The sequence below is a fragment of the Sturnus vulgaris genome, chromosome 2 (assembly GCF_052056855.1).
Source record: "Sturnus vulgaris isolate bStuVul1 chromosome 2, bStuVul1.hap1, whole genome shotgun sequence".
In the NCBI taxonomy this organism is placed as follows: Eukaryota; Metazoa; Chordata; class Aves; order Passeriformes; family Sturnidae; genus Sturnus; species Sturnus vulgaris.
In genome coordinates, this window is record NC_142244.1 from 33,465,865 (window position 1) to 33,526,812 (window position 60,948).

Consider the following 60,948-nt stretch of genomic DNA (forward strand, 5'->3'; position numbering starts at 1 on the left):
CTCAACAGCTTTTGAGTCTGATATTTGAATTTATTTCTTCATCACAGGAAGTTATTTAATCATCCAACTTTCCCAATAAATCTCTTTCCAACAAGGGCATTGTTCATTCAGGCACACACACATTGGTGTGTCTCCCACTGTTTTCTTAACTTGAATGCTAATGTTTGTAAAAAACCAAGCCCGTTCACTTCCCTCCCTATTGCACCCACAATGCTTACAGGCTCCAAACTAACTTTTTCTCTACACATAATTAATACCAACTAAGTTGCTCCTATGCTGATTAAAATTAACTTTTTCCTTCCCCAACAGGGAGAATAACTGGTGAACAAGATGCTTCTTGACTGAAACAGAATGGTCCAGTAACTTCTTGGTGAGGTTTGTAAGGTTACACATTCCAAACATAGACTAGTGATATTTCTATACCTCATACTTTGCAATTTTCTACTTTTAATCATAGCTAACCCTTTAATATAATTTAATCGAGTATTTGATCAAAATATTCCTAACAATATGAGTGTGTGTCTGTCCACCAAGAACTCCCAAGGGTCACAGATAAAAGCCATGTTGTTTGTGGAGCTAGAGGTGACAAATGGCTTCTGGAAGAGAGATACAGACATTGCTCAGTGTCAGCCCATGACATACTGTGTAGATCTTTGGAGAAAGCTGTTTACAGGCACATTGTAGGGAAAAGAGATTTTGCAGTTTAGGAAAGTACTCATCCCATGTCTTGACTTCATCCCATGTCATAGACTTCGTGTCTGTTGCTGTCAGAGCAGAGTCACTGGAACGGATCATGTAAACGAACTCATTTTGCACATTATCCTGCAGGAAGATTTCCCATCAAATCTCTGCTGAGCCCATTAAAGCTGAGTGTCACCATCTTATCTTAAATGTGTAAGACACTTCAATCTACAGGATGCAAAGAGGCCCATTCCTTATTAATATAAGTTTTTCATTCCAAGTTAGGTGAGTTTATCACAACCTTGAAATTCATTAATTTCCACCATGAACTTCCATTTGTGCTCTGCTTTTTATGATAGAAGTGCATTCCTAGCAGACCTTATCTGGTAGTATTTATGATCCTTTCCAGCTTTCAGAAGGTTGCATTGCTGCCACAGATACTTACAATGCATTTACAAACAGACATGTCAAAATGAAGACACTGGCTGTGCATGCCTTTACTTCCTCTTCCAAGCCACACAAGATTTCCTGCTGGATTAGGGTGGCATACATTGCTTAGCCAACAGCCCACACCACTCCCTTTGTCCTTCCCAACTGGAGACAGGCGCTTTCTGAGGCAGCCAGCACTCAAGCCAAGAGACTTAGACAAGCTGGCAGCAACTGGCAACATCTGGCAGCAGCTTCAGCGTCAGTCCTGTAATCACTAGAGCTCCTTGTCCCTCAGAGGAGACTCAGCAATTTTCCTCAGGCATCTCATAAAAAGAGAAATGGAAGCTGAAATCCTCATAATGTCAACTTGTTGCATTTTGGGATATCCCAGGTAATGGGAAAAAACCCCAAGGCCAGTTCCTGGAAGGAGAAATAGCTCTGTAGCTGTTCTAGTCCAAGGCTGGCTCTGTGCATGCAGGCAGTGCTGAGTCTGAGCTAAGCTGCTCTCCTGGAGTGCTGCTGGCACACAGAGTGTGCCGTCACTCACCTTGAGGCAGAGCTGGATCCTTCATGGTCTCTGAGAAGTCACTTGGGTCCTGCTGCTGCCTGTTTCCCTGTGCTCTCGTCTGAGGAGCACACCTGCAGAGCCTCTGCAGTGCTCTAGGCACATCTAGTCTTTCCTAGGTTTGGCTTGGTGTCCCATGAAGGTATTTGAAATGTTTCCAGACCTGATGAGGCAGTGCTGTGCTCCAGCTGAGGAACCCAGCCAGACTCTGCACAGAGCCAGCTGAGCTCTCCACACGCACAGTGCAGTTAGTGCCCAAGCAGAACGCTGCTGAGGGGATGGTCACTGCAGCTACTCCTTAGTGTCTTCCTAGGATTGTGACTCTTGACAGGTTTGCCTTGGCCACCTTTTTAAAGGGGTTTAAGTCAGCTCACTGTTGCTGAGCTGCACTGTGCTGTTCCAGCATAGTGGTTAGGTGAACAGCAAGAACTGTTTGGGACTTGGGAGGTACTATCTTTCCTAAGTATTTCCACAGGAAATTCCTATAACAACACTCAAAAAGACCATAAAGACTTGCAATGGGAAGTTTTTTTACAAATCTCAAAATAAATGGATTTTGCCCCTTTGCACTCTTATCTGTATACTCATCCGTATCATAAAATATTCTGAGTTGGAGAGGACCCACAAGGATCAAATCAAAGTCTAATTCCAAGATGTGTGCATCTCAGTGTCCTGGCCAGGACCACTTATGTGCAAGAGAGATGGTGCAGGGTACATAGTGGTTCTCTGTAAGAAAGGCCTGACAAGACATGAGTTAAAGAACAGCTGTTTTAATAAAATAGAACAGGAAGAGGAGTAGAGACAGCAAGTAAATCTAAGAACCCCTTCAGACGCTGGGCACCCTGTGTTCAGGAAGCGTTGCTCAAAACCAGAGGGGAAGCCCTGCTTGAGTTTGGTAGGGAAGGTGATTAAGCTTTGCCGACCCTTTGTGGGTGAAGTCTCTCATGAGTGGTATTTGTGAGCACTTCATCTTTGACAAAGTGCTGACAGCATGGAAAGATCTGGCGACACACAAGGCAGAACCACCGTGCTTTCCACAGAGCCGAGCTCCAGGTGCTTCAGGGAAGGTGTGTACACTGCACCGAACAGCTGCGACCTACACAGAAGAATAAACCATGCTTTTCTGCCAAGGAACCATTATCATCCATTTGAAATGTAGAAGCAGACTCCAAAGAGATGGTTCAATCACTACACAGGTTTGTTTATTTTTTAACTGGGAACCTGTGTCAGGCCCCCCGCAGCTCAGATAAGGCGGGAGGAAAGAACAGAGAGCAGTCCTGGGGGCAGGCGAGTTTGGAGACGTCATTAAAGAGGCACCAACAGTGGTCAAGCAAAGAGTTCCTGTTTCCTGTCTCATCACGCCGTGCCAGCGGAGCCTGGGGGTGTGCTTTGTGTGTGGGCGGCCGCGGAGCCTCGTCTGCAGGGACAGAGAGCACGACAGCACTGGGAGAGGAGAAGCCATGCACCAGAGAGGGCTTAGAGGGTAAAAGGAATTGCTGACCAAAAAAAAAGAAGCACCCCAGCTCCAGCTGTGTTGTTGCTGCTGCTTCAGGCCGGGAGCATCGCTGGCTTTGCAGAACGCTTGGTGCCTGCGCAGTCTTGGGGGAGGGCGAGGGCAATGCCACCAGCAGCGGGACCTTTGTCCCCAGCGTGGCTGCGGTGGGCGAGGGGCTGCCCCGGGGCCTGAGCCTGCTGGGGAAGTTGCCCAGCGCTGTTTCGGAGGCTGTCCCGGCAGCCACAAGCCCCTGAGGACAGCGGGCTGTGGCACAGCGCAGGAGCCGTGCGGGATGCTGGGCACGGGCTCGGGCGGGAGAAGCTGGAATTGCTCTTCTCGCTCCGCAGCTTCGAGGCACCCAAAACTGCGTGTGCAGACCACGCAGGGGGAGGTTCTGTTGCAGAGCTTGGTGAAGAAGTGACTCGGTTGTGCAGAGCGTTACCAGGGGACCAAAAAAACCTGACAAATTTATGCTCATGTATTTTTAGGCATTATCGTTTTTGCTATTATTATCTTGCAATGAGCAGAGTTTTAAAGTTTCTAATAAAAGTGTTAGAGGAAAAAAGGTAAATTATTAAATATCTATAATGATGCAGTTTATTACACAGTTTTAATAAGAGTTTTTTATTCGTATTAGGAGCTATTTTTGTAATACTAGTACATTTTAAAATAATCTCACCGCATTCCTGTTCAAGTTACGGATGATGGGACCATACAGTAGGAAATACATAAATAACACGTTTTAAAACTTATTTTGTAATCAGTCAATACATCGTCAAGGTTTAATGCACATGTATGTGGCAGCTGCATATTAATAAAAAATAAAGCCTAGGAGACAGTTATGCTGGCTGTCATTCTTCTGCCATTTTCTGCCCTAAACATCCCTCTAAACATTTTGGGGTACAATCCGCCTTTCAAATTATTGGTCACACTTTACAGTGCGTTTCCCTGCAGCTCTCAAATTCTGAAAGTATTAAAAGTTCACCTCTATGACATCGATGAACCAAATTTAGAAAGAAAAATAATATTGTTTTCTTCTTCTTGATATCTCTGATTATTTGCTAACTATGAATTTTGTCTCAATAGCTATTATGTGATTTGGGGGTTTTTTTGAGTTATACTCTATGTGTATATGGGTACCATGTGTAACAATGCTGAATAGGAAGGACAGTTGGTGATAACTATAAAAATTTTTTTAAAAGAGTTTAAAAAAGAGGTGATTGCATGGATTTGGGCAATGTATCTGTAAACTCTTAATTTACTTTAAGTATTCTTTTATCTGACTTGAAGAGAAAGATGAACACTGTCTCGGTATATATTCTACAGTGTGTGAAGGTTTTATCACAGTTTTAAAATTTCTCATTTGTCCTTCTGGTAGTGTTGTTTAAATTTTCATTAATCTGCTGTTTAAAAATAGCAAGTTATAGATGTAGCAAATATTTATAAGAATGCAGACTTTTGATCATATTGCATTAAGTTGATTACTCCACAAATTTCACTCGGCTTAACACAGCCCTAAGGTGTTTGTATCTTGAAGATTAGAGTATTTCAGGATTGTTCTAAAGAAATAGCTTTATGTCCCTGAAAATATGCATAGGACCCATTGCAATGGCTGGTCCAGAGTGCAGTATTTTATGGGGTCAAAATACGGGCAAGGGGGTGCTTAAGACATGTTTAAGATTCGTAAGTTTTAACTTGTTTGTGAGTTATAATCAAATGAGAACATCTACAGATACCTTTGAACAAATCAGATCTCTGTAATCTGTCGTGACATTGCTTTCCAAAACCTTAGAGGTACCTTCTGTGAAAACTAGATTAACTGACTTGGCTTGAATATTGGGAGCTTAATGAATTTTTTTTTGTGAACTTCAACCAGTCACATATTTTACATGTTTACTGTGAACATACGATATATTATATATATGTTCCCTAAAAATTGAGTTTTACAGAAATTTAAGCTAATAGACATTAACTTCCAAATAACATAATATGAATAGAAAAAGTGCATCTCTTTTAACACCTCAAATGAGGAAGCATTAAAATTGAGTCTGTGCTTCAATTTTGTCTCTCCTAGTCTTTTTTTTTGACAACCTACTAAAGGAATTACATATAATAAAATAGTTATTCCTGTACCAGAATTAAACATTTGGTGACATTTACATTTGTTATTACATTTACATAAATTCGATAGAAAGTCTGATAAAGAAATCTGCATGTGTGGTTTCTTTGAATTATATAAATGGAGTTTACATGGAGAAGACAAAGAGACACGCTCTGTGGTTTATGAACTGGTTTGTGTGCATATGTACTTTAATGTGAAGGAGGCTGAGATGTGGCAGAAGGCAGGGTGAGAAGACAAAGCCTTCTGACTGACTTGGATAAATGAGTTGCTTTTTTACACAGGTGATAAGTCCTGCAGATAGAGAATATGCCACAGTTACTTTTTCTGCAGGATTTCATTTGTCCCTAGTTCAGACTGGGGAGCTGTGTGACTTTTTTAGTTTCTTTGTTTGTGTTTTTTATTGTGCTTTCTGTTTGTTGGTTTGGGTTTTTGTTTGTTGGCTTTTGTTACTAATGAGTACTAGTCTATAAAACAATTTACAGGCTTATTGCTTCTCTCTTCAGAATCTGATCAGTTGTCTACTAGATTTATTCTGAATTATTCTAATGTGGAAAAACATACATCCGAAGTGCATTCTCATATAAGTCTCTATATAAGGCAATTGTACAGAGGCCACAAAGTGCCTCTAGAGACTTCATTATTTATGTATTATGCATAATTACTGAGTGTAAAAGATATAATCAAGACTACTGGCAGTTTTTGTATAGGTTCTTAACTGACAATATTTAGAGGTCCTTTCTGAACTCGGAAAATATCCATCCTGAGAGTTGCATCTTTTTGCATAGAGCACTTCTTTCTTCTTCTCTCATATTGGATGGTGTTGACTGTGTTAATCCTTACGAGAGTACAAACAGCAAGAGAATCCAGTAAGGAGAAATATCAGCTTCATAGCGTATCAGTGCTTTTGTTTTCTTTCTTTTATTTTTTGTATTAGTTTTTGCAAAATTCACAACAGCTCCCTACATTGAAATAGGAACCTTGTAAAACTGTCATGACGCACAAAAAATTGTGGAGAGCTTTTAGAAATACTGCCACTGATGGGGAAGAGGACAGGTGTAGGGAGGGGGAGGAAGTGGAAGTTCTGCATGCAGCTGTTAATGAGGGGAGGATAAGTGGTTCAGGGTTTCATTCCTTTAGTTCCTTTACCCTGCCTGGTGCCTGCCTCTCCATTTTCCTTGTGTTGCTGTCTCGTGCTTTGCCCTTCTCAGTTCTCCTCCAATTTCCTCCACCGTCCCCCTTTTAATGTACTGGAGTACTACTGAAAACAAAGTTATGACCAGTTTCTCTTCTGTTTCAGCATGTATATATCTAGGAGGGTATTGAGACAGCAGTTTGATCCCCGCACATGTCCAAACGAGACATACCTGCTGTGCGAGCTGCAGTGGGGTGGGAGTGGCAGGTTTTGGATGCACTGGGTCAAAAATGACAATGCTGACAATTACCATGCGGAAGAGTACTTCCTGGAGCAAATCTTCGAGCCAAGAAGCTACAGTTTCTGTGACATCACCTGGTACCTGTCCTGGAGTCCCTGTGAGGACTGCTGTGCTATAATACAGGATTTCCTGGAGGAGGAGCACAATGTGAACATGCACATCCACGTAGCACGGCTCTACTACGAGCACGATCCCGGAAACCGCGCAGCCCTGAGGGAGCTTGCCAGCTTCCCGAGAGTAACCATTCAAGCCATGGATGTGGAAGGCAAGGATTCCCATGCTTTGTGGGACTGGGGAAGGGTGAGCTGGTGACTTTTGTATGGGCTTGCTTCTATGACGCCCCGTGTCCCACTCAGCTTCCTTGGGGGCATAACCATCTCCATGCAGTGAATGAGAGTCACATCCAAAAAAAAAAAAAAAAGTTTAAATAGTGTAGGAGAAGAGGGGCAGGACCCTTAGCAACCAGATCTGTATGAAAATTCTCCTTTATTTAGAGATACCATCCTTATGGCACTCCTGAGGGAATGGGAGACTGTCTCCCATTGTCTCTCTCCTCTCCCTTGTCCTAAGGGAATAAGTGCAGTTGCTGGGATAAGGCTGGCTGAAGAGCTGCTCTGCAGTTAAGGGAGGGAAAAAAATTGCCCCAAGTGAATGGCATTGGTTCCAAATACAGAGTGGACAGCATCCATCAGCTGACCTATCCATGGCCAAGCTGGCTCTGTGATATGGACACAAGGAAGAGCTTAAAAAGTCGTGTTCCGTGAGCTTCTCTGGTCTCTGAATAAACTCAGGCTAATTATCTTGCTTCTGTTTCTCCAGACTATATGTACTGCTGGGATACATTTTTACAAACAGACGGCTATTTTGATTTCACGGCGGGGAGCTTTCTGTCGGTGATAGAGAAGAATCGTCTAAAGCTGGAAGAGATCCTTATGGTCAGTACCCCCTGAGAGGCAGAGGGAATCACGTGAAATGATTTGCAGTCTAGGGCAACTGAGCTGTAAAGAGCAGGAAAGAAGCCCTTGTTCACATGTAGGTCTAGATGGACTTTAAAGAGTACTGCAGCAGGCTTTTGTAAAAGGTAATGTACTAAAATCATGGGAACTATCCTGTCTCACTGGGAGTGAGGCACTGCAGATATTTTCTCATCATATTGATGCCATCTTGGTTTTTGCCTTTTTTTCTTTTATATGTTCTCTGTATTCTTCGCACATATATTTGGAGCTCTGTAGCTTATTATTGTATTCTAGCTAGTTTGCTCAGTGCTTTTCCGTGTCCTTTCCCTAGGCAGGAAGACAAGACAAATTCCAGAGCTCCAAGCCCCAGAGGATACAAAGCACCTCTCCTATCTTGGTTCTTCCTGGGAACCAAGGTTGAGAACAAGGTCCCAAGGTCTTTGAGACACATTTTCATAAATAAATACAGCTAGTACCAAGTGGGGAGTTCCAGAGAAGGAGCTTAACTTTGGGGGAAATTGCATTACCATTTGTCCTCCTAATTGGTATTTTTTATCAATTATGCTAATTTCCTAAAACTAATCAAAACTATATTCACCCCACATGGGGAGGCTTTAGTGGACATTCTTCATAACTTCCCCTGGAGGCCTCCAAATAAAAATCTAGTTTTATATTACCTCCTATACTAAAATTATCTCAGGTTTCATTTTTAGGTTGAAAAAGGCAACAATATTCTGAAGGAAAAACTATGAGTGCAGTTTTTCTCCTTTGGGTTCCAGGGTGGGAAATTCCTTGATTTTTATCTGGAGCTCCAGTCTCATCTCAGAAGCCCTCCACCAGATTCCTTTTTAACCTGGATCTGAGCATGGGTTTCAGTTTGCCAAATGGTGCTACTCAGCCCTTTTCTCACAATGTCTGCAGTGATCTGACACCCCCAGTTACTGGGCCCCTGCATACTTCATTGAAGTCCCTTCTAAATTCCATTCAGTAATTCTGTGACTGATTGGAAGAATATAGTTTCTGTGAGATGAAAAAAGCTGTTCAAAACAGAATGTCTGTACCCTGCCAAAATTCACCTTTGTTTTTGTTTTGTGCCAGATGTCGTGAAAGACAGGAGAGAGAAGAGTGTGTTCAACATCAGTGCTGAAAGTTTGTGTCGCTGTGTCCCACAAGAGATTTTGCTTGGATGAATAAGTCCACATCCTTGGCTGGGAAGGACTATATTAAAAAAAAACACCTAGCAAAACTAATATAAGTGCTTCAGCATTTTGATTTCAATGTATTAGAATTTTCTGACAAATGCTATTTTTAGTGAATGAGAGTGAAAGAAATCTATGGCTGTGTGGGTCGTTGGTTATTTGGGAAATCCATTTTATATGGCATATGTGGAAAAGTAACATCTTGGGCTACTACAAGTAATAGACAGCTTCAGCTATGTCTGTTTCAAATCACAGCAAGTTCAAAATGCTATTGGAGGATCTAAATGTCATACTTCTTTCTTCCATTTCAGGATCTTCATTTATAGAATCAAAGAATATCTCAAGTTGAAAGGGATCCAAAAAGATCATCAAGTCCAACTCCCTTCTTTTCTCAGGACTTCCTAAAACTAAACAACATGTCTGAAATCATCATCCATGTTATAAACAGTTATGTAGTAGTTGACTTTCTCTATAATTCGTTTGTTTTAATTATAAAATTGTAATACTTTGTAGATAATTAGTGTAAGTCTCAAATTGCTTTTAAGTATGGTAAAATTTGTAATGGCTTGTGGGCAGCATAAAAGGGGAGACAAGGCTTTCACAAGATGTAAGTGGGCTTGTGAAAGGTGTATTTTAAGATATTATTATTATTGCAAAATATATATCCAAGATAGCATAAGTGAAGAGCAGAAGACCATAAAAGAAGAGTACCAAGCTTAAAATGGCATCAGAAGACCACCCTAGACTGCCAGCAACTACTGAACTGTGCGAATGCTGCAAAAACCTGAAGTAATATTGTAGTCAAGGAGCCCAAAATAAATCTGAAAAATCATCTGAGGGAGTAACACAATTGTAACAATATAAAAACCTGCAGACAGAAGAAGTGGGTGTGCCTGGCTGTGGCCACACACCCAGTGTACGCTGTAACTATGGCTTTATGATTATGCCTTGTAATCATTTATTAAAACTCTTAAAAATTTAAGAGGACTGGATTTCGTTTCTCACATCAGTGAAGAATTTATTCCTCATGTACAAGCTGAACATCCACTAATGCAGCTTGATTCCATTTATATCACTCCTATCACTGATCAGTGGTTTCAGGGTTACATAAATTTCAGGATTACCTGGTCCCAAGTGGAGAATCCAGCACTTGCTCTTGTAGTATTTCATACAATTGGTGACTGCTCAGCTCCTCATTATCCAGATCTCTCTGCAGGGCCTCTTTACCCTCAAGGCAATCCACAGATCCTCCTAGTTTAGTATCATTGGCTAAAAATAATTACTTGATTTTGGTTCCTACATTTGATTCCCCCATATAGATGATTTATAAGAACGTTGAAGATCACTGGCTGTAAAAATGAGCCCCAAGGAACCCCAGTGGTGACAGATGTAAACCCCTTGACTGTAACTTTTTGAGCCATCACCCAGCTGCTCACCTGGAGCCCTATGGACTTATCTAGCTGTGTGCTGGACACTATTTATTATTTATTATGGTCTATGCCTCTTGAGGTGCTGAGGGCTTAAAAAATTGGTTATCTTGACTGCCCTCACTTGTGGCTTCCACTGGCACAGTGCCCACAGATGGCCCAGGAGCTAATATGTTTAGTATGGACTGCAATGAAGAAAATTAACTCCATCCTTGATGGTGTCCAATGGTTGTAATGCCTGATCCAGGTAGATGTTTTCTGCTTTTGATGGAGGTTTTGCCTCCCATGACAGCTACGTCTTCCAGGTGAATTTTGGGGAGAGTTTAACCATATATTGCTGTCATTGAGCAATGACTGAGTGCTTGGAAAATAAAATCTCGTAGCTGAAAGTTCCTAGAGCTGCTCTGAACACTCTGCTTGGTACAAACTATAGAAAAGCTTTGTTTTCTCTCAAGTGAAGTCCACCTGGCTATGTGGTCCCCCTCCTACTTAAAACTGCTGGGTGTGTGGTGGCTGACTCAGGCTCTCAAGCAGAGCCTGGAGTCTAATCCCCACAGGGTTTGAGGTAATTATTGTTCTGCTTTGTGCTTTGACAAAGCATGTGCATTGAAACAAAGACAGAGAAATGAAGCAAAATCAGAACGATAAGTATGTAGAACTTCAGTTACTGAAAGTAGTGTGAGAAGACTGTGGAAGGACTGCTTAGAGTAGAAAAACATTCCAAAGTACAGATATGATCACTTGCAGACTTTTATTTTCACACTGACTCCTCATGAAGTATCTTTAATGAGCTGGGCAATCCTTTGATTTCTACAACCTCACCAGTTAATATAAAAGAATTATATTATCAGGCTGTTTTGTTAGCAAAGTAAGCACACAGGTAAGTCTTTCCCACTAGCCAATTATTTTTCACTTTGCCTGGCTCAGAGCTCTGCCTGCACATCCTTGTGACTGGCTGCCATTCCACTTCACTGTTCAGAGGCAGCCTCATAAAGCTCACCCAGCAGTGGCAGGATGCCACCAGTTATCTTAATCTGTGTTTCGGTTTCCACATGTGAGCAAGAGTCTCAGTAAAGAAGTATGGTGATGCTGTGCAGCCTGCAGAGGAAATGAAAGCAAAGGTACTACGGGGAGAGAGAAAAGAGCCATGAGTGGGTGTGCTTATCAGAGTTGCAAAGTAATATGCTCCCAAGGAGATGTATTTGTGTATCTACAAGATTGTTTTCATATGCATTATTGCATTATTGTGCATACACATATATGTAAATATCCATAAGTATCTTAAGAGTGTGAATTCATACATGTAGGTTCATTCATAAACACGGTTTAGCCTTTTTTAAACGTGGAGGTCACAGAATAAATCTCAAAAGGCTCTGTGTGGTTTCTCTTTCCATAAAAAATACAAATACCTACTGAGAAAACTCCATTAAATCCAAGTAAACACACAGTGGATTTTCGTTTTACTGTCAAATGTGTCATCAGCAGAACTCTTGAACTAACACAGGATTTACCATTTCAAATTAAGTCCAGGAGGCAGCCTGTAAGTGGAGGCTGAGACTTAAGCTTCTGTGGCATAAGCCCCAGGCTTTTGTCACATTTAAATTTGACCTTTCTCTTTGCTCCCAGACTTCCACTTGGTGATTCTCACTTCTTTCCAATAGGTCATTCAGCCAGAGAATAAAAAGCTCAGTACCTGTAAAATCCTCAGAGATTTGCAAATTGGGATTTTTGGTGATTCAAACCTTGTCCCTTTTCATCTTCTTTGATGTCTGATTTAACTTTCCTTCTGTGCTCCTTTTTCTTCTCTAACCTTCCCTAATTTCTTCCATATATTTCCATTTCTAGGATTCTGTCCCAGTCCAGATTTGTTACCAGATGCACATCTTGAGTTTTGAGTGTCAGATAAGCTAAAAGACGCTTGAGAAAAGGGAGTGCAGACAACCTCTCTGTAATTGTCATGCTGCAGACATGTTCTGCTGCAATCTCTTTACTGGGAGACATCTGAAGGGACCCAGCTCCCTGATGCTCTGTCCACCTCTCCATCACTTCGTGTGCATCCTGGAGGCCCTTTGTAAAATGCTCTGAGGAAACTGTGAAGCTTCTAGATTATTTTCCCTGGTGAATCTGGTCATATGTATACAGCATGGCTCTACTACCACCAAAGGGAATATTCTCAAGAAGGTCTAAGGAGCCTGGTGGTTAAAGGAGGCATGAGCAAGTGTCTGTCCACCATTCTGTGCATTCTGTGCACCCTTTGCTGTGTATGTTCCTCCAAAACACATGCATATGAGAGTGGTGGTTATTAAAAGAAATCCTTTTGCTGGAGTTGTTGAGATACATCCAGATGTTACCAATAGCTCAGCATCACAAACCACCTCCACATTTATCTCTTACCTTACCTTAGGCAGCTTCTGTAAGGGAACATAAGTGACTACATAAGAAGTAGAATGAAAATTTTTACCACAGTTGTTTTGAGTAATACAAGACTCCACCTATATAGATAACCCTTGCTACAGGCACATAGCAATTTAAGGGATACAGATGGATTACTGCTGGTTGCTCATAAAAACCAAGGAACAGGTTTCCCACCTAGTTGTATGATCGTTCTGGAGGTCATCATCCTCCTCTTGACTCACTGAAGTGTGGTCCCCATAAACAGAATGTGCAAGTTTTTCTAGAAGTATGAAAATTCACTTGTGTGGCAACCTTGTGTTCCTGACAAGGAAAAAAAGCAGCTACTGAATTTGGAAGAGATTCGTCTTCCCACATTAGGCAAACAAGCTTTCATTTTTTTGTTTTTTCTTCTGGCTTTCCACCACCATCTCATACAGCACATTCAGCTTCCTGGAGACTCCTGAAAATGTTGCACTGCTGATTCCTTGCTTGGTCATTTTTCTTTCTCCACTTTTTGTGGCACATTGCTGGTTTTCTGTCAGGAAGTACTGCTGCTAATCAAGCCGTTCCTTGCAGATCAGACTAATAATCTCTAAGCCTAATTCACACCTGCTTATTTGTAAATATGTACGGTAAGGGCAGGGCAGTGAAGGGAGTACTACAGAACCAAAGCATTCCTGTCTCACTGTGAGTCATGCCCACAAACTGAAAACCACGTTAGTCAATCACGTTTTTGTTTCAACAATCTTGGAGTGTTTGAGTTGCTCCCCTTCATTCTTCTATAGTAGGAAATCATGCAACCACCAGGGGACAGTTCTGTGCTGAGAAGTGAGGAGTGACCTTGCAGCAGAAGAGGCCTGGAGGGCAGACTCTGTGCTGGCACTGCCTGATGACCTGCCACAACCAGTCTTCTTGACAGAGAGTCCTGCCAGTGCCTCAATCCCTACTCCCTCTGAACTCCACCATTCATGTACACTTCTAGGTTTTTGTCTTCCCTGGCAGGAAAGTGAATATTTTTTGACAGTAGAATACTGAGAGCTTGCTGCAGAGAATACAAATAAATCACTCCCTTAGCTTTAAAATCCCATGTCCGGCTTGGCACCAAGGAAGGCAATCTCTACATTGTGCATCATGCCAAAAATAATTGTGTCACAAAACCAGAAAAACTGTGAGTGACAGAGACCGATTCTACCTAAGCCATGTGAAGAATTATTTTGTAATCCCTTTCCTCTGTAAGCCAGTTTTGGGTGTGTCAGTCAGAGGAGACCTTCTCACTAGAAACTAGCATTGTTTCAGTAATTTTTCAGATTAAATGGGAAATATTCTTTTGCTGCATTTTGTGAAAGTTACAGAACTGATTGCAGTAAGGTGATGCCCAGTTCATAATGCTGAGCAGATTTCTCAGGGCACTGGAAAATATCTGTTCTATTTACATCAGTGAACTGATATCATGACCAATTGCTTCTGCAGATACTCCACAGATGGCTCAGGTCTTGCTCTCAGAGTGTCCACATGAGTACAGAGCTCTGCTCAGTTGTGATATTTCAAAAATATGTGGATGTTCCCTCACTGCCAAAGCTCTCCTAGATGCTGGGAAGCTTGCTTAGAGTGAGCCTGAGAGTGGCTGCCCAGTCACTGCCCTCAGCTTGGTGCTCACACACACTGAGTGTCTGCCTCGATTTTGTGAGGACTCAGGCTCAAGGGGGTGTGAGCTGTCCTTGGAACTCCAGGGGAGAAGTTCCATGAAGGGAAATGGCAGAAACCACCACCACCACCGCCTGCTGGAGTTCCACAGACTCACAGGTTTTGCACATGATGTCTTCTGTTTCCCTCTTTCCATTGGGCTGTGTTCTCGTGGCATCTGGGTGTCAGAAAAGTGACATGCCATGCCACAGCTGTGTGGCTTGATGCCATTTGTAGAGATGCTTTTCTCTCTTGTTGCATTGGGTGACTACAGAAGATTTGCTTTTCTGTTCTGGAGCCAGAGTTTAAAAAGGAATCTAATTTCTGTCAGCACTGAGAAAAGTGGCTCACCTGTTAATTCCAGCTTCTGGAAGGTAACCTTGTACTCAAGGCCAGATCAATTTGTGGGTGGGGTCACCCCCATTTGCAGTTCTTTGATGCCAGGGGCTTGCTTTCAGCTTCAGCCACTTGGATAATGCACATAAGAGCAAAGTCACCATAAGGAAATGCTCAGCTGAGCAACATTAATAAGGACCAAAGAACAGTATTCTGATTCAGGAATAGAAACTGAAACTAATGTAAGACTTATAAAGGCGTACCAGTTTCCCAGGAAGCCACACACAAATCCAGAAACATCCATGGCTGCTGTCAGTGCCAGAGGTAAGTATATTTCTGTGAAAGGCAGGCCTATTTCTCCATATTCAAGTGTAAATATTTACAGTAGTTGTATCTAAAGGACTGGAGTGTAGACACAAATGTGTTTTGTTGGCACGAGGATACACAGGAGACAAATGTGGATTTGTGTTTTATGTCTTTGAATACATTATCATACCTTGAGTCTTAGGTCTAGCTTCAAAATATTAACATAATTTTGTTAACCTTGGTGTGGCAGGCAGAATTCAAAATCTAAAAGGACTTTTACTGTGAAAAGAGATCTCAAAGGCATTTAAGAATGGAGGAATTTAGTTAGCTTATGTATTCATCTATTTTATTTTCATTGTGATAAATAACTAAAATATTCTTCTTAAAGAATCAGGGCAACAAGGCTGTGCAAGGAGTTGATTGTGTCTCTGTTGATGTGGAAAACTATTTTCTTCCTGTTAAAATGTAATTTTACTCTGTATAATTCATAATTTCTTATCTTCAAGAGCTAAGCTGCAGAAAAATGCCTTTAGTATCTTAATTCTAAGTAAATTTAAAAAGAAATCTTTATTATATTATGTGTAATACATAAAAACTAAAAATAAAATTAATTATTTTTATTTTATATACACTTAAAAATTTTAAAAATGAAATTAATTATTTTATGAAATAAAATGATGATTCCTGGATCTTTAAGTTTTCTATTGGTGGATTTTTACAAAATAAATAAGTAGCCTTGATCACCTGCAATTGTTTTCCTCTAGACCCTCAGCTGGGAAGGGATGAATTATGAGATCTAGAATCTCAGCTAGGAAGGGATGAGTCATGGGGTCAAAGTTGCTTGCCACCATGGAAGATAAAATATGTATAATCAGCAGGGCCGCTTTGCCACCCTGTATGTATTTGTTACCCTCCTTTCTGTACCGATATTTTGTTCCTTGGCACTGATATTTTAAATTTTTTTAGAAAGTTACAGGGTAAGTGAAGATGGGAAGTCGGTTGTGGAAATCTTTTTGTCTAGATTGCCAAGATTATGAGTACCAATGAGAAAGTGGCTCAAGCTTTGCCTGTCTCGTAGAAGTGGTTTGGAAGTTTTAAAGGGATAACATTTGATTCTGCTCTTTGATTAGTCAGGGAGAAAGAGATGCAGTACTGCTGAAATCAGGGAATTCAAACTTGAGTGTTTCCAAAATCAACCATAATGTGCTAAACTGAGCAAGAGTTCATGTACAACAGAGTTTAAACAACTAACAAGTTCAGCTTCCAGGTAGTAGTGCACACCTCCTGCCTCCCAGAGTGCCTGTCCTGCTGTGCTGTGATTACTTATTGAGCCCTTTTAGAGAAAAGAGATTTGGCAGGGAGTGGATAGTACTGAAAGGAGTCTGGACAGAAAGGGTAGAGGAAATTTTGTTTTCTGACCTGCTATCCTCAGTGACCCACAAATCTTTTCTACACAGGTTCCTCATCCAGAGAGAGCAACCAAGGGTAAGAGATGTAAGTCACTCACTGCTGCCTGACTTACATGGCAATTTCCAGAGACAGCCTTGTGCCTTCTTTTATTCTTACTATCCCTTCCTTCACTCTTCCTTTTCCAGTTGCCTTACTGCTTTGACTGATGCTGATCTCTGAGTGATGATGGGGTTGCTTACCCACCCAACAGTTCTCAAGGAGGTGCTGGGGGTGTTCTGAAGTTGTCATCAAATTCCAGATTTAGATCGCTAAATCCCAACATTCTTCAAGCTGCTCATTTCTGATGGGAAAAGCTGGGAGTGGGAGTCCTGGCTGATATTGAGAGTAGGCAGTGCACAATGAGACCAAACATCATTGAGGTTCTGAGATCACAGTACTGCTGCTACTCTTCTTCAGGTGGAAGATACAGCCAGGAGACTTCCAAAGAAATTACTCACCTAGCCAAAAGGCACAGGTGGTGTACCTGCTGTATGAAATCAGGTGGAGAAGACGTTCTGTCTGGAGGAACTGGTGCTCAAACAATCCTGGACAACATGCTGAAATCAACTTCTTGGAAAATCATTTCAATGACAGGCGACAAGCTCCTTGCTCCATCACCTGGTTCCTTTCAACTAGTCCCTGTGGAAACTGCTCCAGAAGGATTCTGGAATTCCTGAGGTCACACCCGAATGTGACCTTGAAAATATATGCAGCCAGGCTGTTCAAGCACCACGATGCCCATAACCGACACGGTCTCCGCAGCCTCATGATGAATGGAGTCGCTGTACATATCATGAATCCTGAAGGTAACCCAGCTGCTCTTTGTCTAAGTGTGGATTGAAAGCTCTCTTAGTTTGTAACACAGGTGATGACTGGCTTTGGGAGGACTAGTGAGTGCAAAAATGTTGCTCTCTTCTGCCTTATTTCTTCCCCAATCCTGTACAGCAGCAGGACCGGCATGGTCATTTCCTCTTGCTAAATCTGAACATGGAGGATTGGAGGTTTCTCTAGCTATCCACACCTCCTTTACATGCAGTGCAAAATCCTGGGCAATACAGAACCTGTCCCTCCTAGAATACACATGCAGATCAGCCTGCCAGCTGCATCAAGTAATTGGTTTCCCTTTGGAGCTGGAGAAAAGAAGGAAACTTGTCTTAAGGAGACTTTCAGATGATGCATCACAGAAGACACATCTTGCACGTGTGCCTTTTTGTGTGTGTGTCTTGCTTGCCTAGTGATGTTTGGATGTAAGAACAGTCCAGACAAGCAGCTCACAAAAAGGAATGTATATTTGAACAGATGAACCTCACACACCTGTGTGGGTACTTACCACTGGAGTGTGGGGCTACAAAACCCACCAGGTCAAATGTAATCTTAAAGGACATTGCTTATACTGGGGGTACTGTCTCTGGGATTATAGCACCAGAGCATTGACAGAATTTCTGGCCATCCTGTCAACACTAAGATCAATATGAAACCGCTAAATGTTAGAGTATTCACTCCTGGTTTTCCCTGATCATTGGGATAAGTCAGACAGATTTGTGATTGAAGCAGCTTATCTTACCAAAGCTGTGTTCTCAAGCACAAGGCTGCCAAAAGGAGAGCCTGACCAGCTCTGACTGCATGTCGCACTTCCCTTTTCTCTCCTGCCACTTGCTGATTCCCTCTCTCTTGGCTTTAGGCCAGAGGGTGCTATTTGTGATAAGGGTTGCCCAAGCCACCACAATGATCAATTTCTGTCTCTGGCAATTCATTTTTAGACGTATTGCTACTCTGTAGAGTTTTGGTTCCCCTTTCCACTAACTTATTTGTGTAGTTATTTGTGTACCCCTTGTATGAATATCTTTGTCCTTTACTGTATTCTTACTGAGAAACAAATGACTCATTGACATGTTAATGAAGAAAGAACTGGGCATCCTTTCATTAAAAGTGACTGTGTATCTCTCTTCTTAGATTACAGTTACTGCTGGAGAAATTTTGTTGAATACCAACCTGGAGAAGACCATTATCAGCCCCAGAACGTCATTCTATACTTCTTCCTGAATTCCACAGAACTCTTTCATATCTTTTTGGTTAGTAGGCACCTGAAGAAAACACCAAGAGTGAAAATAAATGCAAAAAGTCCAAGGAAAAGGAGGTTTAGATGATCTTAGCAATGGTGTTAGCAGAAATGATAGTAGGAAAAAAAAAGCATGGTCTTGATGCTGCATAAGCAGAGAGCCAAGCAGGCAAGGGATTGCCAAAGGACTACAGTGCTACATTGTGCCTTTGTGGCCAGCAGCAGAGAAGAAAAGAGATTTAGCAGTAGTGTCAGATTTTAACTAAGGAAAGGGTACATTATTTCAACCTTCTGCATTAATCAGCTACCAGTACATTAGCTTGCAGTTTACTGGAGCTGTTTGACCCCAAAAGCTCCTTCAGCTCCGTAATCATGATTCAAGTATTCTCTTTTTGCCTCTCAGGGCAGGACCATGGATTTTAGTTAAGTTCTGAGCAAGTTCAAAAGCCCAGATGGGTGAATTGACCTTCAGGATCAGGGTTTACAGATAAGAGTGTCGTATGACCATGATCTGTTTTCCCTATTTCTTGCAATCCATGCAACTGCAGAAGTTATTTGTACGGCCTGATATCCTACTCAGAAAGAGGAAGTGGTCTGCTGGACAGGAGAGAAGATCAGGAGTTAACTGCGGGGCTCAGCCACCCTTTGTGGAACAAGCCTGTTCTTGCTGGATCTGGTCCCTCTGTGCAGAATGGATGGCAAGAGGTGGAGGAAGGGATGCACGAAACTGCTGTCAGGAACTCAGAGTCACAGACACAAAATGATGCAGGCAGGAACTTACAGTCATAGATGCAAAACTCACCTGTTTGTAGGATGCTATGAATGCCTTGTTTTATTTCTGGCTGAGGAAAAGGCACACATTACATTATATTTCATTTCAGTTCCATCCACCCCAAACATTACATAGGACTTTCAGTAACTCGAGACCTTTCCATTTCTTGTCTGAGTAAGACACTCAGGTGATAAGATACACAGTCAGTAGCAATATCCAGTCAGTCAGCTGATCTAACAAAGTACTTTATGCAATGAATGGTTTAGGAGACATTTTTCCCTTGGTTTTCAGCCTTTCAGACTCTCCTAATGCCTGAGATGATTAAATAATTCAGCAGTTTACGCACGATCAGGTGTGTGGTGTGACGCCTGCGGGGAGCTGAGCAGAGCTGTCTGCTGAATGCTGTGAGTGCTGACAAACTGCTGCTGACTCAGCACCATTCCCTGTACAGCACTGCAAGGGGAATCTGCCCTTCAGCTCCTGGTTTTAAAGAGCCAGCTAACAAATTGCCTGTCCCAACCAGGCAACCCTGGTGATTTTTGCAAAGTCCTGCTGGCTGGGAAGCCTGCTGGAAGTCAGGCACCTGCTCAACTGCTCTGCTGTCTCAGCTAAACACAAGCCACCCCTCAAATGAAGGCGAATAGGGCCCATCATCAATATTTCTGACTAGCTACCAACCCTCTGCAAGAGGAATGGGAATGTCTGTATGCTCAGCCCTTTGGAACATCCTGCCCTGTTTTACTAATTATGCAGAGGTATAATGAGGTGAGTGAGCTCCAGGCATGTGCTCCAGAGAAATACACGCTGCTGCATCAAGCCCTGGCCTCCCAGGCAGAAGAAAGACCCTGAGGAACCAGACGGGATTTGGTGGAGTACCACTGCAAAGGGCAGGGGGCTGGGGCACTTGCCCTACGAGGAGAGGCTGAGGGAACAGCCTTTCCTAGACCTAAAGAGAAGGTGGCTGAGTGGGATCTAACTGCAGTTTTCCACTACAGAAAGGCAGTAAAGACATAGCCAAAATCTCCTCAATGACGCACAGAGAGAAAACCAGGTAGCACACACAAACTGCAATGAGGGAAATTCCAGCAGGATAGAAGGAAAATGTCTCTCCTGACAATGGTGCTGTACTGGAACCTGGAGAGGCTGTTGCCTCCATCCCTGGAGACGCTGAAAACTTTCCTCTGGCTGCCAGATCCAGCCTTGGAATTATCCATGCTGCAAATATGGTGTGGTACTAGAAACCGCTGAGGGGGCTTTTCTAACTCCCCCAAAAATCTGCCTTTCCACAGGATCCAACTGCACTTCCCCCGCATTCAGCTATGCAAGTTACCACCTTTTAAATACTTCTGTTTCTAAACTGTAGAATTCTAAATTCTACTATTCTGTGTCTAAATGGTAGGAACGGCATACATGGCACAGTAAATTATGAGGTGCTACCTTGTGGTCTGGAAAAATGTGTCCCAAGGGAGATTATCTAACTCACTGAAGGAAGATTAGAGTGATCTCCTGGAGTAGATGTTTTATTTTAAAATTCTCTATCATGCTGAAGAGACAGCTTAAGCTTTTGGTATCTAATTTTTAACTTTTTTTTCCCCTTCCTCCTAGGGATTTCCTCCACTTCTGCCAAACTGAATGCTAATGAACATCACCACCATGCTTTCAAGCTCAATTTGTGCGTCAATACAAAATGCCAGACCCTGGCGGTCTTTTTTGCTGCAACCTTGATAAGTTTCTTGCTGCCTCCAGAGAAGATTCATATCACTGTCTGGGCATTGCTAAGTGTGGAACAGAATAGAAGGGGCACATGAGAAGCCATCAGGAAGCTTGGATGATGCAGCCAGGCATCCAGGCCACTCTGGTCTTTACAGAGCTTCCTGAGAGTCCAGTGGGGATGGAGACCATTCCCCACAATCAGGGCTTCCAGGTCTGCAGATTCTGCAATCAGATTCTGCAAGTGCCCTCTTGAGAGGCCAGCATGTAACATTTTTCCTGCTCTGATCTGTTCCAAAGAAGTAATGAGCCATGCATTCCTGCTCTCAGAATTTCTTATGAAGATCGCTTTTATGGCTACGTGTGTATGTTTCAGAAAATATTTCATGTTATTACAGTATTTATGCAATACTGTAATAATACTTCATTTTAAAGTTTTATTTATGAGTGTAAGCATTTTTTATGACTATAAAACCAGTGTAATAAAAGGGAAGATGTCAACACTGTGGAAATTTTGCTTTTCTTGTTCAGCTCCTTGGTACACTACCTTCCCTTGTAATTCCATACGCTGGAGACATAGCTGTTCATTGCAAACTGGGGAAACAAAGTAAAAAGTCTCTGCTTTTCCAGCTGGAAACATGGAATGGAATGGAATGGAATGGAATGGAATGGAATGGAATGGTGAAGTAGGAGATATTGAAGAGCTCTGAGCTCTCTCTACTGGCAGAAGGCAAAACGAAGATAGACATGTGTTGGGTATTGCAGCAGTTTTGAATTTGAACAGTAAATAATGCAGATCATCTGAATGAATCATGTGGGGAGCTCCACTTGTCATGAGTCCCAATCTCTTCAAGCAGGAGGCCCACTGTGTGATCTCACTGGAGAATGTGCTGATGCTGGGATCCACAACGTGCACAAATGATACCTTGAAGAAAAAGGCAGGGGCTGGAGGAAACCGTGCCTATCTCTTCCAGTTTATTAATGCTTATAGCATCCTTTGGCCATGCCAAAATCTCCAGATGTTTAGCAGACTACTGAGACAGCCAGAAAAGCTGCAGGCTGAGGAAGCAGCTCCAGTCCCAGCAGTATGAGAGTGTACCTAAGGCTGAGCACAAGTGGCTGGGGAATGTCTCCTACGTTAGTCAAATAAAACAGCTCCCAGCAATGTATAGCACAGCTAAAGTTTTTTCCCCCTGTCCAGGGCCTCATACTGGATGTCACATGCCCTCTTTCTGGACATTATAATGTTTACTCTTTGTTTCTTTAGGGAGCAATCAAATCACTTGATCAACAGGCAGTTTAGTACAGCAGAGTCCATAACCCTTCATGCCCAGGGCTCACCCCTTTCCCACTGAAGGCAGGAGGACAAACTTCTTCTGGTCTGTTTGGAAGCTTGCTAGTTCCAAGTCAGCCCAGTGAAGTTTTTCACACTAGTTTTATCTGCCAGAATGAATTTTCACCCTGCTGTACCTCTGCTGTGAGAGCCTAGAAGTGGGTCTACCACACTGGTATCCTTTAAAGGTAACCACGGAAGGCAGCTGGTCTGCTCTCATCTTCTTCTGGCCCTCTGGACTGGTAAAAACATTGTGCCAGCTTGTAGGGTGGGATAGTTCTTAAACGTGAATTAATGACAAGGTTATTGAGGAGACATCAACACTCCCCCTGCGCTGGAACTTGAGTGCAACAGCAGCAACAGCAATGGAGTTTTAGCCATGTCTGATGTAGCATTGGAAGCCTGAGGGGAAACCTGCCTAAGACAGAAATGTGTGAGAGGTCTAAAAGCCAAAAGCAGCCTTCAGAATATTGCTGGTCTTTGGTGCCTCCTCATCTGCCATGACCACTGCTCTTGCAACACCCCACTTTCTCCTTCCCCAGCAGAGGCTGTGCTCATCATTGCTCACATTGTCTGAATAAGGGGTCTCTTCTCTGCCAAATCCCTTCATGTTTCTTCTGTGAACCAAGTCTGACTTCTATCACTGTGAATATTTAATACATATGTGATGAAATAATGACATTTCTACTCATAGGAACGCTAAAGGGTCAGCACCAGGGAGAGTAGAAAAGCATACTCAAAGACAATGCTAGACACAAATATATCTAGGCTGAAAATCCCCTGAAGGGACAAGTAGCAAGGGACCAGATTCCATGACCCTGAAACCCCTTTCTATCCTGATTTCCAAGTACCAGCATGCAGGCGAGGAAGAGAAAGCAAGGAGGGGGAAGACACGCTGGTGTTTGCAAGGGTCTGGAGTGTGTCTTTGCACTGTTTAATGGTAATCTGTTTCTTATTATTGCAAAGTCCAAGGACACTGTGTACTGACCTGGAGTAATGCTGTGTGCAGCTGTGGGAATGATGTCAGTGTCCTGCTCTTCTGTGGGTATGTTCTAGGGGCTGCTGAGAGACAGGATTTGGGAGCTGTTTGCAGCATGGATCAACGACTCTTCAAGGCAGTACCCTCAGCAGGGTGCCAGACACCGCCAGGACACACCAGGAGGTGGCAGCCATGCCCAGCTGGCCACACCAGTCACCATCCCAGCCCATTTGTCCTCATTCCTCTGCTGTCAAGGACTGATCCTCTACAGCTACCTGGATGTGCCTGTGCCTTGTTCACTGCTGCAGACCACGGAGTGTTGATCAAGTGAGACTGGGCTTTCAGCCAGCACCAAGGCCCCTGCTGTGGCTGTTCCCACAGTCTAGGGAGGAAATGCCCTCCCAGAAATCACAAGCCCCCATTTCCCACATCTCAGGCAGCTGAGACTGGAGGTATATTTGCCACAGGCCCTTGAGAGCTTAGCTTTTGCCCAGGACCATATGAAGGAGAGAGACACCTAGAATAGCACACCCACAATCTCCATAAGGCTGTAAAGATAAGTGGTCCTCAAGAATATATTAGCAGTAGTGAAATGTTCACTATATGCACAGTCTACAAAGCGAGAAAAATCTCTTAGGTTTAAAAAGTAATGTTACTGCATAACAGTCACCCTCCAGAGAGTTATTCTTGGCAGAGACACCTAAAGCGTTTGAGGTTGAATTAATTTAGAAAGCCAAATTAAAGAATATCTTGTAAGAAACAATATGAATTCGTGTTTGTGAATAGAAAAAGCACAGTTAAAACAACCTCCATAGCAAAAGAGCTAAATTCCTATAGCTGAATCACATGGGTTAACTCTGGGATCCACTCTGAACTTACTGATTTATGTTCATAAGAATCTAATCATAGGATGTATTCTTAATGTAGTTCATGATTCTTTGCATTTACTCATTGCATTTTCTTCTGCCTTGATCCACAGGGTTACATTGTCAATAACTTCAAAACTACAAGTAAAAGTATGAAGACAGTTCAATATTTCCAGGTTGTGCCGCCAGAAATCAGGAAGAACGGATGACACGTCAATCCTCTGTGTCCAGTTTATCTCCTTCACCCACATGAGACCAAAAAAAAGACAAAACCAGATGCTGTATGTAAGACCTTTATTTGTATAAATATATGCACCATATGAAACAAATATACAACACCATGCTTGCAAATTAATGCTTTGCAAAGGGCTCTCAGTGGTATTCTTGGTCGAAATTCCTTAAGCTGAGAGTGCCTCAGGAGCCTGAAGATGTAGGAAGCTTGTGATGCACCTGGTTGTGACCTCTCCTGGCAGGAGGAGCCCTGTAGGATCAGGGCTCTCTGCTGTCCTCCTGCAGCTGGCCTAGACCAGAGAAGGTGCTCTGAGGAGCCTCCAGCCTTGTGCAGAAAGAGGAACAGGATGGAGCAGAGAACTTGCAGCCATCATGAAGGAAATGACAGAGCACACCCAGAGGGTAGGACACAGCCTTGTCACAGCCTCAAGAGGTTAGATTGGAGAGGGCAGTCCAGCTGTAATTTAGGTGGTGGGAAGGTGGTGGTGAGCAGGCATGAACTGTGAACAGGTATCTTCAGCTTGTAGAGACTGTGTCCACAAGATCAGGAATTAATGGGGTTCCCTATTGCAAACAAACTGATTGCCAGGCAGGAGGATGGTTTGATTTTTGCCCCTACAGAATACATCTATTGACAGGCTAAAGAGTTTTGTGTATGCCAGGATTTTTTTCTGGCCAGCCCTTAGTACAATCACCAACTAGACATTGCTGGCCATATTATGGACAATAAAAGACTTGGAAAAACAGAAGACTGGGACTGTAAAGGTACCTCCAGCAGAGGCAGTTGGCTGGGGAGGGAGCATATTGCATATCTGGTCTAGGGGGAAGTGTTCAGTGGGTGAAGAGCACCCCACACAGCGAGAGCTGTGCTGCTCTGTACACATCCACTTAGACAGACCTGCTGGCTTCAGGTGAGCTACCTGGGCTGTCAGGGACTCACTTCTATACTCTCAGCTGAGCTTTCTAGTAGCTGGCCAAGTTTGCTGTTAATACATAGGCTGTACCGCTTCAGTCGTGGTGGTTTTCAACTTCCTACCAACATCCAGAAGGAAAAATAAACCACTTCACAGGGGAGGACACAGAGCAGCAGAGCGTAGTGCAGCTCTAAGAGTAAAAAAATGTGCTCCCTGAAGCCTTCATGAGATGTGCAGGTCACTGCAGAGCCAGTGAGAACACAGTCACACAAACAGCTCTGCAGGCTGTCTGCTCCCACCAGGGCGAGGCTAAACCCAGAGTTCCATTTAGTGGATCACTGGATTAGCCCTGCAGGGACTGAGGGGAGGCAAATCACTCTGGCAATGTCGCTGCAGTCCTGGCTATTTCCAGTTAGCAATGGATAAGTGTGAGCCTGGGGAAGGTGTCTTCACATGATCAGCCTAATTCTCCTTGGAAATAAAAAGTAAGGATAGTCTTATCTCTAGACACAGGGCTGGAAGGAAGAGCAATGTAAGGAGGGAAGAGGAGAAAAGCAGAGAGTTCTAAATCAACTCCCTGTTGCAAGAGAGAGAGTTGGAAATCAACAAGTGTTTGCGAAGTCTTCTGATTGCTGATGACTTTCACTTCAAAGTCCCAGAATTTTAAAAGCATCTCGTAAATCATCTACTTCATACAGTGGCTGCAGGACAAAATATAAATGGCAGGTCAGTTGTCAAGTGAGCAGGAACCCATGAATATGGGGAAGGAATGGCAGGAGATGGGGTGAGAGGTGGAAGAAGGGGGAGTGAACAAGGAGAGGGGAGATAAAGAGAGTTGGGGGAAGAGGCATAAGGGATGTGGAAGATGAAGACACATGAGTGACTGAAATGGCAGACGGCAGGGATGAGCAGCAAGAGCAGAGAGGAACTGTAGTGAGGAAGAGAGGAATTAAGCTTTAAGAGGGAAGAGGCACTGGAAGAAGAAGGAGAATTGGCCCTTACCAGAAGGATTCGTCGAAGTTTCCTGGCAAGATGGACAGAGTTTTCATGCAGCCCTTCCCAGCCTTTGAATGCTTGTTCCCTGTTCTCCACAAATGTGTTCCAGCAGTAGAAATAATCTATGCAAGGTACAGGGGAGTTACAGGGTGCTCAACAGGACATTGACCTCTCCTAGGATCACTAAGTCATCACACTGCATCATCTTCTCTGGCTCCTTGCCCTACCTTCTCCCCCTCTCCTGGGTCTCTCTAACGCCCCTTAGCTCTCCCATCACCTCTTTCCTGCCTGCACAACTCACCCTTGAAGGTCATGATGGCAATTTGTGCCCCTGCCTTGTGCAGGCGCCTCAGCCCCTCGGGCTCTGCCTTGCGGTCCTCGCAGAAGTAGAGGCGGGCCATGAAGATGCGGAGGGTCAGGTTGGGGTAGGAGCGCAGGAAGTTGGCGATGTGCTGGGCGCAGTCGTAGCAGGGGCTCCAGGAGGTGAACCAGGTGATTCGGTAGCAGCGCCCCGGGTCCAGGTCCCAGGCTGCGATGTAGCGCAGGAAGAGCACCTCGACGTGACAGCCCATCTTCGGGAAACCGGGAGAGAGGGACAGGGCAGGGCGTGAGGTGAGCGGGGAGAGCAGGGAGGTAAGCAGGGCAAGGAGGGAAGGGGGGCGTGGATGGGGTGTGGGGAGGAGGAACACGGTGGGGCCGTGTTCTTGGCTCAGCACACGCGGGGAGAAGGCACGGTAGTACTTAAGGGCTAGAGAAGCACAGGAGGGCACTGGTGTGGAGGGATGTACACACGGGACGGGCAGGAGCTGAGCAGGAAGGTAGGTGGACTGGTAACACAGCAGGGAGTGTGGATGTCTTGCCGGTAACACACTCGGGGGTAGCACAAAGTGCAGCTTCACCTGGAGGCTGCATCCCTCCAGCCGTGTGTACCAGCACAGCGCCGGGGTGTGCCGCGTTGCTGTCACAGCCCTCTGTTCCCTGCTGCCCCGGGCAAACTGGAGCTGCAGGCACCTCTGAGCAGGGTGGACACGTGTTCCCCGTACCTGGTTGCGCAGGTATCCGAAGTCCAGGGAGCATGAGGTGGCACTATCCCGGCGCTTTACGACATAGCAGAGGTAGGTTTCACGCCGGCCCTTGGCCTTGCGCAGGTTCCTGAAGTTGTAGAGGAAGAGTCTCCTTTGCATGAGGATGCTGCAGGAGAAGACAAGGGAGAATTTGCATTAGCCCCACCTGCAGCCAGCACTTTACCATGTCTCTGTTGAGGGCTCAGCACCAAAAATATCCTCTTCACATCCAAGCTTCTCTGTACGAGAAGAGTGTCAGTAATTTGCATGAAATGTTCTAGGGAAAGGATGCAGACGTGACTCTGGGGATGAAGCAGGTGACCTTGTGAGTGGAAATAGTATGTGAATTAGCAGTGATTAGTCAAACAGCAACTATGGCTGGGCAGAGTGTGAACATATCTGAAAATATCCAGAACATGGACACCAATGGGGGAGAAGGATGAAGGCATCTAAGACCTGTGAAGATGAGAGGCCATGGAGTTCAGGCATCACGAGATGTTATTTTTGCTTTATGAAACCCTGAAAATCCACTGGGGCAAGGGTCAGATCAATTTTACTCTCTCCGGAGAAGACTGGACCGAACTTCTTCCAAACACTGCCTAAAAGAGCAGAGTTGAAAGTGTGCAGGACTAGGGAAAGATGCCATCCACGAGCCAATAGAATATATAAAGGGTAGGCATGCTGACACCTCTCCAGACACAAGTACCATTTCCACAGCAGATAGACATTAAGACTGGCATGGACCTGCTCCAAGGATCCTTCTGGGGAGAGGCAGCAGGAGCACAGGGAGGGTATAAGGTAGTCATGAGCCATATCTAACAGCCTCGCTGCCAAGTGGAGGGGCACAGGCAGCTGGGTTCATTGAGGTGAGATACTCACCTCCTCCGCAGCAATGCAAAACAGAAGTGAATAGGTTAAAAATAATCACCTCCTTTGTCATCTTTTCCCACTGTTAGGCTGATGTTCTTCAGCACAAAGATAGGGTAAATTTAAGAGATAATGGGCTGCGTTTTCTGGACAATCTCCTATCTCCAGCGAAGCATAGAAAAGGGGAATTTGGGTTTGTTAGGAATTTAAATCAGATTTAAATCTGAGAGTCTAAGCACATGTATACACCCTTCATCTGTTTGGCAATGTCGCCATAAAGCTTAAACACTGCAGAGCACTTAATGACCAGCTAACAGGCATCCTCTCTGCTCCTCCAGGAGCTTTTGTCCCTTGAGCACCCTGACACATGGCCACTGCATCACAGGTACTCATTCATACACTCATGCACATCCTCTTGCCGTTTGTTACCTAGTGATGTACTTTGAGGTTGTGTGACACTCCCTACTGCTCCTCATCTGCATTAGACACGTTCTCCTTCAGGCACCCTTGCTCCCCTGATTGTCCTACAGACAGGCAAATGACTCTTGCCTGCCCTGTCTCCTTCAGCCTGCAGTGCAAAAATACCTGTCCTGTTCACACAGAAAGAGGAAGCACACACTACTCTGTTATGCCACGCTTTATACTGACAGGCTCCTGCAAAAGCACATCACGTGCGAGCATGTCTTCTGTCCATAGAGAAGACTGCACTCACTCAAGAGGGTAAAGCATCCCCATTAAGCCTTTCATTAAGCCAAATAACAGTGTGAGGCCATTCCTGGAGGTCTGTCCCTTAAGCACTATTGCAGTCCTGCTCTGTTGGGCTTGCAGGTTTTGTCAGGAGTAGAGCACGAGCTGATCCCACTGCATTCGTCACCCCTTTCTCTGGCTGTTCACGTTGTGTGTGTGCTTCCCATACCCATTGTATGTTCTTCATCATCCTTCTCACACTTAGAGCTGACTCACTTCCTACCACTTAAGAATCACCCTATCCCTGCCTTTGTACAAACACAAATGAACACCTGAGTCTTTTCCTAAAATACACACACACACATTTGTCTCCTCATGAAATTATCAGCCAGTGGTTCACCTCAGGTTTCTAAGTCTTAGATGTATTATTACAGGGATGTGGAAACGATTATGCCCTGTAACAGGTGCTGGAGAGGGGATCAGTTCTGTAGTGATAGAGCCTCAGGTTGTCCAAAAGAGATAACCCAGAAAATTGTACAGGTGTGATAGGCCAGAGACTTGCAAAGCACTTACCTGGAGTGTGCCACAACTGCAGAAAACAAAGCAGAGGCACTGTGCACAAGGCACTTGCTTGCTGAAGAAACATATAAACCAGGTGAAAAACAATTATGTTGATGTTTTGATGTTTCATTAAAACCCATATGGAAAAATGCTCTTAATCACATAAAAAAATAAGGGAAAACAGACTTCCTCTATCTTTTTTTTTTTAAGTTTTGGGCAAAATAATTTGCTTTCAAAATGTTTCTGGTCCTTCTTCTAATTGTCCCTTTTCTTGTCTCATTCCATTTTTCTCTATTCAATGTTGTTTTCCCCTGCAGAGTAGCATGTGGATGCAAATAAGAGTGAAGAACAAGAAATGACCCCAAACCACAGAAAAATAAAATTACCATCACTTAGATTACTTTTTTCAGTTTCATAAAAAATTGAAGACAATTTGAATCACAGAAGACATTTGTCCAACTATAAATGTTCATTTACATCCGTTATTTTTCTCCCTTATCCTCTGGAGTTCACCGTCCCAGGGTTTTTTCCCCTAGTGAGGATTTCAGAATGTGGCTGGTGTGAACAGAATAATGAATGAACAGATGTTGTGTGGAGCAACTGAGCAGATGTCTGGTTAGGTATAAACTGCTGGATACACATACAACTCCTATGGCTATAGCATAGCTCAAGGGAAAGCAGCAAGGACACAGGAGCTGGGATTATAACTGGGCACTGAAGAAGCAGCCTGAACAGAGATCTTCTCCTCATATAAAGAATCATGACATCAGAACGAAGGCCCCTGAGTGTGTGCATAGTATGCAATTGTGGAGAGTGATTAGTCATAATAAGCTCGCAGAGTAATTGCAGTGCAGGTAGAGGATTGAGGTGCTTAAGCGGCAGATAGCATCTGACTGTTCATCCTTCTGTTATCATCCTTTGTTTCTAGAAAAGAAAAAAAATGAAAGGAACAGAGAATAGCCACAAGAAAGAAATGACAGAGAGGGAAAAGAGTGCAGGTGGCAGACAGTCAAAGAGAAAGAACATCAGAGACACAGAGATGCAAGTTGCAAGAGCAGGACAGATCAGTGACTCAGATGAGGGAAGGAATGGTCAACACCAAAGGGAAAGCAAGCTAATTCTGACAGAAAGACTCTCATCTCCCATATGAGCAAGAAACTAGAGGCACTCATTTTACCTGTCCATGACTCCCAGGGTCTCTCTCAGGTGATGGGATTACAGGGAGGTTATCTTGCAAACTCTGTCTGTGCAGCCCTCTGACCTGATGTACAGAAATGTGGACTGGCCTGTGGGTCCCCTCCCCATTCACCCCTATCTACTCCCTGCTGGCTTTCATCGGGGTGTGGTTGAGGGAGGAGTTTGAAGGGTCTCTGGAGCTGCAGGAGCCGAAGAGAAAAGTGTTGAGATGCAAAGGGCATCAGTTCTGAAAGATGCTCACCACCCATTGGTCACCACCCCCCCTTGCACTGCCTACTGGCCCCCCCACCTGCAAAATTATTCTGAAATAATATCAACAGCATAGCAAGGCAGGAAACATTGTCTAGTGGTTAGAGGGGGGCCTGACAGCTTATGTACCACTAATGTGAATGTGGGCAAAACCACACCATCCCTTCGGGCTTCACATGACACAGCTGTGCAGGGATGGTGGTGACCCTGCCCTGCTCCACCACAGAGGCAACTCTGTGCAGCAACCTGGAGCCACCCTGCTGGAAGCAGCTCAGGGAACACCAAATTGTTGGCAGACTTTCCCAGCTCCTCTGTGCCCCCCTGAAAGGCCTGGCAGTTGCATGGAGCAATACTGAAGCTGAAGATGAGTGAGAAGGACTCGGCTCCCAGGGCTCAATGGGGAGTGGCTGGCCTCACTTTGGCACCTGAACATTGCCACGGGTGTCTGAGCCCTGTCAACATGCCAGGGGTGGTGGCAGACCTGCATTGCAAAGCTGCACACGAAGCACCGTGGGGAGTGACTGGGTCTGATCCGGCTGTTCCAGGCGGTACTGGCACCAGCACTGAGCTCTGCCGGTGGCAGGGTGGCACTCAGGACCCCCTGACTGAGGTCTGCCCTGTCACAGCCAGGCTGGCACTCAGGATGCACACACCTTGCTCTGCCAGCTCTGCTCTGGGCTACCCAGGCTCTGCTCCTGCCTGGCACCCATCCCCTCTGCAGGGCTGGACCGCCGAGGGATGGGGCAGTGCAGGGAAATTCTGCTCCCATCGTGCCTCAAGCGGGGCATGGCTGAGAAGCACGGTTTTTGTTTACCTCACGCTAGGGTAGTTCTTCGTTTTTTCTCTGCTTGATTTACTTTCCTTATTAATTTTACTGTTTTTCAAAATGCTAAGGCTTTGTGAAACCGGTATATGCAAAAACATGCAAAGGAGAGATGAGTTGCCAGAACACAGCAGACTCTCTAGCCCAGCACTTGGAAAGGACTTGTTTTGAGAGCAGGGAGCATGGCATACTTCAGGAAAAGAAGTTCTCCCCCAAGGCCCAGGCATGGGCCATCCTACTCCTGAGGGAAATACCTGGGTAGGACACATGCTCAATGAACACACATTTTGGAACCTGCATCCGTCTCAAGAGCTGTGGCAATTATTCTCCTTGAGGATCTAGCTCCTAGTGTTTGACCAAAGCTAGAAGAGACTGAAATCCTTGAGAATCTCTGTCCTGCCTGAGTCTAAGGGAGCACTGGCTAATGAAACAGCTCTCCCCTTTCAGCCTTTGCTCTAGTAGCACCTTGTGACAAATCTCCTAGGTCAGACCAACACATCACACTTTAATACTAGATTTTCTTTTAATAATTCAAAGAGGACATTTCTTACACAGGACATTAAAAAAAAGAGAGAAGCAAAAACAAAAAGCAAAACACTCTGAGAAACCTGCTTCTTAGACATCAAAAGTGTTTGTGTTTCATTATTCTTGTGTTGGTTCTCAATTTTCATAGCCAAAAGATTGCAGAAAATTTTATATAAAATTTTCTACTTTGAAAGGAGTCAAGAAATATCTCCGTGGCCAGCCAGGTCTTCCCCAGAAATTTAATTGGTGCAAAATTATTTTCTCGAAGGTGTTACATATCAAGTCTCATAAAATGTATAACTAGATCCTTTCTCTGGTCCTGCCTGTAAGTGGAATTCATCCTTCCATGTTTAAAATAAGTTCTTTCCCTTAAATATTTAGAGTTTCTGTCCTCTCCACAGAGATAAAAAGGAAAGACTGGATGAACAAACAGATGAACTATAATTAAAGGCAAAGCTTTCAAGTCTAAACACTGCTGTAGGCTTTCTAATGCCCTTCATTTAGACTGGTAACTTCCCTGACATGTGAGGTGCAAATGCACAAATTCAGTGGTAGAGATTCTCTGCCTCTATCTCTAATACCCAAAGCAGAAACATGCTGGTGTGGATGTGTTTTAGTGTATTGTAGCAAGTCTAGGGGACATTTCAAGAGGCATCTTCAGTTTGTATGCAGTTCTGCCTAAAACAGGAGTTCCACTCTCTTGCCATAGCAAGATTTTGTTCATTAACAGATGTCACCCCTGATCTGGTTTAACAAAAAAAAACCCAAACAACAACAACAACAACAAAAACCACACCTAGCTTGGAAAACAATGGAAAAGCCACTGATTCCTGATCTGGTTGCTTGTCCAGCTTTCTCCCTGGTTGTAAATTGCCAAATCTGTTACATATATCAAGCATACTCTGGGAGCTAATACACAAGGAGATATGCTGACTGCTTCAGTTTTCTGTCCTTTCTGCTCAATGAAAACCTATTTGGAGAGGGACCTGAAGATGAGGGAGTAAAATACTGAAGATACCTCCATCACTGTTTCTGTTCAAAGCCTGGGTCAGTTTAAGGCTGGTGGGGAAGGCTGGAGGGGGTTCCTGTGCTGCTGTGTTTGGAGTGGTATCTAGCGAGAGGCACTGCTCCAGCTTTTTGGGATCATGGAAGAATATTCGAGCATCTCTTCAGGTTTCTTGTGCTCAGGGCTTTATTTTCTATATTGGAGTGAGAACAGAGAAATAACTGCTGGCTGAAGAGCAGTGGTCAGGCGTGAAGCGGGGTGAGAGGAGGAATGGCACCATTACTTTTACGAAAGATTCAGAAAGCAAATTACCAAGAAATCAGACAGCAAAAATACAGTGAATAATTTAAATTACCTAGCCCCAAAGCAGAGGAAAGGTTGCTTGTTTAGTCAACAGGAAGTCATGTGTTGGTGCATGCCATTATAAATATATATTTATTTTTTCCATTCACCCTTTGCTCAGAAATCACCTTTTGAAAGTAGTGCCTCTATCACCACTTGGTTGGTTTTACACTGAACACAAGAAACGCAGACACCTGCTTCCCCTGGCCTCAAGAGAAAACCTCAAACAGAAAAACTTTCTCTGCTCCACAAGTGCTGATGCACCCCAGCCCCTGACTTGCACAGAGACCCTGAGCAGGGGAATGGTGGAGCTCCTTGCAGTTAGGCACTGGCAGATAAATAAGCTGTTATGCTTATCTATTATAAGCACATAGAACACGCCCACTTATATGATCATATACTAAGCGTGAGACTATAAATCAGTGTTTATTACACACACATTGCATTGCTCACTCCACGAAGATTTGTCGCCCTGTTTGGAATGATAGACCCAACACAAAGGGAGTGCAGCTGCTCAGACACCTCTGCCAGGCACAGCACTCCCCTTGCTCCAGTCCTGAGAGCAAAAATGCCCTCCACACTAGATGTAGAGCAGCTTGCTGTAAGGACACGGGGCAGAGAGCCTCGTCCCCAGAGTTGCCAACTCATCCTGTGATGCAGCTGTGGATGCCATGCCTGGGGGGAAGGTTTCAGCTGTTGCAGTACAAAGCAGTGATTTTTGTGGAATATGCAGCACCACAGAGATATATAAAAGCTGTGAGGATGTGTGTGAGGTTTGCCTGGGGTGGACTTCACCAGAGAGGGATGGTGTGGTGGTGGGGTTTGCAAATGCAAAGCTAAAGCACTGTGGGATGAGTGTCATGGAGGCTGCATCTAAATTAGACAAGAGCAGGGATCCTAGGTTATGAGAGGCAAGGGGAAGTAAAAAAGGCAGGAGTTCGGGATGTGTAGGAGGGTGGATTTACAAAACTTGCACTGCTGCATTCTGCAGGTTTGTCAATGCAGAATTGATGGCATCTGGTTGCTGAGTGTGCACTGAGGTTATACGTTATGGTGTGTTTTACTAGTAATTCAGCTTTCCAGGCTTGCACTGCAAAATCTTTACCTGGAGACTTGACCTGCAGTTTATTTTTGTTTCACTGTTGAGCTTGTTTTGGTGCTGGGGGATGAGGCAAATTAGGGTGAAAGTATTGAATTGAGTATACATTTTTCAACCACAGCCCTGTGAGTGCTTCTCATTCTTGCCCTGCAGCTCTCTGCCAGCTCAGCTCGGGGCTCCTTATAGGAACTAATAATCCTCAGTTCTGGCCCTGTGACCCCACAATTATTTTCTCTTCCTGCCTGTATTAGTACCCTCCACCATGTCTCTGGGCCACAGCACTTCCAGCCCTTGCTACCAGAGAGTCACACCTGCTGGGATCACCAGCAGGAAGGCAGGAAAGGGGCTAGATTGGGTTGAGGAGTTTAAGACCTAGTGAATGGCTTCCCCATCATGAATGCAGATAAGAAATGTGACCAAAATCCACGTACTTAGGCTAAATGTCCTCTAGTGTGTTCTCTGCCTTGAGACCATGACATGTTTGGTAGCTTCTCTCATTTATGCTAAGAGGAACCGACTTTGTGATGAAAGCAGAATGCATGGGCACATGGTGCCCTCCCCATGCTGAGAGCTGGGAGGTAAAGTACCTACCAGAGCTGCTTGCACCCTGCTGCTTCCCATTGCAGTGCCTGCAGCTTCAGCCTCCAGCATGCCCTGCCCATCTCACTTGGTTCCTGACTCTGTGCTGACCTGGAGAACACCCTCTGTGTGCCCAGGGAGCTGCAGGCTCTGTTCCAGTGTTATTGCATTCTCCTACAGCTCAGGCCCCTGGTCCCTCTGGTCCCCCTCAGTCCCACACCCTGCTTCAGATCTCATCTTCCCCCTCCTCAGTGGAAGTCACTGGTCTCCTATCTCTGCAATCACCCGCTAGCCACAGGGACAAGCTCGGTTTTGCACTGCAGTTTTCCACAATGAGGCTTACCTTCTAGCTGTGGTTACGGTTTTGCAAACCAGTGCTGCCTGTGATTAGCTCGTGTTTGTGCAGTGCTGCAGCTCGTGCTACTCAGTGCAAAAAGAGCTTGCACCTGGGGCCTGGGTGGTAGATCCTGATTTTAACCTCCTTGTTGTCTTTGGAGAAGTTTGTTGGAGAGACTGAGACAGAAGTCTTGGGAAGGCAGTAAAAAATCATGTGTTGGATGTTCCTTGGCTGTCAGTCGTGTGCCGAGTACCTTGCAGTTGTACAAGGTTTCCTTGGCTGGAAAGTCCTCATGGGCATCTCTTGATCTTGCACTCACATACACAGCCAGGTAATTTCCTTTTTCCCAGTTTGTGCTCAACATGGGGACATCAGGTAAGGCACAGGCAAATTTACCTAAGGGTGGCTAGTTTGGTCCCATTCCAACTTGGAAAACTGGGAACAAGGCCAGAAAAGCTTTTAGATTGGAGATGCAAAAATCTACCGTGAGGCTGTGCCCCTGGGGACTCTCAGGGAAATGGCAAAGAGGTTTGCAGAGAGTACAAAGAGTTCAGATGCCTTTCCTAAGTTAAACTAACAAGCAACTACAAAGAGAGCAGCTGATGGACAATGGAGCCAAAAGAGAGGGTGTGTGATGAGAAAATCACTGGTCACCACAGGACAGAGAATGTCAGGAGCAACTACACTCACTGCACCAGGCAGTGAGAAAAGAAACACTTTTGAAGGTGCCAAGAAGGCAGCAAAGGCCAAGACCCACCTGGCCCTTGACTGGCACTGCCAAGGAGCCCTGGTTAGCTCTGCCTGTGAAGAAAGTCCCAAGGAAAGCCAAGATGCTGGCAGCCAGCATGGCCAAGAAATAGCTACAGAATATGAAAACTGATAGACCAAAAGAGTCAAAGATCCACTGAAGGGCAAAACAGTGAAACCCAAGGCTACCAAACCCAAGGCAGAGAAATTGAAAGTGACCTCAGGGTGAGAAGGTAGAGCACAAGAAGTAGATGCTGTATGAGCAAAGAAAAAGTGGCCTGCTGCAGGGACACAGACTGCAAATTCTTTAATTGAACCGCTGATTTTTTGGTCATGTTTTGCATTTTTTAACACAATTTCCCCAAAGGAAGACAATTTATTTCAATAATTTTAATGCCTTGTTTTGCAATTAAACTTGTTCTTTGTATTAATTAAAAGTTTCTTCTTGTTATTTTATTAAGTTGTCTGCAGCAATATTGTAGGAGAGTTTGCTCAGAGATGCACAGCATAAAGAACAGAGGCAGCAGACAAAAGATGCAATGAAGGAATTTCTGATCTGACATCAGAAAACTATTCTCCATCTTAAGCATGGTGCAATATTAGAACAAGTTGTGGATTCTCCATCCCCTGCTGAATTTTTCAAAATTGACTTGGACAAGGCTCTGAGCAATCTGAGCAGCTTTGAAGTTAGCTCTGCATGCTAACTTTCAGTGTAAGTTTATCTGTGATCTTAACTGGGAGCATATAATATCTCAATATCCACATTTATTTAAAAAGAAATGCACAGCTTAAATCTACAGCATTTATTCTTATATTTAAGCAGGTGAGATCTAACATGACTTATTAGTTAGACACATTGAATTACATATGCTTCTCTATTACACCTTTTTCCTAATTTGTGACCATCTGTATTTGTATGAAAATTGCAATCTTATTAAAATGCCCCAAACTGCATTCTGATAGATAATTTATTCATTAAATGGATGGAATGTTTTTCACAATTCACTTTTTAAATATACTTCAGCATACTAGCAACAAGCACATGCTGGTTGCATTTTAAGTGCTATAACTCATATAATTGAACACGTTTTTATTTGAAAAAATAATTTACACTAATAGCAAAAGTAAACAGTCAAATACCTTTGTGATATTTCCCACACATTTTTGAATAACTTTTTAAAATTTATTAATCTCCAGCTCTTTATTTTGTGGGAGTTTATTCCAACTTGCTGCATTACAGGGGCTATGGATGCAGGGAACAGAGAGATAAAAGCAATATGCTAAAGATCAGAGAGCAGGGGGTGAAGAGGTTCAGAACTGGAATTCAGATTTCCTGTGCCCCAGTCAAGGAGCTGTTCACAACTGGACAAACGTACCCTGTCAAACAATGTCACTGTGTGCTGTCAGGGGTCAATGCTGCAAGATTGTGTACTTTAATACCTCTGGAAAAAAAAACACCCAAACAATTTTTTAATGAAAAATTAAAGCTAAAATCCCTTTTGGTTTCAACCCAGCTATTCTTTGTCTAGTAGAGGTGCTCTTTTTGGGTGGGTGGCAAGGACCAGTCCCCTCTGTGAAGGACAACCCCACACAGCAGCCAGCAGTACATCCCTGAGGGATCCTTCCAAGCCGAGATGCCCGATGCCAATCTCTTTGCTCTGGGTTCTTGTGGACAAGATTCAGGCAACAAGTTTCAGGAGCTTCTAGGTGACATGCCAGCTGCTTCCAACAGCCTTCCCATGCTTGTGAGCTCCACATGCCCAGCAGTGAGGCACTGCTTCAAGCAGGGGAGCAGATATCGGCGCACTGGCTTTAAACAGCAACCTTCAAACTGGTGACATGGAAGGGTACTGGGGAGCTGACAGCAGAAGGAGAAGGAGCAGCTATTGTGTGGGAAGTGACCACGGGGCATCTAACTCCCTCTCCAGGTCAGGAGAGGTTATGAAAATCAGTCACAAATGCAGAATCATGCTTCTAAAAACAGGGCTCTGTCAGGTTTCTTTGTGGCTACACCAACTGTATGAGCAGCACACCTACCTGGAGGCATATTTAAAACCACTTCCCTGGCTTGCAAGAGAAAGTGATGCCCAGAAATCATGTCAATTCAGGTTGGAGGGGCAGGGGAGATAAATCTGTGTATGGGACAAGTGCTAATAAGCGTGGGCCGACTCTAGAGTAAGGGAAAAGGAAGAACAAGCTGAATTACAAACAGTTAATGGCATATGTTGTGCTTGGCTCACACAGCCAGGTGAAAGTGCCAATACAGGAGCACTGCAAAGGCTGAGTTTAAGAGACAGAGCAGGGTCTGGCCTGTGCAGGTGGGAGCAGTGTCTCCAGTCACTGGGGCTGAGGCTGTATCCATTGCAACAGTCCCAGATCAGGACACCACAGCTTCAGCCAGGAAAGGGCATAGAGGAGAGTGTTGTGCAACAACCTGCATTGTGTGGTTTAGTTCTGAAGACTTATGGGGCACTCTCAGAGGCAGCTTAATGGGTAATTTGGCCCACAGCCACTTTTGTTCTAGAAATACCATCTAAATGCAGACTTGACTGCTTGCACATGAAGACGCTGGTCAGAGTCCCCCATGTCTTAATGCTTCATCTTCTCAACCAAAACATGATGTAGTCAGTACCTGATGAAACTATGAAAAAGTAAGAAAATCAATGAAAAGGAAATTTTCCTAATCTTTTTGACCTAGATGTGTAATTTTTAATGTAGTCTCTCAGTTATTCCCATTATTGAGTTAAATGGTTGTAGTGAACAAGCTCTTCTCTGCTTATGTGATATTTATTACAGCTTTTCTCTTATTTCAGTCATCTTGGCATTTTATTTGGAGATGTTAATTCTCCACCAGAAAGTCATGGCACATGCACAGTGAAAAGATGTGTTCTCAGCACAAATTTCACAGGCTGGGAGGAGTTAACCCTGTGTTCAGCAGCTACCAATTGTCAGGAAAATATATCACAGCTATCCATGGTTAAAAATAATGCTGGAGAAAATGCTATGATTCTATAGGAAAAAAAAAAAAAGAGTTCCCAGGAAGACCTGTGATTCATGACTGAAAGGAGGGTGAGAGCAGAGGACTAGGCTAGCAGGGAGTGAAAGGTTCCAACTTACAGATTTGATCTGGAACAAAGTCTCCCCCCAAATCTGGAGGAAATACAGCAAGAGACAAATAAACCCAAACGCATGAGACTTGCCAAGAATAACAGGAAATAAATTTTCTTTTAATATGGATTATATAGACTCTAGCATTAAAACAGTGTTCTCCTGGACAGGAGCACCTCTTCCTGTCCCTGCTGAAAGCAAGCAACAGAAAGGCTTCTAACCACTTCCCAACCTGTATGAAAGTTAAATTTCTATATGCTGTACAGTAGCTATATTACCCAGTTATGTATCTATAGTGATGTATATTCACCTCTAAATACAGAGTGCAGACTTGACCTAGTCCAGTTTCCAAGACCTCACATCCCATCTCCATCCTACTTTCCTCCACACTGGCAATTTTCACAGGCTTGAATGTCTTCGAGATCAAGCTCTCAGTACCCTCCTCTCTACAGAAATATGCACCCTCTCAGTACAAAGAAATCCCTCCTTCATTCTTAGTCTCATGAGCCTGGAGTACTTGAGAGGAGCATCATCCTCTGAGTTGCAGTGCAGTGCCCCTTTATGTAGGACAAAATTCTAGTCACTGCATGATTTGAAATTCTTTCTCCTGTATACTGGATTAATATAGAGATATTTATCCCATCTAGGACCAATTTTGACCTCATATGGAATCTGTCTGCACAGGGTGTCTTCCCCTACAGAGGATATAACCAGTTCTTGCTGCATACAGCAGAAATGCAGGTCTTGGCGAGATGGTCCTACACAAATTGTTTTGCTTTTTTTCTGAGACATCTGCCTCTGTGCAGCAAACTGTCCCCAATACTGTGTCACCCTGGCTCCGTGCAACAGAGTGATGCTCCTGCAAGACTGAATGGTTTCTGTTCTGCAGAAGAATTTATTATGTGAGGGCAGTGAATGCCAAATCTAGCAAACTGGCTTTCAGTTACTTGGGAACAACCCAGAGAACCTAGAGACAGGGTCTTGCTGATCCTCTGGTGCCCCACAGAATCATGCCACCAAGAGTCATATGGAGTGATTACTACAATTCAGTCTGCTCTTCCCCACTTACCCTTCCCAGTCTCATCATGAAAACTGCCCATATACCTGGAAATGTTCTCCATATATCTAGAAAACAAAGTCCTTGAGCAGACCAGACATCCAGTGATGCCACAGTGAATTCTTCTGTCCAGGCTGGCCTGTATAAGTGCTTATACCTACAGATATGTTTGCCTTCCCCATCAGCACCTGACTCTGTGCAAGTCAGCACAGTCAGAGATTCTGCAGGAAAATCCCAGGTCTCAGATAAACAGCAATCCCAGATAATGATTCTGCTCCCACATCCGATTACAATTTGCAACTTCTTTCTGCTTTGTGCAGGAGCTTCCAGGTTGGAGGTAGGAACTCAAAAGTTTGGAGATTGAAAGCAGGCACAGCAACTGGAGAATGTGGAGGTAGCCAGACCAAGACAAGACACCAAGACAAGATAATTCATTGCAAGGTCTCAGTAATGTCAGGTCACACAGGTTCTTCATGGGCTTTCTTGGGCTTAGGAGTGGAGGCAGCTGTAATTGCTGTTCCCTGGAACTTGCCTGGAATGGGCATCAAGACATGTCTTCAGTGGGAAGGGAGGGACAAGAACAGGGGAGAGGAGAGGAGGAGCAGAAGAGGCAGCACTCTGACCCAACATAATCTTCTTGAGGAAAATGTAATTCCATACTAAATCCAGAATTTTTCCTTTTGGTAGCAGATGTGTATGAGGGAGGCAATGGGCTTGAGACAAAAGCTTCCCAAAGGTAGTTATAAATGATCTGTTGCCACCCAGCGACAATGAGGTCTGCCTTGGGTTGAGGACAGCTCATCTCCCAGTTCTGTCACTTCCCTGAGGCCAGCAGACACAAGGAGGAGAATGTGCTATCACACAACAAACTCAGTGGCTCGGGAGAATCAGAGAGGCTCAGGCTGACCAACCACATCCGAGCTCATGCTGATGCCAGGCAGGAAATCTAGGGCAGGAGTCCTAGGGCATGAGGGTGAGATGAGATGCAGCTTAGGGCATCTGTACCATCGGGGAGGACTTAATCCTGTCCCCATTTCTGTCTCTCTTCAGGGGCAAAGCAAGAGAAGGTGCAGCACATTTATAAAGACCTCTGGGAAATAAGCAGCTCACAGCCTGCCAGGCAGAGTGTGAGAGAAAAGAGAGGAGAATCCCATATCCTCAGCAATAGATTATAAAGATGACAACAGCTACCATGACTGACAAGCAGAGAGGGTACTCTGTGCACTGCAGCACATGAAGAAGAGGATGTAGAAGAAGGCATAGAAGCAAGGAAATGGTGGGGGAATCACAAACAAGAAGCACTTGTCTTGGACTGTAGGTAGTGGATGATGACTTCCCTCTTCCTCTGCTACTGTTGGTAGCTCACAGAGCATCAGGCCTGCGCTGCTGCTCCAGGAGCTGCCGGCAAGGGAGAGGCAGGGGCTGCCCGGATCGGCGGAGACGTCGAGGAGGAAGGCCAGCCAGCTGGCGACAGATCTCATCTGAACACAAGCAGACACACACAGGTTATCAAAGCTTCCTTCAAATCCTTCACCAGCAGAATAGCTAGAGGTACATCCTTCACTGCATCTACAGAAACGATTGAAACTGCTCAGTCCTCGTATACATGAGGTAAGCAAAGCAAGGCCTTAGGCTTTTATGAATTTCCTTCTGGCTTTATGCATGTACATTACATATTAAAACCACTTGTATTTTGCTGCAACAAAGATTGCATTAAAAATCTAGACGATCCTGCTTCTATTCATGAACAGAAACACTGAGATTTACTCTTTAACCTCAAAGGAGTACAACTTTGAGTAAGGGTGTATCTGGGGCTACTAGACCATGATCAAGAGGAATAGAGAGCTATCACATTTCTTAGTGGTACAATATGCACTTCCCATTCTTTTTACCATGGCATGTCCAAGACTGCACTGCATTAGAACTCTTTCCAAGTCCAGGGCAGGTACTGCATGTGGATCAGGGTCTAAGCCAACTAGTTCGCTTGGAGCCAACTCTATCAGATGGCTGCAGCTATCCTTCTAGGCTAGCCTGTGATACCACTCACCTTGCATGACCTCATTCTCCTTGCAGACAATGCGAGTGCACACCTCCTTGTTTATTATGTACATGCGGCGCACACTGCGGGATCACCAGGATCAGCAGCGGAAGGCACAGACACACAAAGAAACAAAAAAGGGGTACAGGGAATAAACATGTAGATTCACTAATGAGCAGGCAAATCCTAAATTTTTATGATTTCTTAGCCTAGAATAAAGTTTCTCAGTAGTCAAGTAATCTTTGTAAAGACCTCATGAAATCTTAGAATCATAGAAAGGCTTGGGTTGGAAGAAACCTTGAAGATCACCTAGTTCCAAACTCACTCCCATAGGTAGGAATGTCACTCACTGGATCAGGTTGCTCAAGGCCTCACATTGACCCTTGCTTTGAATACTCCCAAAGATGAGGCATTGACAACTTCCCTGGGCAACCCGTGCCAGTGCCTCAACACCCCCTGAGTAAAGAATTTCTTCCTGACATCAAATGTAAATCTCACTTATTTAAGTTTAAAACCATTCCCCTTTGCCTTATCACTATTTGCCCATGTAAAACGTTGCTCTCCCTCTGTTTTACAAGCCCTCTTTAGGTACTGGAGGCTGCAATGAGTTCTCCCTGGAGCCTTCTCTTCTCCAAGCCGAATAATCCCTGCTCTCTCAGCCTGTCTTTGTAGGAGAGGTGCTCCACACCTCTGATCATTTTCATGGCCCTATAAATGACCAAATACCTTAAATATAGATTACAATATAGGGCACATTACAGCTCCTTAGTGCTGTACAGTGCACAGACTGTACTCATTGTGCTGTTTTTAAATAATTCCACTAAAAGGACGCTCTGAGGATAGGATTCATCTCACCAATAGGTTCCCAGGGAGAACCTCTAGTCTTCAAAGGGAACATTGCTGAACCAGATATACCATTTCTGGGCAGTTTTTAGTGATTTTCTTAGGGTTCCTTACCTTGTAACACAGAGGTAGCTGATACACTGCTTTACTGGCTTGTGAACAGAGTACAGGCGCGTGCAAGGGAACTTTTCCTCACGACAGTCTGAGAACACACACAAAAACATGGAGGTGCAATCCAGCTGGCATCACGGCCAGGTGCACACATTCAGGCACAGATATAACTTAATCACTAGGTACAGTCCTCCAGGCTTCTAGGGAAGGGCTCTAGCCTCTTTGTTGCTCTCATGTGAGAGATGGGGCTGGTTTAGAGAAGAGGAAAATAGTGCAGACATTTCTGATCCCCTTGCTTTGTAAGACAAAAAGAAGGGAAATTTGAGTGAAATGCAAACCAAGCCCACGGGACACCCAGAATACAGGAGGCACATGTTGTAAAGGGAACAGACACATACAAACAAAATGTGAATTTTAGTTGCATATTTAAGACATGTGTTTCTCACAGATGTGCAATTATCACATTTCAGGACATAAATCTAGTTCTTTCTTTTCTGAACAATCAACCCTGTACCTAACTACAATGGATTTTCTTGCATGTCATTCTAGAATGTCAGGTTTTGGCCACTGACCCTGACACGATATTAACCCATTGTATCTGGTCTGCTGATCTGCCAGCTCCTCCCTCCCCAGCCATGCCATCCAGGAGAAGGCTTCAGCTTCCTCTGCCATCATTCTCCAGTGCTTCTAACTCAAGGAACAATTTAAAGCACTTTTCCAGGAGACAAAGTTCTGTGCCCAGACAGAACCTCTCTGAGAGCTAACAGGGTGGGTGAAAGTGTGTCTGGGAGGGGGTGCAGGCAGCAAACTTAAAACATACCTGATGAAGCCGTTGAGGTTTCACTGTCAGACTGAACTGGAAGACAGAGGGTAGCAAAGTTAGTTCGTTTCCATGATTCCTTCCTAGAAATCAGCTTAATCAAAACAAATATTTGAAAAACTCTTTCAAGAGTCTTCCATTGTAACTTCTAATGTGGAAAAAGATTCCACTTCTAATGTGGAAAAGATTACTGACACGAAACCATAAAGTAAAATCCAGTGTGAGTCTAGTGCAGTCAACAATGCTAAAAATTTGCCTAAGCTTTCCCATAGAGCATTACCACTACTGTTCAAAATTACACTGCAAGGACAATCTGACTTAAAAGGTCAGGTAAATTTCTTTAGCTGCTGTAATTCACCTTTATCGAGTCAAGAAGTGAAGAAGTTTTTGACTGCCCTTCATAAGGAGCACTGACACACACCTTTAAGAAACAGCATCCCAACACCACTGGTTCTTTAATGTCCATGATAAGGAGTCAAAAAGAGATTGGTTTGTTATTCCCTCTGTTAAAGTAACCCACCTGTACCACAGCAAACTGGACCATTTAATAATTTACCCAGTAATGAACTGGAAAGGAATTCAGAGAACTGACTTCCAGGTGCAAGTTCTATGAGCAATTACAGAGAACTTCTGCTCAGGTGCCATAGTGTTAGCCAGAAGCATAGACATAACACATGGGTTAAAGAGAATGAATCTTTTGGGTGTGGGGCCTAGCAGCAGTCAGAGAAGGCAGGATTTCAGGTGTGCAAGGGACTGTGTGAGGAGAAGGAAGGAGGGTCTGTAACGTGTGGCTGTAAACTGAGAATAAACTCACCAGGAGGAAGAAGCACAGGTGGTGTGACAGCTGCACCTGGAAAAAGAGATGTACTGAAAGATCTTAATTTGAGCTTCCAGTCTGTTTCTTCCTGACACTATTCTGCTGCTGGCTTACCAGTCCTGACTAGTAGCCATCTCCCATCTGGTTCATAGACAATGCTGATCGTGGTGGTATTATTATTTGATTTGTCAGAGTAACTGCAGGCTTTCCCTGCAAATATGCTGGGTGTGCTAGAGCTGATAGGATGTTGAAGAGGAAAGATGGGTCCCAATGGCACATCCTTTGTGAAGAGTTTTGCTTGATCCCTCAATAGTAAGCATTTTGAAGCCCAAGTCTGCTGTAAAGGCTTCACCTTTAGTCTTTTAACTTTAGATGTAGGTCAGTCACCACCACTTTGCTCTAGATGCTAAGTCCTATCTACCCTCCTACAGACTGTCAGGCCTCATACAATGAACACAGTTGCTTTCACCTCCCATCCCAACCACGAAGATCATACATCCTATAGATACAATATTATGCTTCCACTTTCCTCTTCCAGTGTTGTCTCATGGCAGTCTGACCCACAACAAATCCTGCAGCCAGTTGATGAGCAGAGTCAGGGCAGAGGGCAAACTGTGGAGCTGATGTTCTAGAGAACAACACCACTCTCAGATGAGTTCCCATACAGTCAGAGCACACTCCCCAGAAACAGCCATGCATAGCTGTCTCTCTCTGAGCCACATGTGTTCTCCCTCTCCCTGCCCTGCCTGGTCTTCATCACCTCAGAGGGATGTGTTTGAGAGACTTCTCCAGCAGAGAGAGAAACCATTGCCAAGGCCAGTGGTGACAGATGGTTGGAAAAAGTGGGGAGGCTCCCTCTTGAGCCTCTCTTTTCCTCCATTGCCCATTGTTGCAATTGCCTACACTCCCATCAGCTGTGTCCTTCTCCTCAGGCCATCTCCACTCTCTAAGGACATGCACTGTGTGCTCTGTGTGTTTATCTTCCAAGTCCTCCATCTACCCTTCCCTTCACAGCATTTTGCTGCCCTGTTGTGACGCAGCTGCAGGGACAGTGGGCCAGACAGTACCAAAAGAACAGAATTTCCACTTCCTATCTCCAACAATGCTCAGGGTTTGCTTTACTACTTTCAGGGGTTCTTTTGGCACCTCTGTCTCCTGAGAACTGAAGCACATCTGCTACCTGTCAGCAGACTCACACACACAACTCAGTTTGAACCTGTCCAATTTCTCATCCTCGTCATTCAGCCTCTTTGTTCCTGCCACCTTCTCTGGAAGCCAGGCGTGTGTGAGCTCTGAATTTCATGGCTTCTTGCAGTGGAAACATTTTCAGAGAGCCCTGGTACATTAAGTGAGATTGGCATTTCCTTGGGAAACAGACCATTAAGTCACCCTAAATTCATCTCCCTGCATGGAGCACAGAAAGGACTCCCAGACAACCATAAGTGCTGGAAGAACTCTGCTGTTCATCAAAAGTGGGACGAGGAGTTTCTGGGCATAATGGGTCATTCCTGCATCTGTGTAGGCAGGAGTGGTGAAAAGGGAAAAAGAAGTATGAAGATACCAAGGAATTGGAGCTTACCAGAGCTGCTGTCAGGGGTAACTCCATCTGGAAAAGATAAAGTCCTTGAAAAAGCTTGTCTTTACTTTATGGTCCCTTACACAGCCAGCCAGGGACTGCTTGAATTACCTCTCCTGCCATCATAGGCTCATGAGGCAGTAGGATCCAACCCAGCAAATACATAATCAAACACAGTATTCCCAACACACCCATATCCACTCCCCTCTCTGGTGACTGGCCTGGGGCTGGATTTTTTAGCGCAAATGTTGTATCAACCCTCAGTGAATTTTGGATGCATATTTTGACTTCTCAGATATGGCCACTGCTGGCATCTTGATTGGAAAGAAAGATTTCTGAAATTAAGGTTCTGAGGGCTCTTGCAGCACTAGGACAGACAGCTGAGGCATCCATGGCAGAGAAGGAGGAAAGCAACTCCAAAACCTAGCCTTGACTGTAGAAATTCACCAGTGGATGAGTTCCTTTGAAAAGCAACTGATTGCAAATTTGGGGTAGTGGTGGAGAGGTAGAGCATGAAGGAAAGGTTGCTTGAAGGACATGTTTTGGGTTGGCTTCTGAATAGTTTTCTGGGAATCCCCAGCTATTACACATCACAGGATCATAGCTGAGAGATGTCTGCAGGCTTAACCAGGGGCTTCAGGTTTGAAGAAAAGGCAAGTCCTTGTGGTCCTTTTGGGTGCTGAAGCATGATGTCAATGTACATTCATTTTACCTTACTATGTAGCAAAAATGGATTAAGGTCCAGAGGGATGAAACAATTCACTCCCAAAAACACAGCCACTAAGAAGATCAGTCAATATGCTTTCCCAGCGGCCTCACTACTAAAGCACCATGCCACTTGTGCACCATTTTCCCTAGGATTTTTCAGAGTAGCTGTAGAGTTCCCCAAGCATCTCATGATTGAAGACTTACCAGGTTTTGTGGATCTCCCACAACCCTCGACTGGGAACATAACTTCATACCCTTCAGCTAAGTGCTCAGGACCCCCGCACTAGAGAATTATTTGTAAAGAGCATGTAACACTTAGCAGGTTGTCTTGGAGAGCTTTAATCTTCACTGAAAGGTAAGCTCTCAATATCAGAGACAAGGAAACAAAGAAGAGTATTTTCTGATAAACAGGCTGTAACTCCACAGGAAAAGCGGGTCACATGAGCAATGTTCAGCACATTAACATGCCTGTAAAACTTACCAGTTACACTTTCTGGTTCTTGCCCATTGACCATCTGTGGAAACCAGTCTGCAAGAGAAGAGAGGGGCTTGAAGAAAGACAGATTTTTATAGTCTGCAGGCTTTGTGAAGTTTTAATGTTTATCTATCCAGGAGACACCACTGCCCTCTGCTGAAGGGAGAAATGCTCTCGACTCAGCCTCAACCTCCACTGCTGGCTGTATTTGCTGTTTAAAGGCTTGTGGATACAGCAGGTCCTGATCCTACCCCTGCTGCTTCCACCAGGGTCAGTGGCTAGGCAGAGGGACAAGTTAGTAAGTATCTCCAGGTCTGCTACCAGACTTTGCCCTTCTAAAACCTCTTTTGATACATTTTTGAAAAAAAAAAAATCCATGTAGCCTCCCTGCTCTGGAGGCTGAGCAAAATCCCTATGTCTATTTAATAAAAGAGGAAACTGAGTCATGGAAATTATTCACTTGGGAGCACGGATTGAGTCATTGCTACAGTAAAAAGCAGACTGCAGGTCTTGTAGCTCCTTAGGCAAATCATCCAGCCTGGCTATGGAGCACAGAGCAGAAAATCTTTCCCCTCTCAGCCTCTGGGTGAACTGGAGAAGGGGAATGATGAAGGCTTGGCTGTGCATGCTACATGGAAGAAATTGAAGCTGGACTAGACTGTTTGTTTGTTCAAATACAAAGGGTGACAGATCAGCTTCCTTAGAGCAGCCAGGAATAGGAAAATATTTCCTGCTAGCCACAGACGAGGGAAATGTCTGCATAACTGGGGTGAGATGAAGGAAGGAGTTGGCAGGAAAAAGCCAGTGATCTGGGGCACTGCAGGAATGTGTGCATGGCCAGCCCAAAAATCAGTATATCCCGCTATGTCTGTGACCTCAGCCTGCAGCTTTCTGCTCTTAGTGGGAGCATTGTGTGGGTAAAAACTATCAGGTCTGGAGATTTTGTCATAGTTCTCCCACATTCCAAGGGCAGTTACTTGCAGGCCGCAGAGGGTCTCTTGGGAGCCCTACATAATCCTTCTCTACAGCATTACAAGAGTTGCTGGACCCTGATATTCTGCTCCCCACCCAGCTGCCAGCAAGGGCTCAGCTGCTGGCGATTAACCCAGGGAGAGCCAGACGTGTATAATAACTTATGTACACAATTTAATACAGCCCAAAACTTCCCCTGTTCTGGGTAATCTCTTTACTGTAGCAAGTAGAGAAGAAAATGGTGCTGAGCACTTTCTCGTTTGTTCCTGATACAAAAAGAAGGATGCAAATCCTGAAACAATTGCAGAAATGCTGGATTTGAAGAGACGTGTAGAAAAGACGGGGAGGGTCCTCCCTCTTTTCTAACATTGAAAAGTCAGCTATTATGAATTTTGTTTTCCCCTAGGGGTTGAATAGAAAACCAGTCCAATTCTAAAACAAAAGGACATAAGAGCAGTAAAATTTCTGCATACAAGGTGAGGACACAAAAGGTGATTTGCTTATCCCATCTTCAATCACTTCAATTTATATTTACTGTGGTACCCAATAAATAAGCCTTATAAACGACTCGACTTTCTTATGCAAGCTACAGTAAATTCATCCTTGAGGTCTAGAACTGCAATCCTAACTCACCAAATCTGTAGCTTACCCAAAATCAAAAGAAACAATGAGAGACCAGCTGGTGATTCCTGTTATTTTCCAAGTTAAAACAAACAAACCCAAAGAGAAGTGCTAAAACAAAATACTCAAAAGTAAGATATATTCCTTTCAGGCTTCCTTCATGCATAATAAAAACCACAGCCTTTTTTTTTCCCCCCTCTTTCAAATTGTAGTCCCCCTGTAAGCTCATCTCTTGGATGCCTCACCTCCCTTCTTCACAGTCATAAATATGACATTGTTTACTGTGCACCTTTAAAGGAAAAAGTGCTATTTGGAGCAGAATCAGGTTTCAGCATGAGAGGAAGATCAAGGAGGGTATTGGAATAACCTGGTTTGAATGTGATAGGTAGTCATCTCTCTCCTACATACAGTCTTTCCTGGACGAAGCTTTGTCCATTCACTGAAGTAATTATTTCACTACCTGTCCTGTGTCTTCTGACTGTCTAATGTCTGATGCTGCCCTCTTGTTTCATTCTTTTTTGTTGTTGTGGTGATTTTTAAAAAAGAACAAATTTGATCTGAATTTTTGCCGAAGTGTCTCCAAGCAAACAAAGTAATGGAGACACAAAATAGAATAACAACAACCACCACCACCAAAAGCAGAAAATGGTATGAACTACATATATGAGGTTTCTCAAAACAGCTGTACAAATACTACAAAAGCTCCCAGCAGCTGAGTGGCTTGGAATGAGGTCATTCCAGCAGGAACTGCTAGTGACAGCAAATGTGTCACAACTATGACAGAACAAATTTTGCAGTGCACTGGGAAATGCCCTGTAGATCATGCATACACAGGTGGCACAGCAGTAAGCACAAAGCACACCTAACCCTCTTTCTCAGCCTGCTCTGGATAATAATAATGATTTGCTTACTATAGCATACCTGCAGTAGAAGCTATGGACCTCTGTCTCTTGTGATTTCCAGTACTTACTGGAGAGTGTCACAGATGGGAAACTGTTTCCAGTTTCTAATTTTTTCCTTACAGTCCTATATCCACCTTGCCTTTCCTGTTCGGTCCTTCCTCCTTCATTACCCCTCTGCATATTTCAGTCTTTGTCCTTAGGACATTGCACATTATTCTGTGTAGGAAACTCACAAGGGGCCCAGATGGGGAAGAAATCCTTTCCCTGGGCATAAGGACTCACCAGCTGGGGACAAGAAGAATGTTAAGACACAAAACAGTATACAGGTTCCAGAGGTCTTCATCCCTGTGGAGTGGAGGAGAGAACAGAGGAAAGCTAAGGCAGGAACTGGTGTACCCTCCCCTACACCTCAGAAACTTTGGTTGTTGTACCCATTTTCCTCTCAAGACCATTTGGTCTTCCCAGCCTTCCTCCTATCTCCCTCCTCACATGGCCAGTTTTCCAGGTATTTCTGAAACATTCTAGACTGAGCTTATAACACCAAGTGTGTTGCTCCTCTTTCCATCTCCTTTCTCCAGTTCCCACCTCTTTTCCCATTTAGATGGCTAAGCCCTGCTCCACACACACCCTCAGCATGCAAAGAAAAGTTTCCCCCACGTTCTCTCCCTCCATTCTCTTTTGCTTTTCTGTTATTTCGAGGAGCACTGAAAGAAAAGACAGGGTCCCCATCACTTACTGCAGCCCTCAGCTTCCACTCCCTTCTGCAGCAGACGCTCTGTTTTTCCCCTTCGGCGCCCCCCCACTTTGGCTATTGGGTAAATCACATGCAGCCACACCCAGAACACGTTCTCCTTTTGGTTGTCTTCAAAATACAATTTCTGGGAAAAGAGGAAAAAAAAAAGAAAAGGAAAAAACCCCAAGAAGCCAGCGAGATGGAGGGATATGGTATCATCATGCATGTGGAATGAGGGGGGAGCGAGGAGCAGCAGCCCACACCCTCATTCCAATGTTTATTGTCCTCCGAAGGGGCTCCTCCCATTCCCCCAGGATGGCCCAGCACCAGCCATGGATTCTTGGGTCTGCGCTGCACACTGGTGTCCCGTTTCGTCCTGCCCTTCCACGCAGCCCGGCTTCTCCTCAGGCCGCTAGCACTAGCCACGTTTCCCGACTCAGCCGCTGCCTGTGCCCACCCCAGTGCTTCGGTCCTCTGCCCTGTTTCCCTGGCGGCACAGGGACACCGCGGAGCCCGCATCCCGTTCTCCCGCACGCAGGACGGGTGCTGCGCGCCGCTCTCCGCCCGGCGGGGCCGGCCCGGGCCCGGAGGGCAGGCGGGCTGGCAGGAGGACATCGGCGGGCAGCGACAGCGGTGACACCACCCCTCTGCCCTGCTGGCGCTTTCCCGGAGGGATGGAGGGACCGGGCTTCCCGCTGGACCAGGATGGTAGCGGGCAGGGAGCACAAGGAACGGGAACAGGTACCGGCCACGGGGCCCGGACTGCAGCGCCGCTGCCGTTCTGGCCTGAGAAAGGCACGTAATACGGAAAAAAAAAAATCCAAAAACAAAAACAAAACCAAAAAACCAAAAAACCAAAAACCAAAAATCAAACGAACAAAAAACGGAAAAAACAACAAAACAACACTCCCCCCCCAATAAAACCCAAAACCTAACAAAAAATAAAAACAAAAAAAAAACCAAACAAACAAACAAACAAACAAAAAAAACCAACAGAGACCCACAAATTAAAAAGTAGGAAAATGAGAGACACAAACTGAGAACTTGATACTCTCTACAATTCCCTGAAAGGTAGTTGTAGGCAGGTGGGCATCAGTCTCTTTCTTCAGGCAGCAACTGAACAGAACCAGAGGACACAGTCTCTGGTTGAGACAGGGGAGATATAGATTGGATATTGGATATGGAAAGAATAATAAATATAAATATAAATATAAATATAAATATAAATATAAATATAAATATAAATATAAATATAAATATAAATATAAATATAAATATAAATATAAATATAAATATAAATATAAATATAAATATAATAATAATAATAATAATAATAATAATAATAATATGGAAAGAATGCTTTGCTGGGGAGGTGTTGGAGTCACCATCCCCGGATGTATGAAAAAAAAAAGACTGGATGTGGCGCTTGGTGCCATGCTTTAATTGACGTGTTAGGGTGTGGGATGGACTTGATGATCTTGGAGGTCTCTTCCAACCTAGATAGACTGTGATACTGTGAGAAGGAAGGCGATGAATGAGACCTGACCTTCACTGCCATCCTCCTGAGTCCCCTGTGCCTCCAAGCACGGTGCACTTTATGATCGATGGAGGTGCAAGCCCCACAAATCCCACTGGAATAGCCACTCTTTCCTAACTCCTCCTCCAACAGCCAACCCGACCGATCCCCTGCTCTTGCTTTCACTGACTTCTTTTCCCTTTACTGCTTCTGTAACAACTCCGCTGGGTTTGAGGAGGCAGTGGATGAGCTCTAAGACACAATCTTAGTCCTGGAGCCAAGGAGAAAACTAGGAAATTACCCCAGCTCCCTACCTCATAAAGCAATGTAAGACAGAAACCTTGTAAGGGAAAGCTGTGTCCCCTAAGGCTCATCCTGGTAGCTTGGTAACCCTCATTTGTTCTCAACTAATTTCAAATTGAAAATAAAATCCTGTAATACCTTATACACAGTTGCTAAAGGAAATGCTCACTGTCCTTCAGCCACATGAGATCTGTGTTGCCCACACATGGCATAACTGAAGCCACCACTTCTTACTTGAGAGTGGCTGAGCATCAGTTGGGGCAGTGCTCAAGAGGAAAACGACGGTTCCTTCTTATTTGTGGTCCTCCCAAGACTCCTGGGGGATGCACCAGTGGTGGACCATAACAGAAGAGATGTAGAGGGGGTGGGGAAAGCTAAGCATTTCCCTGCTCACCAGGGCAGCCCTCTGAACCCAAACACCAACCCTCTCTTTCACTGGAGCAAGATACCACCATTCCCACTTTCAGGGACCGGCTAAAAGTGAGTTCATTGGAAATGCTCAAGAGGTCATTAAACAACAAAAGGGTGTGATGGAAGTTATAAACACACACTAGTTTGAGGAATCCTCTCAGATCCTTTGCTTTTTCTGGAAGTCCACACAGCAGTATGTTTGGACAATTTTCCACACACCTTGGTTTAGCTTTTGTTTTTCTCTGTGCCTCTGTGTTGTCATTTGTTACTGCTTAACAGGCTAACAAAAACATCCTGAAGACCACGTGAGTTTTGAACACATTTATTTGGAAATTTTCATTTATGCCAAATGTTTTCATCTACCAATGTGTTGATGTACCACCATCTCTCACAGAGCACAGGATCCAGAGCCAGTACTGGGTGAGGTTTCTGCTGATTGCTTTTGAGCTTTAAATTTTTCTTTCAAACTGGAAGACATTCTCCCTCAGCTGCTTGATGCGGGTGGGTCCCTTGTGCTAGCAGACCCCCTCCATTTGGAGAGCTTGGTGCGGTTGGGGGCGATGCTGCTGGTGATGGAACTGCTGGCTGGGAAGCTGTTCAGTATTTTCCATACCAGACAAGCCGCAGAGAAATAGCTGGGGGTGTCCTGCTGCTCTTGCTCGCGGTGGACACCGGAGGGAGCCGCAGCACACCGGCATGTGAACGCCCCTTTTTTCTCTTGCAGTCCAAGCACATTCCCCGAGAGATGTGGCTCTGCATCTGCAGGCTTTCATCTGGTATGAAACATCTCCTCTTAGCTCTCCTGTTTTCTGGATTAGCAACTGTTTAACCTATTTTTTTTTAAATTTTATTTATTTATTTATTTTTGTGATAGAAAATAACCTTGATTTCCTCCTCCCCTCCTTGATTCATGATATTGACAAAGATTGCTGGACTCCCTTCATGGCTGGGAGAGAGGAATACTTCTGCACGTTCCCTTCTCACTCATGTTGCTGTTTTCTGCTTTGCATGCTGCTGTCCTCCATCAGAGGGTATCCTGGGGGAGATCTACAGCCGATGACTCAAAGTAAAGCACTCTTCTAAAAGTTCAGGTGTCAGTGCCACAGTATGGTGTGAAGAACTGTGCCACAGTAAATGGCGTGGGTGACTCATAAAGGAAACACTTCCATACATATATTCCCTCAAGCACTGACCCAAGTGCCTGTAGTGTTTACCTAAGATCAGATGCAGCTACAGTGATTCAGCAAAAACTTGTCTGATCCCATTATGTTATCTGGGATGCTGTAGTGATGGTAGCATATTTTGGATGAGATAGAAAATCAGCCTTCCTGGAAATTAAAATCTCCTGGTGCATTTCACCCTGTAGACTACTGCATCTAAACAGACAGTTAAATAATCCTGGGGCATGCTATTTGCAAAGGTCTTGGAGGTCTTTACCTCTCCTCTTTGTTTTCCTGGCCTTCACATATCCTCATGGTAACAGGGCATTAAGTTACATCCAAGTGATAAGAAATTAATGAACTGCTGTGAGATCTGTGAATGCATCATGTCAATAATGCAGCTCTAGTTGTCACGTGAATTTGGGATGAAAGGAATTTTCTTGGGACCCCACTGCTGATCAACTTCTTTAATACCTGAGGTCTGACACCATCCTGCAGTTGCTCCACCGGTATTGCTGAGGTCATCAGAGGGAAGGGACATGAGTTAAAGGCCAGATCCATCTATCCCCAATCTTGGGAGCTTCACATCTTCATCACATTGTAGAAGAGCAAACACTGCCAAGTACAGGAACCTAGACACACAGTTCATCTTTTTTTTACTCATAGTTACGTTTTCTGTTGTCCCATCTACAAAAATAAGGAATCCTTCACCCCTTAATTTCCAAATCAACAAGGCAGAGCTTAGAGGGCAGGCAGCCTTGCAGCCACAAAATACACTAAGGTAGTCCATGTTCTAATTAATATTGACTCAGCTCCTTCAAATCACTTCAGCATTGTGAAGAACTGAGCACAAGAAGAGGAAATCAGTGAGCTCTTTGCTCTTTGGTTGGTCATTTGGCTGTGTGATTCAGGTTTCTCATGGCCAAGGTGGTTACGGTGAGTTGTCAGGGCCTTCCTTCCTCATTGGTTGTGCTTTGGAATTTCCTTCTCTGCAATTTCTATAGCTCTTACTATCACAAACATCCTTCCTTTCTGATCCTTTGTACTGTCTCAGGGTTGATTCTTCCTGGCTGTTTCACCTGTTCCTCCATCCTCTCCTTTCTCCAAGTAGCTGAGCTCAAATATGGCTTTTCTCAGGGAACTTTTCCCAAAACTGTTCTCTCATAACTGTTTAAGCTTAGCAAACATATAAATCCTTCCTGCAGGCTCAATTATGTGTGTCCATACAGACTCTAGAGCATATAGAAACACTACATTTAATTCAACGGTGCAATTTTATATACAGATGAGGCTGCAGACACAAGTAAAACACCAGCAAGGACATGATAGATTCCCTCTCCCCTTCTCTCACCTTTCTGTACATCACAAACCTCTGAGGGAAGCCAGAAGGATTAATCGTCCTGTTGCAGCACAGCAATCTTGCCCTGGAGCAGTAACCAGAGCTGGCTGAAGAAGTCACTGCTGGGAAGTAGAGCTGTGTCTTACAGTAATGTAGAAAGGTTCACAGAGCTGATCCAGCAAAGATCAAGTCACAGCTGAGCTTTCCAAACAATACAGTATCTGTCTTACTTAAAATCCAGCCTCTTATACCATTTTATTTTCTTTTAGTAGTCCTCCATGGTGGAACAGATTTTAGTCGTTCTGTCTACCCTAACAGCCCAAAGCCAGAGGAATAAATTAATTATATTTAAAAATAGGATACCCTGTAGGCTTTAAAACATCGTTGGTGAAGGGGACACAGGTGACAACTTTAAAAGCCATTTGCTTTAAATTCTGTAACATTTACGAAAGATCTGTTGTCAAAGTCTTTTTTTAAACTGGCCACATCCAAAATATTCAAACTGTTGAAATCCTTCTCTGTGTCAGCACTGACAGCCCTCACCCTGCTTCTGAAAGACTCAAGAAAGAAGAACAAGTTGTACTGAGTAGAAGAAATGCAAATGATGTTATATGTTAGCAGACAGATTGATGAGGGTTTACGTTGTGGGAAAATTAGGAAGCACCACTTTCAGGTTTGCATCCCTTCATTTCCTGTACCTTCACAGGGACTGTAAAGTCTGACTTAAATATCCATTTATGTTTTATTCTACAGTTGATATTACAGGAATCTGAACAAAGATTTTGGGCATTACTGCAATGACATTGATATAAATCACTGTGTTTCCTGTAGGTACTGCTGACTTCAACCAGGTCACCTGAATGTTCTTGTGACCTTCCCCAGGTGTAGTCACTATCCTATCTCGATGGCAGACTGAAACCAAGGGAAGCAATGCTAATGAAAATCTGTCCTAATGGGAAATGTGTACATGTAAAGGGCCTGCACTGCTTTAGCTCACCTCAGCTTTAAAGAGATGAAAACAGCAACTAATGTAAACCATTCTGTATTGATATCAACAGCACCTTCACGAGATGCCTATAAAAGGACAACACTGGTAGCTGAAAAACCTAATTTGGTACTATTCTAATAATTTCTTGCCTCTGTCCATCAATGCAACTGCCACGATATGTACCTTTTTATGAAAAAAACTACTTTTATCTACATATATTATATGTATCTTTTTATGAAAAAATGCAACTATTTACCCATAATGTTATTTTTCTTAGAATAAGAAAAAAAAAACCCTGGAATTTTATTTGCATGCAGCTGTATAGAATATTTGCATTCAAATCAAAGCCCACTGTGCTTCTTTGTCAAAATACAAATGTTATTTCATCATATCAATCTAACCTCTTTAGCAAGGCTCCTCTGGCTAATTATTGCATACTCCTTGAGTTTTCTTGCCATGCCTGCCATCTCAGTTTTCTCTCCAATTTCATTCTTGGGATTTTTTTGGTATGTTTTCTTTCTCCTGCATCTATTCTTCCCCCCTCTCCTCGATTTCTGCATTTATTCTTCTGATTCTTTCTTTCTTTCTTTCTTTCTTTCTTTCTTTCTTTCTTTCTTTCTTTCTTTCTTTCTTTCTTTCTTTCTTTCTTTCTTTCTTTCTTTCTTTCTTTCTTTCTTTCTTTCTTTCTTTCTTTCTTTCTTTCTTTCTTTCTTTCTTTCTTTCTTTCTTCCTTCCTTCCTTCCTTCCTTCCTTCCTTCCTTCCTTCCTTCCTTCCTTCCTTCCTTCCTTCCTTCCTTCCTTCCTTCCTTCCTTCCTTCCTTCCTTCCTTCCTTCCCTCCCTCCCTCCCTCCCTCCCTCCCTTCCTTCCTTCTCTCCTTCTCTCCTTCTCTCCTTTTTCTTCTTTTTCCCTCCACCCCAGTGCTGTCTCCTGGTTTTTCTATCTGACCAAGCTTTTCTAACGTTCTCTCTGTCTCCTTGGTTTCCTTTCAGTCGCCCTCACTGGAATGTTGGCAGAAACATATTCTTCTTTGAAAACAAAGAGACTAAATAAGTAAATGAATAAATAAAATAGCTGAAAGCAGATGGGAGGTCTCTGTTCCAGAAGGGTCTGTATTCTGCGAGGTTTTCTCACTTCCTAGCAAAGGAGGAGATAGTTGCACTCCCTGCCCACCCACCCTCAGCCTCACAAGGAGCCAGGCTTCCCCCTCTCCTCCCCTGGCGTGAGGACCTTGCTGGGAGTGATGGATTGCACTGCAGCGAGGGCTGGGAAGCACTGCAGGGAGAGGAGGGGGAGGGATGAGGAAGGAAGAGAAGGGGAGAGGGAGGGAAGGAAGGAGGAGACTCGCTGCCAGCGTCAGGCTAGGAAGGATGTAACGGGGCTGATGAGGAGAGAGGAAGGGGGGATTGGAAAACGAGGATGGGGAGGGCATGGCTGGGAGAGCATGCATTTCTGCAGGCAGCACGGCTCCGATCAGACTGGTGAGCCCAGGAATGATGGATGCATCAGGCAGTGGGGGCAAAGCTGGCACTGGGCAGCAGGGGAGACGGGCGAGGAAAATGGAAACGACAAGGGAAAGGGAGGAGGAGAGAAAGTCGGAGCTAGAGAAAATAAGGCTTTGGTTGTACAGCAATGACAAAAGGACACAACTCTGGCAATCTGGATTTCTTTGGAGCTGTAACAGAGGAGGCAGTGTTGATGTAGAAATACTCAAAAGGTCAAACAAAGCGTGCTGCAAACTGCACTGAAATGGGCTTTCATTGCACTCCGAGGGGTGGTAACAGGATGACCTCTGGGCAGTAGCGAGGTACCTCTGTGTGGCCGAAGCCATTGGTAATGGAGCTTGCAGCGTCTGGCTGCAGCAGCTTCATTGCCCTGTGGATTTTGGCAAGGGGGATGCATCCTTTTGCCTGGGCACTGTGAGGAATGCAGATGACCTCCTCCTCACTGAACCAATTGCAAGCGCTGCTGAAACATCAGTTTGTCATTATTTGTTGCCTTTCACGCTTCTCTTCTCTTTTTTTTAAAATATACATTTCTCCATCTGTTCCTCATTCATTGCCCAGACTTTTCCTCCATGTCTCCGTTTCCAGCTTTGCCTTCATCCCTCCCTTCCTCTCTCTCTCCCCTGCCCACTCGCAGGCTCAGCGCTGGGAAGGGGCTCGGCGGGCGCCCGGCGGCGGAACTGGGGGCGCGGGGCTGGAGAGGATGGGGAGCGGGGCGGGCGTGCTGGCAGCCATGCGAGCAGTCCGCAGGACGCTGTGTCCCGCCCCTACAACTTCGCGGAGAGACCCTCCCCCCTCCCGCCATCCACTCATCCCCCTCTCGCCATCCACTCATCCCCCTCTGGCTACAGCTGGCTCTCCGCCCCCCATCGCAGTGCACCAGCTGCGGTTTCCAGCTACACTGACCTAGTTTTGGCCTCCCTGCGAGGCACCTCTGTCCCCCTCCTCCCTTAGAACCTGGAGCAGAAGAAGTGAAGGGGAGGGGTCCCCTGGCACCACAGGGAGGCTCCTGAGCACTGCTCTCATCATGGCGCCGGACCCTGCCAGGGGAGACCAGAATTGGAGATGCAGGCGCCCGCCCCTAATCAGCTCCATCGGCTCAAGGCAGACAAGCGGAGCTGGGTGTGTAAGCACCCTTGCAAGCTCCGAGAGGGGGCATCAGTTGGATGAAGAAAAATTAAGAAACCGCTCCCCACGAATGAGAGAAAAAAATTCCCAGATTGCCAGCTCTCATCAGCTCCGGTGACAGAACTGCCGGACACAAGAGGAAAACACTAACACTACTGGGATAAACTCGAGGACATTTAACCTGCTGCCTAAAGCTCTTTAGCTCGGAGGGCAGATGTTTATCAGACTTAATGCAGCAAAGTGCCTGCGAGATACAGCCACCCTGTGGTTGCATCAGATCCTTCCCAACAGGCATTGAAATCCAAAGTCATCACTGCAACAGCATTCATCAAAAGACAATGGAGAAGGAGACAGAAAAGGGCAAAACAGGAGTCAAAAAGAGGTAAAGCACCAGGAAACAAAGACAGGCAGGCAGGAACTTTCTCAGGATGATAAAGGAAAAATGCAGACTGAGAAAAACAGCTGGAGAAGGGGCCAGGTAGACGACAAGGACTGGGAGAAGAGAGATACAGACAAAGTGTTTTCCTTTCAAATGAGTGTTTCCATCGAAAGCACATTCATTCTTCTGTCCAGCTCCTCAGTATCATTCTCTATTTTCCCGCAGCAGAACTGCAACTCGGTTGGGAGAAATGCACTCATGTCTTGTGGAACTGGGAGCTGCTGGTTATATACCAGTCTTTGAAACTTACCAGCTGCTATTCATCCACTCCTTTGTTTCTGCCTGCAACTCTGCCCGCCCGGGCTTCTTTGTGTCTCTCAGTCCTCAAACTGTGCCCAGAATAAGGATAACAGAAGCCTCTGACCTTCTCCAAAGTTACCTATTCAATGAGATGCATGCACTCCTCCCTTATGTCCCCAAACGGTCGCTGTCTGTCAGGAAAGGTCTCTCAATGCCCCTGCAAGCCCTTTTCTTCTGTCAGGATTGTGCCCTGAGCCTTAGCCTCGTCTCAAATGCTGGGAAGAAGGGGGTTCACATTCCTTCTATTCCACCACATGCACACGCCACTATTATTTTGTCCCAATATTTACAGCAAAATAATTATTTTCCCCGCAGTACCCCGCTGGCTCCCTTCCCACTGCCTGGCACAGGAAACGGGCAGCCGCGTCCTCCCCTTGCCAGTGCGTTAGGCACTGCCCGCCCCTCCAGCCCAGGACCACTTTCCATCCCAGCAGGGATCCAGAGATCCCTGAACGGCGCTGTCAGGGCAGCATCACCCGCGCTGCCCCAGCCCCTCTTCCCCCACGCCGCTCCTCCGCCTCGGGGCACTCCCGAGCCCGGTCCGCGCTGCTGCTGGCGGGACGGCGGCGCTGGCAGCCAGCCCGGCGGCACAGACCTCGCCGTCGCCGCCGGTCGGAGCCGGCTGCCGCGGGCAGGGCTGGGCTCCTCGGCACCGCCGCCAC

At 44.7% G+C, this 60,948-nt stretch overlaps 4 protein-coding genes across 10 annotated transcripts; 2 read left to right on the forward strand and 2 right to left on the reverse strand.

Moving 5' to 3' along the window:
• Positions 1 to 2,925: 2,925 nt before the first annotated feature.
• On the forward strand, positions 2,926 to 9,862 carry LOC106859835 (C->U-editing enzyme APOBEC-1-like). 5 transcript variants are annotated; one of them, XM_088159183.1, is made up of 4 exons: positions 2,926 to 3,158; positions 6,590 to 6,990; positions 7,545 to 7,660; positions 8,780 to 9,862. In XM_088159183.1, exons 1-4 carry the CDS (start codon positions 3,136 to 3,138, stop codon positions 8,786 to 8,788), a joined length of 549 nt encoding a protein of 182 aa, XP_088015309.1. In that variant the 5' UTR covers positions 2,926 to 3,135; the 3' UTR covers positions 8,789 to 9,862. The 5 variants fall into 5 exon arrangements, with proteins under 5 accessions (XP_088015309.1, XP_014742839.2, XP_088015312.1 ...); XM_014887353.2 differs by having other exon boundaries at positions 9,192 to 9,862; XM_088159184.1 differs by having other exon boundaries at positions 2,948 to 3,158; positions 6,590 to 7,025.
• A 5,160-nt stretch (positions 9,863 to 15,022) lies between these two features.
• LOC106859836 (C->U-editing enzyme APOBEC-1-like) lies at positions 15,023 to 21,499 on the forward strand. Its single transcript, XM_088159275.1, has 4 exons — positions 15,023 to 15,044; positions 16,856 to 17,281; positions 18,429 to 18,547; positions 20,912 to 21,499. Exons 1-4 carry the CDS (start codon positions 15,023 to 15,025, stop codon positions 20,936 to 20,938), a joined length of 594 nt encoding a protein of 197 aa, XP_088015401.1. The 3' UTR covers positions 20,939 to 21,499.
• A 2,975-nt stretch (positions 21,500 to 24,474) lies between these two features.
• AICDA (activation induced cytidine deaminase) lies at positions 24,475 to 31,539 on the reverse strand. Its single transcript, XM_088159187.1, has 4 exons — positions 27,379 to 31,539; positions 26,637 to 26,907; positions 26,342 to 26,457; positions 24,475 to 26,040 (listed from the first exon to the last, which is right to left on the reverse strand). The coding sequence occupies exons 1-4, from the start codon at positions 27,517 to 27,519 to the stop codon at positions 25,987 to 25,989; spliced, it is 582 nt and encodes a 193-aa protein (XP_088015313.1). The 5' UTR covers positions 27,520 to 31,539; the 3' UTR covers positions 24,475 to 25,986.
• An 8,085-nt stretch (positions 31,540 to 39,624) lies between these two features.
• Positions 39,625 to 60,514, reverse strand: MFAP5 (microfibril associated protein 5). Of its 3 annotated transcripts, none has more exons than XM_088159189.1 (10): positions 60,237 to 60,514; positions 51,203 to 51,344; positions 50,749 to 50,811; positions 47,978 to 48,025; positions 46,792 to 46,818; positions 45,210 to 45,245; positions 44,396 to 44,431; positions 43,579 to 43,666; positions 42,631 to 42,704; positions 39,625 to 42,064 (listed from the first exon to the last, which is right to left on the reverse strand). In XM_088159189.1, the coding sequence occupies exons 3-10, from the start codon at positions 50,807 to 50,809 to the stop codon at positions 41,946 to 41,948; spliced, it is 489 nt and encodes a 162-aa protein (XP_088015315.1). In that variant the 5' UTR covers positions 50,810 to 50,811; positions 51,203 to 51,344; positions 60,237 to 60,514; the 3' UTR covers positions 39,625 to 41,945. The 3 variants fall into 3 exon arrangements, with proteins under 3 accessions (XP_088015315.1, XP_088015314.1, XP_014742814.2); XM_088159188.1 differs by lacking the exon at positions 60,237 to 60,514 and adding an exon at positions 51,463 to 51,667; XM_014887328.2 differs by lacking the exon at positions 60,237 to 60,514 and having other exon boundaries at positions 51,203 to 51,667.
• Positions 60,515 to 60,948: the final 434 nt, after the last annotated feature.

Excerpts from the sequence above, each read along its gene's own strand:
- LOC106859835 (XM_014887353.2), top strand. The coding sequence starts at position 3,136 with ATGCACCAGAGAGGGCTTAGAGG. Across the intron at positions 3,159-6,589 it reads CACCAGAGAGGGCTTAGAGG|CATGTATATATCTAGGAGGG; the intron begins GTAAAAGGAATT and ends CTTCTGTTTCAG. Across the intron at positions 6,991-7,544 it reads TCAAGCCATGGATGTGGAAG|ACTATATGTACTGCTGGGAT; the intron begins GCAAGGATTCCC and ends CTGTTTCTCCAG.
- AICDA (XM_088159187.1), bottom strand. The coding sequence starts at position 27,519 with ATGCAAAGGAGACTCTTCCTCTACAACTTCAGGAACCTGCGCAAGGCC. Across the intron at positions 26,458-26,636 it reads TGCCATCATGACCTTCAAGG|ATTATTTCTACTGCTGGAAC; the intron begins GTGAGTTGTGCA and ends TACCTTGCATAG. Across the intron at positions 26,041-26,341 it reads AACTTCGACGAATCCTTCTG|CCACTGTATGAAGTAGATGA; the intron begins GTAAGGGCCAAT and ends TTTGTCCTGCAG.
- LOC106859836 (XM_088159275.1), top strand. The coding sequence starts at position 15,023 with ATGGCTGCTGTCAGTGCCAGAG. Across the intron at positions 15,045-16,855 it reads GGCTGCTGTCAGTGCCAGAG|GTTCTGAGATCACAGTACTG; the intron begins GTAAGTATATTT and ends AACATCATTGAG. Across the intron at positions 17,282-18,428 it reads ACATATCATGAATCCTGAAG|ATTACAGTTACTGCTGGAGA; the intron begins GTAACCCAGCTG and ends CTCTCTTCTTAG.
- MFAP5 (XM_014887328.2), bottom strand. The coding sequence starts at position 51,425 with ATGCATGATGATACCATATCCCTCCATCTCGCTGGCTTCTTGGGGTTT. Across the intron at positions 45,246-46,791 it reads TACCCCTGACAGCAGCTCTG|GTGCAGCTGTCACACCACCT; the intron begins GTAAGCTCCAAT and ends CTCTTTTTCCAG. Across the intron at positions 43,667-44,395 it reads AACCTCAACGGCTTCATCAG|ACTGTCGTGAGGAAAAGTTC; the intron begins GTATGTTTTAAG and ends GTGTGTTCTCAG.